Here is a 72,089-nt window from a genome sequence, read left to right as displayed (position 1 = left end):
CATAAAGGTTGCATTATCTGGGGAGCTATAGTTGTAATTGCTGAAAGGTACAGAGCGCCATTGCTATATGGTCTTTATGATCTTAGAGAATACTTAGAGATGAGCTTGACACTGAGTCTAGCGGGGAGGTACCTTTGGTGGCCAGGATTAGATAAGGACATAGAAGACACAGTGAAACAGTGCAGGGTATGTCAAGCTGTGGCAAATAAGCTGCCATCAGTACCTTTGCAACCATGGAAATGGCTAGCTAGAGTGTGGCAGAGGCTGCACATAGATTTTGCAGAATTTGAAGGGCAATTCATTGTGATAGGTAGCCATTCGAAGTGGCTTGAGGGGTTTCCGAAAAATCAAACAACAACTAGCAAAACTCTATATATTTTGTGTAGTTTGTTTGCTGCTTACGGTTTCCCAGAGGAAATTGTGTTCAACAAAACACCTCAGTTTTTTTCAGACGGGTTTACAAATTTCATGAGAATGAACTGGGTAAAACACATTCAAGCTCCACTGTATAATCCTGCTTCAAATGGAGCAGCAGGAGCGCATGGTACAAATTATTAAGCATGCTCTTGTTAAACAAATGCTCAATAAAAATTGGAAGAAGCATCAGATGTCATTGAATCACAAACTGGCGAATCTTTGTTTATCGTAACATACCTCACACTATTACTGGCAGAACGCCAGCCAAACTGTTTCTCAGAAGACAGCCTAGAACAAGGTTTTCATTGCTTAAGCCACATTTAGCACAATCCACGAAGAAAGGGAGTCGTGATAGGGGTTGAGTGAGGAAAAGAAGTCTGAAGTTGAACCAGAAGGTTAAGGTGAAAAAACAGTATCACGAGCGGCTGACGTGGTTACCAGGAAGTGCCTTGAAAATATGTGGTCCTCACACATATTAGGTCAAGATGTTTGGTAGTGAAAGGTTAGGCTTGCACATATAGATCATGTTTTACCTTCAGAGGCTCATGAAGAAGAGGAGAGTTGGGAAGAATGAAATGAGTCTGATGAATTGGATAGTTGGGATATGACTCCAGTACCAACAGTTACCCCGACACAAAGTTGTGCCTGAAACGAATTCAGGCCTGAGTCAGAGTCAGACAGACATGTCTGATGAAGTAAAAAATTCAACTGAGATCAAGGTCGAAATAGGCTTTGTTGGAGAAAACTTCTCCTCAGACTCAGGTCCAGGTCCTTCCCCATGATCTGGGGCAGGATTTTTCGCTTGGTGTGCGGGCACATGCCCGACACACCCAAGCATTAAATTAAGCATGTTGACGTCGGCCGAGCACTCTCATGATAGTTAAGGCCATTAAGTTTAACAATTGTGCTGAATTTTTCACTGCCCGTTCAACGTAACAGTTGACGGGCAGGTGAAAAGGTCAAGCGGCCTTTGCATTTTTCTGGGAACCTCACCCACGGGCGTGTTGAGGTTTCCTAAAGCAAATAAACATCAAATAAAAATGTTATACTTGAATTAAAAACATGTGACATAATCACATGATGGGACAGGTTTTAAGACATCTTTATTTTGTTCATTAGTTTTTTAAAACAGCGCTTCATCTCCCTGAGGCAGCTCCGTGCCTCAGGATGATTGAAGCGCTCTTTCGCATGCATTCACGAAGTTTGCGCTAGGCCCGATCGCCCTCCTTCCTCTGTCCGCACAGGTAGCGCTCAGCACTGCCACTTGTGTTCCTCGATTGGCCCGCCCGTGTAAAATCGTGGTGCGGTGCCGATCGTGGGCAGCGGTCCCCGCTGAGTATCCCCGCCAAGGGCAAAATTCTGCCACTGGAACTTTGAGTCAATAGAGGAGGAATAGGAAAGGAGAAATATTCTTAGGAATTGGAAACCAGTGGCTAAATTGGATTTGTAAATAAATAAAAAAACAAGAAATGTATGTAGGTTGTATGGAATTTGAATTTTTGTGTAACTTTTTCATTAAGGAGAGAGGAGTTAATCGCACCTTCTTGTGACCATTTGTGCATATATATGTAAGTATATATATGAATCCAAAGAGGAATAAACCAGTTGAACTCCATGTGCTGCACACTGTCTCTTTTCTGTCCTGCAAAATATCACATCCTCAAAATCAAACCCTTCTCTCACAGCAATTTCAGTGGATTGAAATTTTCAGTATATTCTACAAATAAACACACCTTAACATTTATATTTCAGTGTCCTATCATGTTCTCTAGAAGAACGTCCGGACTATTCTACACCCAGAGCTTCAAAACATGTTTTGAAATATACCCTGTAACAAAGAATTAGCTTCTTGCTTGGCTTCATTCATCACATTCACCTCCCGATATATACATGTCTGCTCTTCCAAAACTGCTTGTGATTGGCTCCTGTATTAAACATCCTTCCTATTTGGTAAAACAAGGTGATTGAGTGTAGATACACAAATTCGTCATCTCTCAATTTATAACACTCAGAGAAATATGAGTGAAAATAAAAATAGCCCTTGTAATGAAAGAAGGAAGATTGTAGGAGAGAAATACACCCCAAAAAAAGGCAGAATTTAATGAATTTTACATTGTTAATATTACTTGGTTTGTTTCTTTGAACATGACTAAAATGAAGTTTCTTTGTGTGTAGTTTCAGCTTGGTGGCTGTCCTTCTCAATCCAGTCAATACATGAGGGAGTTGATTCTGATTTCTGGGTGACCGATCATAGCGGAGTGCTTTGGCTAGCTGCCCCTTCTGGCCCTAATTTTGAGGCCCCATCCTCAGCGTCACTTAGATTTGGCAGGCGAGCTGCAGAGTGTCAAATTGACATCCTGATGCAGCTCACTGGGGCTGAGGTCTCAAAGTCAGGCTGGAGCAACCACCAGCCTGATAAGTTGCTAGGGGAGGAGAGTGCAGTTGCCATCGTGGAGGGTGGGTGTTCCTTGAGTGGCAGCGACCCAAGCAATTTTTGCGGGGCCCGAAGAGTCATTCCTGCAGAGTTCAAAAAATAATTTGACATATATCTTAGGCAGGCATCTTCCATCACTCATGGAACTGATTGGAGACTAGTTCTGTTTAACTCATAGGACCTTGATTTTATATTAAAAAAGGCTCCATGTGAAAAAGCCTTTGGAAATCCAGTAATAGGCCTGTCAAAGGCCTATTGAGGCCATTAAGAAACCAATTCAGCTCATTAATGGACCTGCCCGTCCAACCTTAAGGTTGGTGGGCAGGCCGGGAGACCAGGCGGGCTTGTGAAAAAACATGAAACCTCATCCACTGGTGGGATGAGGCTTCATGAGGGTTTTTAAAGTTTAATGAAAAGTTGCAATAAAAGTTATGGACGTGTCCCAACTCATGTGACAATGTCCCATGAGGGGACATGGCAGGGAAATTTTTTAATTCCCTTATTAAAAGTTTCAAAACGGAGCCAATCTCCCTGAGGCAGCAATTTGACTCAGGGAGATCCATGCGCTCTCCCGCGTGCATACGCGAAAGAGCGCACTTCCGGCTGAGGGAATTCCCCCCTGCCCACACAGGGAGTGCATAGCGCTTCCTGGCGGATGTCACGTTAAGGCCCGCCCGCGTAAAATGGCGGCGCGCCCCAATTGGGGGCGCTGATCGGGAGCCTGCCTGCTCACACCTACTCCTGCTCTCGCTCTTCCCCCCCAAAGGGGGGAAAATGTTTCCCACAGTTTCTGTGTCTATGGAACAAAAATTGCTCTCCTCCCACTGGCAAACTGATTTTTTATTCAATTGGGATGTTTTTTTATTAAATGCAAACTTCTTCTCAGTCCTCCAAGCAGATGGAGTGTGGAACCCAATTCTTTTGTTCTTTTTGCATCAACATCCGCCGAGAATTGGAACAAGCCTGAGTCTTAGGTCCAAAGTAAAACCAGCATAACTCCACGTTCCTTTATCATTTCCTCTTCAATCTTACTGTTTTCATTCAGTGGTTTGCAACTACTGCTGATTTCACTCCACAAAAATTCTGCGACCAAAAAATTTCAATCCAATACCAGATCCTGTTTGGCTGTTTTGTAGCAAATGTCACTGCAAAGTGAACAAACTTTGCAGTTTAAAAGAAACCTTCTAACTGTTTGTGCCCTTTATATTGATCAGCTGGCAATGTAATAGTGCTTAAATTTATATCCAAATCAATTTGAAATGTTTACACTTCCGATAAAAGGATTGAACTCATTCAGGCTCACTGCAAAGCAAAGTGGTCAATAACAGAATAATGGAGTCATAGAGTTATAGCAGCACAGATGGAGGCCCTTCGGCCCTTCCAGTCTTTGCCAGCTCTCTGTGGAGCAATCCAGTCAGTACCATCCAATCAGCCCTCCAACACCTCACCTCCCTGCATCTGCCCGCTCTATCCCCTTCGCCCTGCAAGTTTATTTCTCTCGTGCCTATCCAATTTCCTTCTGAAATCACTTATTGTCTCCGCTTCCGTCACCCTTGTGGACGGTGTGGTGAAGGTCATGAGCACTCGCTGTGTAATAAAAGGTGTTGCTCACATCCCCCCTGTACCTCTTGCCCAAAACCTTAAATGTGCGTCCATTTGTCCATGTACCATCACTGAATCCTTTCTCCCGTCTCCAACTCTTCTTCAGCATGATTTTGAAAGCTTCTGCAATATCCCACATCAAGATAATTTTTTTAAAGCCTTCAAATTATGGAAAACTGAAATAAGAGCAGAAAATTACAGAAATGTGCTGCAGATCAGTCAGCATATCATAAAACCTCTCTTTTCATTTTCAGATGCTAACTCATTTCCATTTTCTCTTTTTGTTACAGTACGCAACATGGTTTCACTAAACCTTTAAAAGTGACTGCTCATTCCTACTGTCAAAGAAACCAGTTGGAGCTGTTGTCTCTGTGCCAACAATTACGTTTCTAAATGCAGAGCCTTCGTTTTATAGATTTTATTATAGGAAAATGATACTCAGACAACACATAATGATGCAAAGACTGCAGGAGACCCTCACATTACAGTTGCTGAGTTCAGTCGCTGGGTGATTATTCCTCCGAGTCTTCACTAACCTCCTTACAATGGTTTCAGTTTTTAAGCTCAGTTAAAAGGCCATTACATCATATCCTCCGTGACAACACTCTTAGTTTTACAGCTACTCAGCATTCAGAGACAAAAGCCGTCCTTACAAGCAGAGCAAGGGTAAACATATAGTCACCAAACAGGGAGGTATATATATATATATAAATAATATTAAAAAATATATAAATATATATATTTATTTATATATATATATAATATATACATTATATAGATATATATATATTATATATATATATATGTTGATATATATGTAAATGTATATATATGTGTAGATGTATACATATATGTAGATGTATATATATATATATATATGTAGATTAAAAACTACCTTGTATGATAAGAATCTACATAAGCCTTGGATATTTAAACCGACTTACTGATATTATTCAGATATTGCCTGTTTGAACAGATTCTACAAACTGTCTTTTAACTGTAAATGGAGCCCTAAACATAAAATACATTCTTTAATAAAATCTCTCCTGCTAGGATGCCACTTCTTTGGGCTCATCATCTGTTGATCTCCTTAATTCACCCTAACTGAATCCTTCACAACTATACCCAATGTGATGATGCTTTACCTATTAATTCAGCATCTTTAGCACGTACATATTTTTTCTGAATGCATTTGTTCTTTCCTAAGTCCTTTCCATGGCTTGTCATGTTCAACACATGCAACTCAATGGTTCCAAGCTACATCCATGATATGAATAGCGCTGCATTACTTAAACTCATTATATAATCCCTGTAGAATTACTTGGTAATCAAATGTAAAGTGATATTTCAATGAAGCTGCAGTAATGATGCTGCAATTGTGAACTACATCTTGAGGTTGACACTACTAACAGCACTGCACTGACACTCAATCTACACAATCAACACAGAAATGGACTCAAAACTGATACAGCCATTTCATAAAATTACAATCATATAACCAAAAAGACAGACACAATGGGCTGTTATCAAGGCAGTAATCTGTGGTTGTAATTTATTATGTCATTTGAAACCTGTGATTAGATTACTGCTTTATGATCACCCCTATAGGTATCCGTTGTTCTGTTATTTCAGCATTTCATTAGCTGAGCATTCAACACAGGTATTGGCTCGGAATTGATATCTGAAACAGCTAGAATTCATTCAGCATGAACTGAACACACAGTTGCTTAAAATAGTGATTGAATATTCAATTGTCAAAATAAATTAAGCAGCAGACACAGTCCTAGTTCTTTCATGTTTAGTCTATGAAGATGCTGGACACAAAAAACAGGATTGCCTCTCACTTCAAAAATGTTGTGTGAGACAGAAGGGGCAAATGAATGCAGAAAATGGAAAACAAAGTGATTTTTGCTACCTGAAGATATATATTACAATATTTATCTATAAAGATAGAAATTATATTTCCAATGAGTAATCTGTCATCAAATTTGATTGCCTGCTAATAATGCTGTCCATATTATAACTAAGCCACTTGCACTAATCTTATTGGCTACAGTCCAAAAGGTGCCAATGATCTTCATACAGTGAAGGCAAAGAAGTTTTAAAATGTTCTTAATGAAACAGAGAGAGGAGAACCTTGATGCCATATCCTATGCACATAGTACTTTTCAGCATTATTACTATTTTGCAAGTAACATGCATCATGTATCTTCACAAGGTTGAAAACACAAACAAAATCATGTAGGCAAAATAGCCACATTATCAATGAAACTCTGGGAGGCCAACTAATGCTTTGGTGGACTGAGAGAGCTGAGAGTTTCAATGCCTGCCTACCATTTCAAACCTGACAATTGACAAATCAGAACATGAATTTATCTCCTCCAAATGAACATCAGCTACTGCTTCCACATAGCTTCACAATTGCAAAAGCTCATGCATGTCACACAAAAATCTGCTATAATTGGATTTGCCACAATGTATATTTAATAGACATAATTCTGCATTACGCAGTTTGCAATGATGCATTTGTGTCCATTATGCCACCTAGCAACAACCTATATTTTAGTAACAAAACCAATACCATTGAAACACATTAAAACAAATCCAGTCAGAAAGCTGTAACTATAAGAACAGTCATTCATATGAATAGCACTACAAACTACGGCTCGTTTGGAATCAAACTTAATTTGTTATGACACAACCAAAACGGGGTTTCCAGCAAACTCTTAACAAGGAGTCAAGTGCTCATTCTCCCTTTATAAAGTTTCTGCCAGATGTGTTAGCCTCAACATTTCAAACAACATCTGTCTCTTTTATCCTTCTTCAAATTTCACAACCTGCTGGGTGCAACTTCATTTCAAAAACATCCGCATAAAAATAGCAACTTCTGACCAACACAAATCTCGTCAGTCAGTGCAATTGTGAGAAATGTCTCTATTTAGTCAGTCACTTTAGTTCTAAGATACAACAATTTTTTCTGTGACGTTTCAGTTTATGCAAAGTAATTGCTATACATTTTCTGTGTAACAATTCACATAAGTGGCACGTCTAAATATTACAGCACATCTTACTCTGCTAAGGGCTGGATGCCAAAATACAATTGTTTCTTGGTTGATACGAGAGACAACTTTACTTGTTTGGGTTGAACATCCTACTATCATCCTTTTTACATGTTATTTTTCTACATGAAAACTCTGCAAGTATTTAGATCTTATGAGAAGAGAAACACAATGTTGTTCTCATGCACATTAAATCCTATAACACAACAGACCTCCCGGTTGCATTTTATTCTTTGCAAGATGATGTCTCAAGGTGTTTTAGATAAGCCAAAACCAAATATAGTCTTCAAGTAAAGCAGGGTTAAAGAGTGGGAGGCAATGGGAATGTGGCACATTGATGTAATTCAATCGCCATTTTAAAACCATTCATTCATAATTTTACATATTTTCCAATACAAATTTCTATGTTCATATGTATCATTGTGTATGCCTATGTAAATTTGTCCCACTGTAATCACACCTCTTGTCAGAGTACCACAACTGGTAAGAAATTGTGAACACAACCTGGCAAGGTTACATAGACAGCTTGCGGAATAAATATGGACATAAAAGTTTATAATGAGAAAAGTTGACATCCATGCAGACATGTTATTTTTAACTTGCAGTATTTGTATATTGAAACACATCTAACACACAAACCAATCTATTTTTGACATTACGTAATGATGATTTAAGTTCATGCAGGCTTCTATGTGCTCCAAAGCAGGACAGTCATATCATCACAACACTAACATGATATTAGTTAGTAAATATAACTGCAAGAGACAAGCAAATTAGACCGAAATGGGTCATGATGGGCATCAATAGTGCTACAGCTAGGGTAACCATGAACAACTCCACAGGAGATGTACTAGAACTGGAAAAAAACTTCGTCAATTCTAATAGAAATTGAAAGTGCTAGTGTCACTTTTTCCATCAGTGATTAATGGGCTTGACTTTCCCTCTCTAAAACACAGATAAGAAACGAGTAGGAAAAGCCAGTTTTCTTGTGCAGCACCAAAAAGGGAACTGTAGTAGCGCTGTGCATGAATTCTACAATAACAACCATTCCACCATCAGACAATAGCTAAGCTTTCTACTCCCATTCCCTAACCTCATCAACAATGTGGCCAAAGTAACTGCATTGATCCAAATGCAATACCTGAGCTATACGCAACATAATGCTTTTTTTTTAAAGTTAACAGGATGAAGTGCTAAATTAAAATGCAGCAGTAGCGTAGGCTTGTGTGCACTTTTCCTCAGTTTTGTTCAGGCCCAGATAAAAGTGAAAGTCAAACCAAGGTGCTGTCAACCACTCCCTGTCAGCCTTCAGTTTGAAAATCAACAAGAGATAAATTGCTAAGGCCATACTACTTGCGCCTCTTAATATCTTAGAAATTTTACATTTGAGGGAATCTACAAAAAATACGCATGGACCAAAAGAAGGCATTGGGGGTAATTTTACCAAACCCACTGCATAGAATGTGCATGGGGTCGGCTGGAATTCTGACTTTATACTCCATCTAATATACTCCACTAGAGTCAAATCAGGCCTATAGTAAAACCATGTTGCAGCTGAGCCCATTTCCCAATGGGTGGATTAGATTAATATGGCCACCATAATATTGCGTTCCTACTTCAGTATCATTCAGGATGAAACAGGCCACAATTTGTTTGCCAAAAATCAACAGGGTGTGATGCCTAAGATAGTGTGTGTACTTCAAACATTTCACGAGTTACAATTATAACAGCTGTTAGTGATCAGTACTTTGAAGAGGGAGCACAGCTGTTTTGGACAAAATTGCTTTCCAAACTTCTAAGCAGGTTAGTCAGTTCAGGATACTGACTTCATGCAGTCTCACTAAAAGAAATGCATGTTGATATCACGCTCTGGAGGAGATTTCTTTTTCTATTCACTTACGTATAACCTGTGAATAAATGCTATTCAGTCGAGTGAGGGGAGGGGAATGGTTAGACATGAACATTAGTGCAACCTCAATTAATGATGCAGCAAGCAATCACTGTTCTACCAGCTTTACTTCCCTCTCCCATAAGGCCCAGCCAATGTTAGCAAACTGACTTCCTGTGGCCGATATTTGCATCTGGTATTTCAAAGTTTCTGTAGTTCACTAATGGTTTACAGTTAAAAATAATTTGATTTAGAAAATGCAATAATGTTAATCTAACTGGAGGTTCTATGATCTATATGAATAATTACATTCCTTCAGTTAAAAAATAATGGCAGATATTAAATTGTAAAAGTTTAAGTAGGGCTATACTTAGAAGGCTATAACTTGAACTGCTAGAAGCAAACACAACCCAGGATCAAACCAAAAACAAATTACTGTGGATGCTGGAAATCTGCAATAAAAACACAAAATGATGGAAACATTCAGCAGGTCAGGTAGCACCTGTGGAGAGAGAAACAGAGGGCTGAATTTTCCCCCCGTCCGGGGCGAAGTTGAATGGCGGGGCACTTCTGATTGGCGCCCCGGTTGAGGGCATGGCACCATTTTACGTGGGTGGGCCAGTTAAGGCCCACCCAGCGTGATGTCCGCATCGAAATGCTATGCGCTCCATGTGCGGGCGGGGGGATGGGGGAATCCCAAAATCGAGAGTGCGCTCTTTCGCGCATGCGCACGAAAGAGCGCACTCACCTCCCTGAGGCTAAGTGCAGCCTCAGGGAGATCAGCTGTAAATGTAAAAAACATAAAAATAGAAAACTTAAATTTCCCTAATATGTCCCCAACGTCACATGAGTTGGGACATGTCCATAATTTTCACAAAAACTTTATTAAAATTTTTTTAAACTACATGAAACCTCATCCCACCCGTGGATGAGGTGTCACGTTTTTTTCTAATTCCCGCCGGGGCTCCTGGCCTACCCGCCAACCTTAAGGTTGGTCGGGCAGGTCCTTTAATTACTTAATTGCTTCTGTCAATGACCTCAATTGGCCATTGACAGGTCGGCGGGCGCGCAGCTGATTTCGCTGCGCCCCTGCCTTCCTGAAAATTTAAATGGGGCGGGATGACGTCGGGAGTTCCCCCCGACGTCACCGCGTGTCATTTTACGTGTCAGTGAGCGGGCCCCGCCCCCACTCGCCAACACGTAAAATCCTGCCCAGAGTAAACATTTCAGGTCAATGACCTTTCATCAGAACTGGAAAAAGTTAAAACTGTAAGAGGTTTTAAGCACGTGAAAAAAGAGGGAGTTGAAAAAGAACATAAAGGAAGGTCTGTGACAGGGGAGATTAAACGACCAAAAAAAAAAAAGCATTGGCGGTGCAGGGCCAAACAGAGAGGCTATGGAACAAGAAACAAGACCTATGTATAGAGGAGGTGTGAATGGCAGAATAATGAATAGCTACCATCTGAAAGCAAAACTGAAAGTAAAACAAGAGTAAAACTGAAATCTGCAAAGAAAATGAAAACAAAATGGAGGAAGAGGTTATAGTCCAAAATTATTGAACTCAGGAAGTTGTAAAGTGCCCAGTTGAAAGATGAGGTGCTGTTCCTCAAGCTGGAACACTGCAGGAGGCCAAAGACAAGGGGTCAGTACGAGAGAAAGGTGGAGAATTAAAACATCAGGTGACTGGAAGCTCTGGGTCATGCTTGTGGACTGAACGGAGACATTCCGTAAAGCATCCTCCAATTGGCATCCGGCTTCCCCATTGTAGAGCAGACTGCACTGTGAGCAGCAAATAGGGAATACTAAGTTGAAAGAAGTAGGCCTTTATCGCAGTTTCGCAGGAAGAAATATTTGCAGCCTAGGATGGTGAGGAGAGAGAAGGTAAAAGGTCAAATGTTGCATCTTCTTGCATGGAAAGCAGCCATCAAAGAGGAGTGGGTTTCGGGGGTGATTAAGGAGTGAACCAGGGTTAATGGAGGGAACAGTGCCTTCCAAATGCTGAAAGGGGAAGGGAAAGGAAGATGTCATCACGGTGGAGGTGGTGGAATGGTAGAGGATGATCCATTGAATAAAGAGGCTGGTGGTTTGGAAGATGAGAACAAGAGGAACCCAAGCATGGTTCTGAGAAAGGTAGGAAGGATGAGAGTGGAAGTGTGTGAAATACAATGGACACGGTTGAGGGTCCTCTCAATCATGATGGGGGAGATTCCTCGGTTGAGTAAAGAGGAAGACATACTGGAAATTCTGCATCATCATAACTGAAGTGACAGAGATGGAGAAACTGGGAGAATGGAAGGAATTCCTCACAGGAAGCAATGTGTGAAGGAGTATAATTGAGGTGCGATGGGAGTCAGTGGGATTATAGTGAATATTAGTTGATAACCTATCCCCAGAAATGGCAGTAGAGAAGTTGAGGAAGGGATGAATCATAGGACACATGAAGGGGAGATAAGGGTGGAAATTGGAAGAAAAGTGGATGAAAGTTTCCAGTTCAAGCAAGAACAGGAAAGGTCACCAATATAGTCACCAATGCACTGGTGAAGGAGGGGCCGAGTAGGACTGGACAAGGAATGTTCGTCACATCCCATGAAAAGGCATGCATGGTTAGGACCCTTGCAGGTGGCCATAGCAATACCTTTTATTTGGAGGAAGTGAATAGAGTTCAAGGAAACGCTGTTCAATGTCAGCCAGGCAATGGAGGGTGGTGATCAATAGGGGCTGACTGGGCCTCCATTCAAAGCAGAAGCAGAGAGCTCTAGGATTGTCCTGGTGGGAGATGGAAGTGTAAATGAATGGAGCATCCATGGTGAAGAGGAGGCAACCATCAGCGTCAGGTAACTGGAAACTTTTGAAGCAATATGAGACATCGGAAGAGTCATGGAGGTAGGTAGGAAAAAACTGGACAAGAGGAGAAAGAATTAGAGTTGAAATAGGAAGAAATCACTTCAATGGGGCAGGTATAGGCTGAAACCTAATGGGTCCACCAAAAATCTTGTTTTTTGGGGAGGGGTTAGAAGTGGACTCTTTGGGTTTGGGTGAACTTTGAGTTTGGAGGCTGTGGAGGGAGGATCTCCAGAGGAGATGAGGTTAGTGACATTTTTGGAGGCAATGCTTTGATGGTCAATGGCGGAGCCATGATCCTGTGGGAGGTAGGAGGAAATGGAATCAATCCAAGTGTGACTATTGTTTGTTTAGAGAGGCTTACAGGTGGAAAATTCTTGTAAATTTCTGGCCACAAGTTAACAAAAAATAGTATGAATCACTAACTTACCTACTGAAGAAAAATAAAGATGAAGTAGTTGCACTTATATATCTCACCTTAGTCAATGAAACACATCTAAGTGCTTCAAAGAACTGATTCAAAGAAGGACAAATCATGACAGGAAATCAAAAGTTTGGTCAAAGAGGAAAGTTTTAAAGAGATTTTTAAAGTAGGACAGGGAATTGGATAGATTGAGGGATCTGAGGAGCAAGTTACAGAGCATGAAGTCTAGATGGCTGACAGGATTGTCACCACTGGTGGGGCAAAGGGAGATGGGAATGTACAAGGGGCTGGAGTCAAAGCAATGGAAACTTTAATGGCAGTTTGCAGGATGAGAGGACATTGCACAGAAAGGTAGGGGAGGGGCAAGGTCATGAAAGGATTAAACACAGAGATGTTGGAAAGGATCGGGGCTGCATCAGCTCTAGGTCAAATAGGATCTTGAGGTTGTGAACAGTCGGGTTCATCCTGAGCCAGTGTCTGGGAGAGTGAATGGATGCGATGCCAAGGCTTGGAGTCTGTCATACAAAGATGAAGGCTTTTGTCTTCCCAACATTTATCAGAGAGGGAGACTACTGTGCTCCAAATGTCTAGTCGTATTGTCTAGAAAATATCACCTTGGTTTAATGTTTCACCTGAAGGCTGACACCTCTGACAGTGTAGCAATCTATAAATTATTAAAAAAAGGCTTTCACTTGTCTAGTGCACTTTACAACCACAGGATTTCTCAAAAGCACTTTCCAGCCAATGTGATAGTGACCAGATAATCTGTTTTTGTGATGTTGACTGAGAGATAAGAATTGGCCAGTATACCAGGAATAACTTCCCTGCTCGTCTTTGCAATAGTGCTAAAAGATCTTTTACCTCCATCTGAGGGAGCAGGACCCCAGTTTGACGCCTCGTCTGAAAGGTGGCACCTCTGACAGTACAGCACTCCCTCAGTGCTGCACTAAAATGCCAGCCTAGATTTGTGCGCTCAAAGCTGGGAGCAGGCTTCAACCTTCTGGCTCAGAGGCGAGAGTGTTACCAATTGAGCCATAGCTGGCACTATCAATTATGTACGTCAAAATGTGCCCCTTTCTTTTTTCCCTCTCCCCTTGGCCTGCAGTTCCTATTACATTAGATAACTGTCTTTGAATGAAAGTAGTAAGATCACACTGCATCAGTTGTACATAACTATATAGATTATTTCATCTACTCTATAGCAAGCTAATTTGAACATTTATCTGGTGACATTACCTGCAATGTGAAAACTTACTTTTTTTTTCTTAACTTCCTACCATGCAAAATAAGCAATTTGAAATGTTGAAGAAATCAACACAAAAAAGTGGCTAAAATCCTGAACAATCATATTCAAACAATCTAAATCCAGTTGTCAGGTGCTGATCAATTATGCGGTTACAGAACTCAATCTTCCATATAAAAGTTCCAGCAGGTTAACTTCTGTGATTTGAATATGGCATATGTCAACCACAGTCTTTCAGTTGCCTTACAGGCATTTCAACTCATTAGCATGCATAGCTACACTTCTGGGTATTAAAAGCACTAAAACCTCTTCTTTCAACAAGACTGCAACAACTAATAATATACAGTCAAGAAGCTGCATGGGCCTTCCTCAAGACATCCTTCCTTCCTCCTTTACAATCAATTACTGAGGAAAAACTTCCGAGAATTTTCCTTCCTCCTGCTCCACACGGATGGTTCTATAATTACCCCAGAGATTAAGGCCCACAACTTCAGAAAGTATTTATTGCTCTGGTTAGGGCACTGAAGCCAACTTTGCTTTCTCCTTTTCTTCCTCTCTTCCCCTTGCTGAGCAGTCGCACCCTGTCTCAATATTCTCTGGACAGGTATTAGGTTTTATAGAGAGATTAAGAGCAACACTTTGTATGAATTGAACAGCCTTCATGGAACGTGGGAATTTTTCCTTTCATGTCAATCTCCAGTATCCCTTTTTCAACAGTCTGATCAAATTAAAATAGATCAAGTATAGTGACTGATGTTAGCGCTACAATTTTAAAAGACAAACTACTAGAAAAAACATATCCACAGGTTCTAAAAAACAAAAGTCAAGAAGTTTAGTTGAAGAAACGGACTGGAATAGAAATCAGTCCTTGACCCACAGAAAAGTTAAAATATTTGTTTCCTAATTCATTTTGCTGCTGAGAAGTTGGTGACTTTCTTTCAGTGACTATTCTTGAAGCAGGACAAAGGATAATCCAGATGTAACAATGGCCATAAATATGCCAATTGAATCACCAGTCTGGAAAGTTACAGATCATGTGCATAGTCAATTTTAAAGCAATTGGAATAATATACGAGATATAAAAAGGAAATATGTGAAAATATACAACAGGTCATTCATTCAACTATAAAGAAGAAAGGCAGATTAAGATCTATCCTCAGTTAGGCCTTACACAAAAAATATATTTGGTTGTACAGTGAATTGACAAGTTTACAACATTCTAAATGCTCGTCTTTACTGGCTCTCTTTTTGCAATATCTAAGATAGGCACTAGTCTCCTAGAAAGGGAAAACATCAAATAAGCTGAATTTAATGGAGTGGGAGCATATGTAAAATACAAGTTTTGTTCCTTAGGCAGTACCTTCCAAACCCACGACCACTACCATCTAGAAGGGCAAGGGAAGGAGATAGATGGGAACACCACCACCTGCAAGTTCCATTCCAAGCCACTCACCATCCTGACTTGGAAATATATCATTGTTCCTTCACTGACACTGGGTCAAAATGCTGGAACTCCCTTCCCAACAGCACTGTGGGTGTACCTACACCACATGGACTGCAGCGGTTCAAGAAGGCAGCTCACCACCACCTTCTCAAGGGCAATTAGGGATGGGAAATAAATGCTGGCCTAGCCAGCGACACCCATATCCCATAAATGAATTTTTTAAATGTACATTGCTAATATAAACACCAGCTACTTTTTGTTTTAGTTCAAGTTTGATTTTTGTCATGAGGTAGAATTTGAATTTGAACAATTACATCACATGAACGCCTTTACAATTTCTCTCACTTTTTCACCAAGTACAGTTTATAACCAACAACAGCAATTCTACCATAACGTCCACAGAATGTTTCTCTACCTTACAAAAGTAAAATAATTTAAACACGGAACTTTATGGTTATAACGCAATTCCTTTCAAATTTACAATGCAGAATTGTGCTAATATATCAGTTTGCCTGTAAATTACTGCTAACTGACAGAAGTATTGATGGGTGCAATAACTTTAAAGCTTTGTGCCTTAAGTATAATTAATTTAAGACTTCATAATTCATTAATAAATACATTTACATCACTGTACTTCACCTTCAAATATTACAAACAACAGTTTTTGGGCTTCATTCCCTTGACTTACTAGATGACAACGATTTCTTAAGAAAGGTACAGAATGTCTTTGAAGTCAATACTAATGTTATTTTTCATATTTTATAAAAAATCTCATAGTGGAGTCTCAAGTTTGAAACTACTTTCCAGCTTTAGTCACTTGTCTTCATCAAGACTGCACAGACACGTTTGTGGCAAAACTATTGGATAATTAGCCAAAAAGAAAGTGCTTATTTTCTTTTCTGCCCCCATAAACTCACAAAATATTCAACAGATGCAAAGCAGGAAAAGTTTAGCCTGCAAGCAGGGTTGAAACTCATAGTTGCAGAAGCCTATTACTGTGCTCAAGAGTTTCCAAGCCAAGTTGTATGAAGTTCACAAAAAGTTGTGCTTGCCCAATATGAATGCTCACCCGTTCTCCATAAGAACACAACTGGTTTGGCTAGATACAAAAGGGGTTTAGACACAGCCAAGATCATGAGTTCTTCACTTGTATAGGGGTACTGCTAAAGTTGACTTAGTGTCACCCATCTGCATCCCCAATTTTACTCAGCTAAAACTGCATTGTGCACCGATATGTTTTCTGCTGTTTGTCCAACAAACGTGACCTTGCCCACCTGTTAAAATATTGCCTTGCACAATTATTGGGAGCCAAATAGGAAGAATCCCAGTTCCCAATGACAGGAACCTGCCGGTTCCATGAATGTGTCAAGTTGGCTCATCGAATATCAATCATATCTTGGAGAGTTTTGGAGCTGCATGACATCAGTATTGGATTACAAAGCGTGCCACAGGGGGTTGACTTGGGTCCAAGCTTCTGGTAGCAGTTATTTGATTTTGAAGACACATCAGCTTCAGATGGACTTCTCTTACCTCCCTTCCCTGTCCCATGGAAACTTCCGATACTTCCATGATGAATGGCAGAGCTGTAACTTCATAAACAATGTTGGCATACAATTTATACATAATTATGGCATTGAATTAAATATCTGTTTCTCACGTATTTTTTTTGCCTCTGTGGCACTTTCCTAAACTCTTTCCTAAATGCCTTCCTTGCTCCATCCAACAAAGGGGTCATGTTCCTTCCAATTATGCTCTTTACACAATCTTCTTGAGGTGATTGCCAGAAGTGTTTTGAATTAACTAATGATCTAAGTTTTACTTTCTTCGTCTTTGAACTTATGTTTACCATTAGTGCAGTAAATGGAAAACCATTGTTTTCTTCAATTCAGGTAAAAAAAGGCACTTGAAGCATAACAGTGTAGCAACCATAGTTAATAACTTATCTTTGCTAAATATGCCTCAGTTCCCATCAAATAACACGTGCAGGTGATTATTTCTGAATACAGTTTACTACGCTTACAATGACAATTTCCAACAGTACTTGGTATAAAATGGTGTGTTTCTCCCTCACAAGAGAGAGAGGTGAAGATAAGCTTTTCCCAACTGATGTGAACTAATTATAAAAATCTATCATTCACAGTTGCTGAACTACCAAAAACCTGTCATATGGACCCCCACCCCTGCACTGTTTTTTTTTACTTCAGCTGTATCATCTAGTTTCACTTGCATTCAGAAATCTCCCTTGTTAGGCTGAGGAAATGCGAAATCTCATACATTAGCTGTCAAATGTTACAGCAAAGGTAGAGAAAGGACACTACAATGTTCCTTAAAATCTAATAAACTTGATTAAATTACATTTTCTTTCCTCTCCTTGAAATCGCACACACTTTTCAAATACTTGGATCTCAGGAAATAAGCAAGGACAATTTCCTTCATGAAATGCTAGAAGGCAGAAAGGGGTCCAGGCTGCAGGCTGGGATGCCTGCCCTAATTAAGAAGTTACCCTACTGAGTTGAAATTGATCTCAGTACAGGATAAAGGAACTACCTAAGTAACTTTACTTTTCCATTGCATTAAAGAGTTTTCACAAAAACTTTTCTGTGCAGTTAACAAAACTTTTTTTTTCACTGCATTACAATTGCTTAATGCATTAACATGTCTTAAATGATTCATTTAGGTCAGAGAAAATATTAGCCAAAAATTAGCCGGTGTGAAATAATACTGTACTGAAAGATAAAATGTCTTAATATTACCTCTGTACACTTCTTAAATATGCAAATACTGGGTTCTGATTATTTTCATACATTTACAAAGTACACATTAAAAAGTTTGACCTTATACCTTGAACTTCTGCTCATCAGACATTTGTTAAAATGTACATTCTTTTAACTATTCGACAGCTGCACTGTAGAACAGCATTACCAACATTGAGAAGGAAACAAGTGATTACATCAGACAAGCTTTTGCCCCATTAAGTAATATTCAACATCACCCCTACAACTCAACAGTGACCAAACTTCGCTGAATCGCAGAATCTTCAGAGTGCAGTAGGAGGCCATTCAGCCCATCGAGTCTGCACTGGCTCTTTGAAACAGCACCCTGCCTATTCCCACTCCCTTGCCTTATCCCTGTAACCTTGTATATTCTTTCTTTTCAGATAGCCATCCACTTCCTTTTCGAACACCTCAATCTAATCTGCCTCCACCTCCCTCTCAGGGAGCTCCTTCCCTGCTCCAAAAACCATTTGAGTGAAAATTATTTTCCTCAAAAGGATTTCATTGGCTGCGAAATTCTTTGGGACATCCTATAGTCATGTTTAAATGCATGTTCTTTCTCTCTTACCAAATTAGAAAGTGCTGACCAGGGTATCTTCAGGGTAGTTCATTGGCATATTTCTGTTACATGTTGTCAGACTGATTATCAAAGCCAGGCTTGATACAATATGGCTGACATTTGAACACAGGCTGCTGCAGACACTAAGTTAACAGTCTCTATTATGTTGCCAACTACAGTTCAAAATGGATGTGTGGTGTCCAGCTGACAAGAGAGGATAATAAACAATGGTTCCGCAGAGAATCATAGTCATGCAAGAGCAACTCAGCAAATCCCGCTGACCCGGCTTTTCCCATAGCCTTGAAAGTTTTCTCTCATCAGCTAGCTATCCAATTCCTTTTCAAAAGTCACAATTGAATCTGCCTTCACCACTCTCAAGCAGTGCATTCTAGATCCTAAACATGCGCTACGTAAAAGAGATTTTTCAAGTCGCTGATGTTTCTTTTACCATTCACCGTAAACCGGTGTCCTCTGCTTCTCAATCCTTCAGCCAGTGGGAACAGTTTCTGTCTGGGCCTCTCATGGTTTTGAACACCTCTATCAAATCTCCTCACAACCTCCTCCTCTCTAAGGAAAACAAGCCCAGCTTCTGAAATCTATCCACATATGGGGAAAAATTTTCCCCCCATTAGGGGAGGAAGAGCAGGAGCGGGCGCAAGCGGGCAAGCTCCCGATCGGCGGCCCAGGTCGGGGGCGTGCCACCATTTTACGTGGGTGGGCCAATGCGTTCCCTGTGCGGGTGGGAGGGAGTTCCCTCAGCCGGGACTGCGCTCTTTCACGCATGCACACGAAAGAACGCACAGATCTCCCTAAGCCTAAGTACTGCCTCAGGGAGATTGGCTCCGTTTTGAAACTTTTAATAAAGGAGTTTAAAAATTTTCCCTGCCATGTCCCCTCATGTGACATTGTCACATGAGTTGGGACATGTCCATAACTTTTATTGCAACCTTTCATTAAAATTTAAAAACCCTCATAAAGCCTCATCCCGCCAGTGGATGAGGTTTCATGTTTTTTCACAAGCCCGCCTGGGCTCCCGGCCTGCCCACCGACCTTAAGGTTGGACAGGCTGGTCCATTATTGTGTTGAATTGGTTTCTTAATGGTCTTAATAGGCCATTGACAGGTCAGTGGGCGTGTGCAGCTGACTCGATTGTGCGCCTGCTGACCTGAAAACGTAAATGACGCGGGGTGACATCAGGAGTTCCGCCCGACGTCACCCTGCGTCATTTTACACGCTGGCGTGCAGGTCCCGCCCCCCCGCACGCCGACGGAAAAATTCTGCCCATGAAGTCCCTCGTACCTGGAACCGTTCTTGTAAATCTTTCCTGTACCCTCTCCAAAGCTTTCACATCCTTCCTGAAGAACAGTGCCCAGAAATGGACACAATACTCCTGTTGAGGCCGAATCAGTCTTTTAGAAACTTCATCATAACTTCCTTGGAAAAACTCAGCAGGTCTGGCAGCATCGGCGGAAAAGAAAAGAGTTGACGTTTCGAGTCCTCATGACCTTTCAACAGAATGAGTTCTGTTGAAGGGTCATGAGGACTCGAAACGTCAACTCTTTTCTTCTCCGCCGATGCTGCCAGACCTGCTGAGTAATTCTGTTTTTGTTTTGGATTTCCAGCATCCGCAGTAGTTTTTTGTTTTTATCACAACTTCCTTGCTTTGAACTCCTTGCCTCTATTTAAGAAAGCCCAGATCCATAAATCTTTTTAACCACTTGCTCAACCTGCCCTGCCACCTTCAACTATTTGCAGACATATAACCCAGGTCTCTCTGTTTCTGTATCCTCTCTAGAATTGTATCTTTTATTTTATTATTGCCTTGAGTCACACTTCATCATCTCACTGGCTAGCCATAGAGAAGGGCTAACAAAGTTTATGACAATATCTGAGATGCCAATCTTCTCTGCTGGAGTTCAGGATACATAGCCTTGGACATTATGAAGGAGAGGAAATGGCAATATAACTATATCAAAATAAACTTTCAAGAAAAAAATTACACCAAGATTCTTCTAAAAATCAATTTTAAAAACTTTTATTGCCATTGGCACTGTATATTACAAAATGTTGGGAAACCAATTTAGCCATCACATCAACTTTAGCTTTAAGTTCACAATTACCACAAAAGTTACACTTAGTTCTTTTTAAACAAGAGTTGAATTTCTCTGACAATGCAGAACACTAACCTGTTTTTAATTTCCTAACATCTGCAAAAATAATATTGTAAAGCTCTAACAGAAATAAACACAATAGAAGAGACTGCTTTTGAACAACCATTTAAATCGACTGAAACCTCCATACTTTGTTTTGCATCATTGAATTGGAGTTTAAAGACTATGATTTTTCACATTTTCTCCCCCGACCCTTCTCTTAGTTTTTAGGTTTCTTCATGTCGTGACCAAGGGACTGGATGATTGCTTTCTTGACAGGCCTCTAACAATGTCACCACCCTCAAAGAGGAAGACGAAAGTCACTCAAGCTAACCTGCTTCCTCTTTCCCCACCCAGCCAGCCCTGAGGAACAGCTAATCTGCTTCCCAGCAATACAATCAAGCTATCACCACATGCAAAATCATAGACATTAACAGAGACCCGAAACTACTGCTGCGTCTGGCTGGCTGAATTGAAAATGAATTCATGAAGTGTCATGATTGCCAAATGCAATGCAGGAAAGTATATTGACGCATATCTAGTCCAGTGACATCTGTTCACTGTTCCCACTCAGGATGCCGCTGGAGCAGAATCACACTATGGGAGTTCTATGCAACAATGCTTCCTCCCACGCTATCTCTAACTTGCAATTCTAATCCACAAAAATAAGAAGCTACATCATACTGTCCAAATGATTTTTGTAACATTTAGAATTATTTAATTTCTCAGTGAAATACACATCTCAATAATCTAATACTTCAGATCATTGATATTTAGGTGACTTTTTTTAAAACTCAAACTGTATGGAAAAAGCTAAATACACAGAGGGCAGAATTTCTCCCTTGTCGGGCGGACTCGGCAAGGGCATGTGCGGCAGTCTGGCCTGTGACCGAGGCCAGAAAGCGATTTCACGCTGGTGGGCCAATTAAGGCCTGTCCAGCATGAAGCGCAAGTGGCAGCGCTTGGCACTGCCTGTGTGGAGGGTGAGCGGGGCGAGCGCAACCTTCGCGCAAGCGCACGAGTGTGCGCTTTATAATCTCCGAGGCACAGAGCTTCCTTAGGAGATGAAGCATTTTCAAAAAAAAATAAAGAAATAAATAATGTAATAAAACATGTCCCCTCATGTGACTCTGTCACATGAGCAGGGACAGGTTATTAATTAAATTTAAAAAATTTTTATTTCATTTTTATCTGCTTTAGGAAACCTCATCCCGCCCGTGGATGAGGTTTCCTAAAAAGTGCAAAGGCCGCTTTGGCCTTTTCGCCTGCCCGGCAACCGTGAGGTTGGACGGGCAGCAAAAAGTTCTATTCAATTGGTCCTTTAAAGGCCTTAACAGGCCTTCAAATTGTCGGCGGGTGCACTGCCAACTCCGGCGCACGGCCACCGAATGAAATATCGTGCAACTGCACGTTGACGTTGGGGTGCTCGCCCGATGCCAACGCACGTCATTTTACGCTCAAGCGGGTCGGGCACGCACCTGCCCGCCGAGCTAAAAATTTTGCCCAGAATATATACAACAGATATGTTGGTGAAACATTGCTGTCATTGCTAAATTTTATATTTGTTAACCTTTTCAGCTTGCTTAGATCACTAAACTGTTGAACCTGAGGCAGCAGGCACTGCCGTTCGAATTAATTCAATGATTAGAGAGATGCATAGCAAGACATCCTGGTGACTGTCTTATGAAGCAGTAAGAAGATGATTAACATGGTGCATTTCTAATGGCGAGTTCCCAAATACAGCAAGACTGCTCAATGTAGGTGTAATTCTGTTGTCATGGGTTTGTCTCAGGATCCATTCATTTCTTACACCAGAAGAGATCTTGCCAGAGGCATTGGTCCTTGCTTAAGAAACATTATGGACATGCTAACTATTTACAAATGTTAAATAAGAGTTACGTATATAGCTAGAGCTATCCTCTGAGACGCTACTCAGACATCCTGTCACAGTGATGTCACTCACTAAGAGATAGCTTCTTTTGCACATGCTCAGTATGCTCTTATCAGAGTTAACCCTTTACTCTCTACAGAATGAGAAAAGGAGGCATTTTTCTCAGAAAGGGGGAAGAATTGGAAGGCTATTGGCTATTGCTAATGTATTTCCGTATGCATTTTAGTGCTATACTGTATTGGAAGGTAAACATTTAAATTTAAATTTGGAATCTGGGTTGGTATTTGGCTGGATTGTTCCATGGTCAAAATCGTGAAGAAAAATTCATTGGTGTGATTTTGGTTAGATCAAATCATTCACTTGGAGTGAACAATGATGGTTATGGCCCATCATCAAGATGGTCAAAAGTCGACTATTATGGAATAGCAGGAATGATTTTCATTAAAACTTCCAGTGTTAAGTCCAATTGTTCAAAGAACCGCCTTTACCCAACTTTGCAGAAATGGCCTTAAAAGCATCCATTTTGATACAACAGCCATAACTTCACCAGAAAGATACCAAGAGGAGAAAACAGTGCCTACACAACAGAACTTACCTGCAAATAATCTATTACCTACTTCTTACTGAAATATGGTGCCAACAGATGATTTAGGCTCAACAAACAAATTGATTTTTCCGCACAAGTCATCATAGAGTGATTTACAACCCCAACCTGCCATTCCTCCTATATTATCAGCAGTTTTGAAGGACACAGCTTCACCGAGCTAAAGGGGAAATCAAGCATCTGTGCTTAAGTATACGAGAAACGTTTTCTCCCCACAACAATGTAACATTGTAAATTGTGATGACAGACACTAAATATGGCAAAGTATTAGGTTTTGAGGGAAGGAGGAGTTCATGTTTTATTAGATTTAATTTGAATAGTCAAAATGGCTTTGTTGGGTTACAATGAATGGCACATAACAACCGCCACAATACTTCTGCAGCTCCTCTCTTAAAAAGGGTATATAATCAATTTGCGTCATATTAGACTTCATGGTATATCAATGTTGTAGCAAAGAGCTTTTGTATGGTCTTTGAATCATTGATTAAAAAGTGTGCCTTAAGCAATATAGCTTATACCACAAGTCAGCTAACATCATAGTGTTCCAAGTAAGAGGCTATGTCATGTTTCTGCATTCAAAAATTTTAACTTAGCCAAACATCAAGTAAAAAGCATCACTGCCCTAAGTCAACCAAACTATTATGTGCAGTCATTGGTGCTGCACTAATGCTAAAGTCACTTTAGATGTCAGCTTTGGCTCAGTGGTCGCCTTCCCATCCCTGAATCAGACGATTCCGCTTCAAAGATTTGAGCACTTAATCTAGGCCCGAAACTTCAGTGCAGTGCGGAGGGTGCGCTGCAGTGTCTGAAGTACCGTCTTTCAGGCAAGACATTAAACAGAGGCCCATCTGCCCTCCCAGCTGGATGCAAACAACCGCATCACAGCATTCTAAGAAAAGTCGGGGGTTCTCACCTGCTCTGGTCAATATTTATACCTCAACCGACACCGCTAAAGCAGAATATCTGGTCTTTATTCCGATGCTGTTAGTGGGACCTTGCTTAAAGCAAATTGGCTGCTGTGTTTCCTACATTTAAATAGTTCCTACATTTAAATGCTTCAAAAGTACTTCGTTGTGTGCTCTCGGACATCCTGAGGTCTCCGAAGCCACCACATAGATGCAGGTTAGTTTGTTTTTAAATGTCTGAATTGAAGTTGCAGAATAATATATGTGTTAAAAAGGCAAAACATTTGCAAGAGCAGTTGCTGGTCGTAGGTGAGGTTTTCAGTCATTAGCCAGGTCAACATAAAATTGAGTTCAGGTTTTTCATAGTTAACTCCCTTTAATGAAGGAGACTTTGCCACGAAGCATAGAGTCACTCAGGCTTTTAAAAAATGCACATGGCAGCAGGCTATACGTTTAGAGAAAAAGACTAAATTCTGCAGACTTTATTATGCATTAATGTGACAAATATCGTCAAAAATATGGTCATCTTCGTTTACGTGCAACTAAGGACAGAATCAGTTTATCAATATTCTATGTAGAAAAAATGGCAACATATATATATATTTAATGGCCAATATCCGATCTGCTATACATCCTCTGAAGTCAATGGAAATAAAAATCAAGGGCAGGAAAGATGTATAACTGAAGACCAATTAAACATTGGCCATATTACAAGATCATCCAAAGGCAAAAGTGTCCCCAGAGTTTACTTTAGGGTAGTGACGCAATACTGGACTGGCTTCCTTGGATGAAACAGGTACAGAGGCAATCACACTGTACGTTTCTGACCATTGACAATTACATCCGTTGTAATGCAACAACAACTTGTATTTGCATAACGCCTTTAATATAATAAAATTCACAGGGCGCTTCACAGGAATGTTATCAACCAAAATTTGACACCATGCCACATAAGGGGGCATGAGGGCAAATGGCCAAAAGCCTGGTCAAAGAGGTAGATTTTGAGGAGGAAAGAAAGGTAGAGATAGAGATAGATAATTGACTTATTGAAAAATCATTTTCCAACATATTGTAATTAATTGTATAACGAAATCTTCATAATTGTGCAATCCTTTTATTATTTGATACTTTATTTTTATTTTAATGATTGGCTATAACTATGTTATGAATTACAATTACTTGTTTTATTTGTAACGTCATCACAATTCGGCACCTTCCGCCATGATGATTTTTCGGCAAACCAATTAGGGTAGGAACTCTGGATCTTATGGTCCTGGCAGCTGAAAAACAAGCCCACCATTGGTGAAGCAATAAAAATCAGGGATGCTAAGGGGCCAGAATTAGATGAGTGCAGGTATCTCAAAGAGCTGTGGACCTGGAGGAGAACTCTGAGATAGGGAGGGCCGAGGTCATGCAGAGATTTAAAAACAAGGCTGAGGATTTTAAAATCGAGGCGCTGCTTAGCTGGAAGCCAACGTAGATCAGTGCGTTAAGACATGGGCTCCACTGGGGTTTGGAGGACTTCGGGTTTACTGAGGGTGCAAAGTGTGAAGTCGGCCATGAGTGCATTGGAATAGTGACGTTGAGAGATAACAAAGACGTGGATAAGGGTTTTAGCAACAGGTGAGCTGAGGTAGGGACAGGGTCAAGCAACGTTATGGAGGTTGGAATAGGTGGCCTTAGTGATGGCACAGATATGTAGTCGGAAGACATCTCAGGGTCTAAGTTCAAATATGACACTAAGGTGGCAAAACAGTCTGTTTCAGCCTCATAGTTGCCAGGGAGAGAGATGGAGTTGGGGGCTAGGGAACGGATTTTTGTGGCCAGGGCTGAAGATAATAGTTTTGGTCTTCCCAAAATCTTATTGGGGGAAATTTCTGCAGCGTTGGTTCAGAAATGCAGACCAGATCATTTTACAGTAACTGTCCACAGCAGAGATCGGCTGATGGAGTTGGAAGCCAGTTGATGGAGGTTCATCTGCTAATGTTGCATGTGCTTTAAATTTTATGGAGTTGGTATTTTATGTAAAAGTGAAACGAACATATGGGCCAGGATTTCCCGGTTGGCGAGTGGGGACTGAGGCCTGCTCGCTGACGCGTAAAATGACGCGGGATTACGTTGAGCGTAACTCCCGACATCACCCCGCCCCATTTAAATTTTCAGGTAGGCGGGGGCTCAGCAGAATCAGCTGTGCACCTGCTGACCTGTCAATGGCCAGTTGAGGCCATTGACACAGACATTTAAGTAATTAATGGACCTGCCCGTCCAACCTTAAGGTTGGTGGGCAGGCCAGGAGCCCTGGTGGGCATTAGAAAAAGCATGAAACCTCATCAATGGGTGGGATGAGGTTTCATGTAGGGTTTTAAAAAATGTGATGTTTTAAAAGTGATGGACATGTCCCAACTCACGTGACAGTGTCACATGAGGGGACATGTCAGGGAAATTTTTTTTTTCTATTTTTCAGATGTTTTTATAGTAGAGCCGATCCCCCTGAGGCTGCACTTAGCCTCAGGGAGATGAGTGCGCTCTGTCGTGCGCATGCGTGAAAGAGCGCACTCTCGGCTCAGGGAATCCCTCCCCGCCCACACAGAGAGCGCATAGCGCTTACTTGTGGACGTCACGCTGGGCGGGCCTTAATTGGCCTGCCCACATAAAATGGCAGCGCACCCCCCAATCGGGGGCGCTGATCAGAGGCGCGCATCCGTGCGCCCGCTTCTAAACTTCCCCCCCCAATGGGGGGAAAATTCTGCCCATGAAATACATGAGCAGGGAAAGGACAGCCAGTTGATCAAGCCTGCCCCACACCATGATGGCTGGGGCATCATGACTGAACAGTTCCTCCCCTCCCCACTGCAGCCATGGAATCCCCGGTAAGAGGCAAAAAAACCAGAGAAAAAACCCAGGGTCAAGAAGGGAAAAATTTCTTTATGACCCAGAGGCAATCAAAGCAGTCCAGGAGATTAGACAGACCATGTGTTATCTATAAAGACACTTCATAAAGTAAATAAATGCACAAATTGAGCAATAGCTTCAAATTACTGAGTCAAATATTGATGGTTCTACTTATTAAAGTGATTTGAAAAATTGACTAAATTCAGAAGTTTGAACCTTTGCTATAATGTAATGGACACCGTTAATAAGAAAAAAAGGTTGAAATCTCTCCTTGGAAACTTGAATATTTCATTTAAAATTATAGTGATGACCAAGCTCATAAAAAAAGTTGATACAAACATACCCTCTCAGATTAAAAATGTATTGACAATGAAGTTAAAAGAAGTTCCAAAATTAACCAGAATATACTGGCCACAATTTTCGGCTCGGTGAGCGGGGGCGGGGCCCGCTCGCCGAGGTGTAAAATGACGCCGGGTGACACCGAGCATGCGTCCCGACGTCACCGCGCGTCATTTAGATTTCCTGTTTGGCGGGCGCGCAGCCAAGTCAACTGTGCACCCACCAAACTGTCAAAGGCCTATTAAGGCCATTTAAAAACTAATTAAACCAATAAGCTGAGCTGCCCGCCCAACCTTAAGGTTGGCGGGGCAGGCGAAGAGCCCAGGCGGCCTTCGCATTTTTCATGGAACCTCATCCACGGGCGGGATGAGGTTCCATGAAGTGTTTATAAATTGAATAAAATTTTTTTTAAAAATTCATTGACATACCCAGCTCATGTGACACTGTCACAAGAGGGGACCTGTCTTAAATTTTTTTCTTCTCTTTATTCAGCTTTTTAAAACTTAAACTAAGCTCCCTGAGGCACCTCTGTGCCTCTGAGATTTCTGCGTTCCTTCATGCACACACATGAAAGAGCGCAGGCCCCCGACTCAGGGAATGCCGCCCCCCGCTGCCCGCACAGGGAGCGCTCAGCACTTCCAGGCGCACGTCACGCTGGGCGGGCCTTAATTGGTCCACCCATGTAAAATGACGACGCGGACCCGATTGGGGGCGCCGATCGGGTTCGTGCCCACCCCCGCCCATCCCCACACAAACCCCACCCCGACGGGGGGAAAATTCTCCGCATTAACTTTCATATAAAATTCAAATATTTCCTGGAGCACCAGACCCGTCAACTCCCATGTCAGTTTGTGCTACATCACAACTTAGGAGAAATGTGTACAATTTTTTTATATTTGCTGCCAGCACTCCCGGTTAAAGCACAATAAAACGTTGCATTTAAAATTAAACATGAATTATATTTTAGCCAATTTGATTCTTTTCCTCCCTAAGTTTTACTGTGCATCTTGTAGGCCTTTTACTGTTTTGCATCCTTACTCTAGGCAAGACGACAACACTGTCTGGGCAGCCGGCTTAACCACAATTGCTCCCAATACCTTTTCATTATTATGCCATAAATGATGTGATTCCCTTCAGAGATGAGCAAACAGCGAGTTTCTCGTCCTCTCTTGAGGCACAATGCCCCGTTTGCTCATGGCACTCATCTAACAGCCCAGCTGTGACCTGACCAAGCTACCCAACTTCAGGCACACAAGCTCAAGTGACAGGCAACCCTGGAACCTGAACTTATGACCTCCTCGTTGGGAGTCAATTGTCAATCATTAATTTAATATTTAATACGCTGCATCTTTTCTGACAGCTGCAACATTTTTGGCATATGCTCATGCTAAATTACACACCACTTAACGCACACATGCACCGTAACAACATCTGCAAGTTATCTGACATTGTGACATTTTCACTGTTAGACCGGAGGCTGGAAGTGAGACTAAGATGGATAGCTGAAGCTGTTTGGCTGTGACTACCAATTAGGGCTTGGTTTAACACAGAGAGGTACATCAGGCATTAACCTCTTAAGTCTGAGAGCGGAGCCGGGTGTCTGATCAATTCTGCTGCACTACTATAAAAAGGGTTTCCTCCAGCCCCTGACCCTTCAATATAAAGAGGTGGTCCGACAGAATAATGAAAAGCAAATTGGGACTGCAAGCCAAAAGTGCTCCACAACTTTAAAAACCATGCCTACACAGCTTTAAGCCACTCATGTTATCCAAAATTAGTCACAGTTTTATGGTGTCCTGTAGATTAACATTAAATACTCTGAATACATTTTTTAGAATTTGGTCTGAAATTACACCAGAATGCATGTTCTCTTACCCAACAAATATCATAAAAGGGGGAAAATAGTGGAGAAATGTTTAACGAATTTTTGGTGGGGGGGGGTGCAGGGAAAGAGTCGAGTGCTTTACGGATAATTTATTCGAACAGTCAGACTTCCATCTTCCCTGATTTCATTTGTTGCTTGCGTTTAAACTTATGGGAAGAATATCCCAATGAAGCATATTCTATTTACATGTAATTGGTAAACCATATTAATTTTACATTCTTTTCAGTTCCAACATGCAGAATTGGCATTAATGGCAATTCTGCCACATTACAATATTTAATACGTTCCTCTTGAGGTAGTGGAAGGAAGTAATTTGTTGCTTCCTTGCAAGAATCCTTCTGACACTGAGCAACAAATATTTGTATTTCTTTTGGGTAGCAACAATCTGCCTGACTTGACTCTAATTTGCTCTTTTATTCTTCTCCTCCATAGAATTTGAATGCAAGTTCTGCTCTTCGAGATAATGAGGTTGCTTTCAATGGGGGGGTTGTGCGGGGGCGGACAGGGGTGTGCGCAAACTCGATCGGCGCCCCCAATCGGGGCCACGCCACCATTTTACGTGGGTGGGCCAATTAAGGCCCGCCCAGCGTGACGCGTGCCCGGAAGCGCTGAGCGCTCCCCGTGCGGACAGGGGGTGGGAGGGGGATTTCCTGAATCGGGGCCCACATGCGCACGATTGAGCCCAAAAATCTCCCTGAGGCACAGGGCTGCCTCAGGGAGATTGCTTTCATTTATGAAACATTGAAGAAAGGTAAGAGAAAATTAAAAACATGTCCCCCCACGTGAAACTGTCACATGAGCTGGTATATGCCCATTAATTTTTTTCAAAAAAATTCATTTACTTAATGAACCCTTCATGAAACGTCATCCCGCCCATAAATTAGGTTTCATGAAAAATGTGAAGGCCACTCACCGACCCTGCCTTAAGGTTGGACGGACAGCGTTCTTAACAACTTTAATTACTTTCTTAATGGCCTTAATAGGCCTTTGACAGTTCGGCGAGTTGGCTGTGCGCCCGCCAAACTGACAATCTAAATGACGAGCGGTGACGTCGGGATGCCCGCCTGACGTCACCACAGGTCATTTTATGCATCGGCTCGCCGATCCGAAAATTCTTCCCCATGGCTCACTGCATCACTCTTCAGAAATGGCCTCAACCTTCCCTATATCTCTGTAACCTCCTCCAGGCCTACAGCCCTCACACCCAAAGGGAAAGGCACGGGTCAGTCAGAAAGTCAGGGGAACGCAATTGGGTCATGGGGAGCAAAGAGGTTGGGGCCTTGTGGGGGGATCATTAAGGGATGAGAGGGTTGGTGAAGGCATGAATCCACCTTGGGGAAGCTGCTTGGTTAGCAATTAAGTTTCAGCCTCATTATCATATTTAAAGTTGCAACTCACCTCCTTGGATTGGGTTGGTCACCCGCTGCCCTCCTTCTGGCTTCATTTAAAGCTGGAAGTGGGTGGGTTGGAGGCAGGTTTCAGCATTTCTAGACTTGAACACACCACCAGACCCAAATCTGCCTGCTTTTTAAGTAAGAATTCAACCCAAAGGTTGGAATTTTCCAGCCCCTCACACCGGTGTGATCTTCCAGTCCCGCCGATGGGAACGGAGATTTCAATCACTCACCGACCCTGCCGCAAGGGAATCTGCTGTGGGAGTGCTGGAACGTTCCGGCCAAAGTGTCCAATCTTTGCATTCTAGCTCCTTGAGCTCCTTCATTTTGCCCAACCATTGGAGCCCATGGCTTTAGCCATCTCGGTCCCATGCTCTCGAGCTCCCTGCCTAAACCCATCCCCCTCTGCTTCTTTGAGATTTGCCTTAAAAAAAAAGGCCACCCCACTAATATTTCTTTCCTTGCCTTAGTGCCCATTTTTATTTTGAATATGTCTCTTCAAAAATCTTGGGATATTTCCCTTCACCAAAAGAGAAATTATCATTGTCATGGACAACGGGGTATGTCACTTTTATACCTCTGAAAAGCAAAGCCAAAGTACTGAGACTAGTTGTGTCCCAAGTGTTTGAGAAAAGAGACAGCATTTTTTTTTCAAAAAACCATTTAAAAATTAAATCTAGGCACTGGCAGCAGACAATTAAACTCCATCTATACCAGTAAATTTGACACTGGTAGGGTTACCAAAAGTGCAGTCTAACTGTTCTGCCCAGTGAAGGCACGTCCTATTCATAACTTCAAACATGGGCAGTGTCCCAGTGGAAGCCTCTGGAGCTGTCTTTTATTTTTTAAAATGGACACTCACAAGTTGGCTAAGATGGCTGCCAAAGGGTCAGGTGACCTTTGCAACTTCAACACAGACGATCTCAAGCTTCTGGAAAGTTCCTAATTGAGTCATCCTGAGTGGGAGACTTCCTCTTGAACAGACATGACTGGACAGCACCCACTTTGCGGAATTCAAACCTGCCATTGTTGAGGTTCATGCCAATCACAGAATCAATGGACTTCCAGACAACCTCCAAATCTGCCATTTAACAAAAGGGAGCTGACGAGTCCAGTTTATCCACAAGGGTGAAAGACCGCCATCTTTCTAGTTGAATAATTGGTCATGTGACTGAAACCAGTTGGAGATAATGAGTTTTGACCAAAAACCCCAGAAAAGCGTTGAGCAGTCTGCAGGAGGATTCTGTAAGCCACAGCTGCTGCAGAAAATGCAATGCTGTCTTTTAAGAACCGGGAGGCTGTAAAGTCTTTAAAAAGCCTCCTAGCCTGATTCCAAAACTCCAAGTTCATCTGTAAAGAAATTTGATTTCCTGGTACGAAAACCACAAGCGCCTAGCTTTGCAACCTGCTGAACATTCATCTCTTCGAGGGAATCCTGCAACAATCTGGATATCTAACTTTTTGAACCCAGCTGAACTACAATTAAAGAGTGGAAAAAGACTCCTCTCTTTATTAGGCCTACAAAGACTGATCTACACATGAACTGTTAACTGTTCCTTTGGTTTAACCCTTGTACAAGTGCACTATCTCCTTCAATTGTATCGACCCTGAGTGCGTGGTGCGCGGCTAATGTAGCGTTTAGATTTTGGGGGTGTGTGGGAATGAATAATCCTCAAAAATCTGTTGCTGTTTCTTCAAATTGACCACACCCCAAAGGAGGCTTAGAAACACGCATCTAGCTTTCCAAAATCAAAAAATACACACTGGCTGCAAAGAGTAAGTGAAGAGAATTGGGGGTTTTAGTTTATCTCTCCAACCTTCTCCGTAATACTAACCTATGTGTGTTATACTCAGAACTGCAGAGCAATCCAGACCTCAAACATTCCCCAGTATTAGCAAATGATCAGAGTAATGTGAAACGCACTGTTGAAGAAAATAGCTGTTTGGTGGTTTTCAGTGCCTGTGCCTGGAATGGCACTTAATGCTAATGTAGGAAACAGAGGTTAATTACTGCATTGCTCACCCCCAAACTTTAACAAAAGGAGACAAGTATTAGCAAAACTACTTGTATTGTCAGAAAACACTCTTCCACTTTACCTTAGTTTGTTATAATGATGCAGGGGCATTGAATTCTGTTTTCAATCTCCTGTGGGAATAGTGAATACAAGCTAATTGTTTTGTTCCAGGGGGAAAAAAATATCAAATTCCTGCTCCCATCTATGACAATAATTAAACATTACAAAAAGGTTTCTGAAGCAGCTTTCATGCAGAACAGGAATAAACATCAGCTGAGCACTGACTGAAGTTCCAACGGTTTCAATTCTGCATGTCATCAATTTGCATATCCTACTCATGGCATCAACTTAGCTGCAGATCAAGGCCGGTCTGGTTTAATGAAAGGTGTGCAGAAGCACTGGCAACAATGCAGAAATGTTTTGGCAAACGGGAAAATCCGAGCAATCAAGAGCGCAAGGAAACCTATTTCTGTAAAAGGCCTCAAAATACCAAAAATCTAGCATCAGCTCATCAGAAATACAAGTGGGGCTTCAACTCCAAATTAGGCTTGAAGGACAAATGGAAAATTATGAATCAGTATTCAAGATCAAGTCTAACCGAACTACTGTTCCTTGTCACAACAGCCACACGTCACACCTCCATTGATAGTCGATAGTTTTCTTCAATTAGCACAACTCAATTAGTAAACTCAGGGGGCAGAATATTACGCTTGACATGCGGGCACGCACCCGACACACCCAAGCGTAAAATGATGCACAATGATATCGGTCAGCGCGCAGTCTCTCGATATTTCAATCGATGGGCGCGCGCTGGAGTCGGCCGTGCGCCCGCCGATAATTAAAAGGCCTGTTAAGGTCATTAACAATCTAACTAAATTCAAATTTATGCTGCCCGTCCAACCTTACGGTTGGTGGGCAGGCAAAAAGGCCAAGCAGCCTGTATGTTTTTTAGGAAACCTCATCCACGAGCGGGATGAAGTTTCCTAAAGCAAATAAACATTAAGAAAACCTTTATCTTTGAATTAAAAACATGTCCCAGCTCATGTGAGTCACATGAGGGGACATGTTTTGTTAAATTTTTGTTCTCTTTTTTTTTTACACAGCGCTTCAATCTCCCTGAGGCAACGCCATGCCTCAGGGAGATTGAAGCACTCTTTCTCGTGCATGCATGAACTGCGCGCTAGGCCGGGCTCTCCCTCCTCCCCTCGCTGCCTACACAGGCAGCACTCAGCGTTGCCACTCATGATCCACGCTGGGCGGGCCTTAATTGGCCCACCCGCGTGAAATCGCAGTGTGATGCCAATCGCGAGCCGACTGCACCCACCCACCCCCATCGAGGACCCCCAACAAGAGCAAAATTCTGCGCAAGGTTTTGAGCTCTAAATAGAGAATTATAACTGATCATTTCTAATTTGAAGGGAGCAGGTACTGGCCTTGTAAGAACCCTCACTTAAAATTACCAAAATTGTATGAGACATCATCATATAAGAATGAAAGCAGAATGTCACCAGTCAGTTCGCAAATCAAAGCAAGCCTCCTAGCTCGAATTTAATTAAAAGGTAATAGTATCTCGATAAGCAGTATGTTTCCATCCGGCTTTCAAAAATTCCAAGCCAGAAGAAGGTCACAATGCAAATGGTATTGGAATGCAAACGTTTACATGCAGTTCTATGCCATTTCTTAAAAGACTAAATATAAAGTGATAATAATATGACACGATTGCTCAGTGTTTATGTCACTGTTGTGATCTCCTGTTACTCTTGCCAGGCAATTAACTTGTCCGCAATGCCTCTGCAAATATCAGCATCAAGATATCAAAAAATCAAAAATAGTTTTAATTCAGGATATTCTAAGCAGCGTGGTAGTTAGAGATATAAACAAAGAAGATCTCTTGACAATGAAGGGGAAGAATTGGCAGTATTTAATCATTTGCAATGTGTTCTTTCTGTTTCATCTCAATCTCGGAAAAGCATCCAGTTATAAAACTATTGTTTCTATTATTCACATTTCAATCTAGACTGCCTAAAAAGTTGAACTAGTTGAACTAATTATCCGTATTTTCATATCTGCTCAGTTTTGACCACACTTCCATGACCAGAACTTCACTCTGCTAGTTCCAGCTCCTTATACTACTACTGTTGCACACCACTTGTATCAGTGACTCCTGGAAATTAATATTGCTGTTAAAACTAACAGGAGTATTAATGGAGCATTGCTGAACCGTAATTATTGGTGAGCTGTTAGCATGCACTTCGAACCGTTTTTCCACATTGTGGTAAATTAGTGTGGAGCAGAAGTCTCTTTGATGCACTACGCCACTCTGGACACCTGCGGCTGGGTTTTTATCCTCCAGGCGGGTTTGAGGGGGGGTCAGGAAAATTTCTGGCTTGGCCCATGGGAGAAAGTGCCCTCAAAGGCAGGATTTTCATTGTTGGGGTGGGGGAGGGGAGGTGGCAGGTGCAGGATGCAGTAGGGCTAGCCAGCCCAGGTCAAAGTTCAGAGGCAGCCACACAGGGGCTGCCGGGTGCAGGAGCAGGCTATTTAAAAGGCCCACCTCAGTACTGTGGAACTTTGTCCCAGTTAAAATAAAAGCAGAAAGGCCTTCCAGCCCTCCCCCCCGACCCTCCAAAACCCCCTCACCCCCATGCACTCTCCATGCCACCTTATGCGTTCCCCCCACCCTCTGTGGCTAATGGATTTTTGGGCTGTCAGCCAAGAATTCATAATGAGGCTTGGCCGAGAGCCCAGAAATGCATTAGACTGTTGAAACACCTGAGCCCAAGAGTAAACAGTGCTTGATTGACTGCTCTAGCTCTCTGATCTCTGCTGTCAATTTCACAATGTTTATTTGCAATTATTTGCAAGATAAAAAAGTTTCGAGTGCTTGCAGTTCCTGCTACTGATACTTTTAAAGGTCTGAACAATTGACACTTTTTTGGGCTGTAGTAAAAAGGATTTTGTTCTTCAGAAAGTGGAAAGTTATCAACAAATGACTGTTTTTCAAAGAATTTTTTACACATCCTACTGTCTTTATAGGGTTCATTGTTTCTACAAAGCGTATAGGGTGAATGGGAATGAAAGTGCCATAGCTTGGCACGGGGGGCATGAGGCACCATAAGGATTGTTTGGGGGGGGGCATAGCTTGACATGGGTGCATGAGGGGTCATGGGGGTTGTTTGGGGGGCATAGCTTGGTATGAGGGCACATCTTGGCATGTCTTGGTAGGACCTCATAAACTTACCTTTCAAAAGGTTTCCTCATGCAGACTAGGGTTCATGACAACAGTGAGTTGCTGTGAACCAGGACTCTTTGAAAAGCTGGCCCATCTCCATAAAAATTGTGGAGGACGAGGACATGCCTATCCCAGCAGAGAAGCCAATCAAGCAGGGAGTGCAGGGTGCAGGCTTGCAACCTGAACCAGCCTGCACTCTTAAAAGGCACTCCTGAAAATTGGAAAGTCCAGGAATGGGGTCGGGATTTCTGGAAGCGAGCTCCAGCTACCATTTTTAAAGGTCTCCTGAGTCCTCCAGACCTAGTGAAAACACACAAGCCATGCATTAAATGGGAGTTGAATTATTTGCTTTTCTTGTAGCATATTTAGGCACACTCTACTTAATTGTACAATTCAATACAGTTCAGTGTAGTAGGGTGTGCTAAAACTACTGCATGAGTGCCTCACCCAAAACGCATGCAAGAATGTAGCTCAGCTAGTTAAACAGCCGCCTCACCAATATAAATAACACAATCTGGGCAAAACTAGTAATGGATTGAATAACATCTCGCAGGATGGAGGAAGACAGCGGTTAATCAATGATAGCCTGCTTGTGATAAACATGATAAACAGCGAGAAATACTTTTGTGTTGCAGTGGGACCAATCCATCAATAGTTTAGAGTTCACAGTTGGGAAGAGATGCTCTCAGGAAAAATGTCAAAGAGAGTAAGCATGAGTAAATGTACGCTGATAGATAGAAAGGTTTTCGCAATACCGTAACCTACTTAAACTGAAGTGCAAACAAGAACTAGTAGCACAGGTCGCAACATTGTAAAACTAAAAAAAATCCAGGGAAGAAAGGTTAAACATTTACTGTCCTTTGTCGCATAATACAATTACAGTGCACACAAACAATTTCAACATCCTATCACCAAGGCACTTTACATTCAAGAAAGCCAGGAATGAGGCTATAGAAATACTTTGCTGCATAAAATACATATATTCAATCATTTATAGACAGGCAAAATACTGCAGATGCTGGAAATCTGAAACAAAAACAAAAAATGCTGGGAAAACTCAGCAGGTCTGATAGCATCTGTGGAGAGAAAGACAGAGTTAATGTTTTGAGTCCATATGACTCTTCTTCAGAGCTCTGGGTTTTGAAGTTGTCTGCACAGCTAAACCCAGAAGTTGCCGTCAATGATTCTACACTTTACTACTGGCTGGGCTTTTGAAGTGGCTCCATACTTGAGCAAGGTGTAACTGGTTTAACAGTGTACTGAGTTCATAATTGCTGCTGAGAAACTCATTTTATATTTGTGGAATGTCAAATTTCTCCATTATGATAAAGAAATTCCACATGACTTTTTTTGAAGTTTACGATATTTCAGCCTCCATCTTAATCCCATCTGTGTGCCCCAATTATTGACTTTGATCTTTGTAAAATATCATTGAAAAGGTATCCAGTTGTTTAAACTTCCTAGTTAGCTGTCTCCGAGAATACTGCAATGTGATTGGCTGCTCACCCTGCTCGATGACGTCACTGTTGCCGGATGCCTGGAGACCCCTTTAGCCTGGTGCCAGATTTAAACCAATGTCAGGAAAGGGGCAATTCATGCCACAGGGATCGCAAGATCTTTGCAGGAAGCTTTCTTCGAGATCAGCGGCAAGTGCCCGGGCTGTGTGTTTTTAACTCATGCTCTTCCTCCTCTAGATACAAATATGCCAAACCCTGTAATCAGCAACTGGCCACTCTCAACATAAAGCCTCATGACAGCATTCAACACAAGTTCAATCAGACACCAGGACACAGGACGCTGAGCCCAGGAGTTCTACCGTTTAAAAGATGAAGCACACAATGTGCTGGATTTAGTCCTCCCATCTCTACCTTTGCCGGTGGGCCTGTAAGTAGCCGGAAAACTAAATGGAAGGATGCGGCCGCCTGAACCTAATCATGTGGCGGTAAGCTTATGAGTATGAGGGACGCGGGCTTGCCACCAGATTACATAGTGGTGGTGGCCATGATGCCAGGAAGCCCGCAACATATGATCCCCGTGCAGGAGATGGCACCATATTTAAAGGGCAAACAGGCCTGTGTTACAGCTGCAGGTCAGCATACACTGGTTGCTGCGCAGCACGGTGATCCCCTCCAGCGCTCAAGGATGAAGAAGTACAGAGTAAATGATTCCCATTGTGCCACAGCTTCTCCCTTTCTTTAAAGGCAGCCTCTGAAGTGCCCTCCCCTTAGGGACTCAGATATCGATGTCTTTTTAGTGAGTGGCCCCTCTATCCCTCAGCTTTGCCCCTTTAATTTTCGTTAACCATACTTTTGGCTTATGCACCTCCTGCCTCAGAATGTAAGATTGCCATGTTTCAACGCAGAGGTAAGTTCTCCAAAAACAATCCTCTCACTCTCCTGTAAGTCAAAGGGACTCTGACAGTGAGTCAGGTGAGCCAGCTTTCAATGGGCGTGTGTTGAAGGCACAAGAGACTCGTGTCAGTTTCATTTAATCAGGGAGGCTGCATTACATCCCAATGAACAAGGCTTAAATTACATGCAAGTGGCCCATTGTGTATATAGGGGTTCCCACCTATAACAGGTCAGCTTCCAGAATCCTTACCTATCCACTGCCAACATAAACGAGAGCAGTTTTCCCACTGCCAGGGTTCTGGTGGGCAGCCTCCTGTGATTCGCCAAATCCACCCACCATCTTGCCCAATCTAGGAGGCTCCACAAAATCCAGCCCAATAAGTGACTTACTCACTGGGGAACAAAGGGTCATTATGCTAATTGAAACATGGCATTGCCATGGCTCCCTGGTGAGGCCCTTCTTAAAATGCCAACTTAAGATTTGTCTTTTCTCCTTTATTATTAGCTCTGTTCCTCAAATCATCTCCTTCTTTATCACTCTCAGTGATTAAACTGAATGCACTTTGTGAGCAGGGATGAGCAAACAGCTCACTTGCCTTCTTGCAGACCCATGAGTAGTATGGAGCGCAAGTGGCATCTGTCGAGAGGTCTTCAAGTTGATGGCAAGTATACTTACAGCGTCTCACCTGAATGCAGGCATTGGTGTTGTTGAGGGCTCAGGGTCTGCATCACCAAAATGGTTTTAATGCAGTTGGTAAGAGCATTTTTTCAATGGGAAGTTGATGAACATTTGAAGCAAAGAAAGGTAGAAGACAACAGGAAAGAGTGACACAGTGGGACTGGCTTAACAAACTGGCACAGATACAGTAGCCTATTTTGTGCTATGAAACTCAATGGTTCAATTTACTACTGTGCATTAAGGAGGAATTCAGAGGCCTCTTGCAATGCAAAGGTCACTGAAAGTAGATATAGGTGGTCACCAAGAAGATTCAGCTTTCAACAGCATTACTCACGCAGAGGCTAAAACAGCTGGCTCCTAATTTGATACCAACTCCTTGCCAGAATCTAATGCATAGAGGCCCATCAAGCCAGACTGGGTCAAGCACACAGACAGAGCTATCTGGGTCAGCAACACATGAAGGTAAAACAAAGGTAAGCATCCACAGAATCACCTACAAATGCTCTGGGGAAAGAGTACAGCACCTTAGTAGATTGACCCATAGAATTTCACGGCACAGAAGGAGCCACTGTATTTGTGCCAACTCGCTAAACTAATCCGACTGTGCTGCTCTTTCATGCTGTACATTTCTCTGCTTCAGATGATTATCTGCTCTCCATTAAAAAATGAAATTGCCTTGGCCTCAACCATTCCCCATTGTAAATGGCTAAAACCTCTCTACATAAAAGAAATCTCCAATTTCTCTCCTCAATAACAATTTTAAATTGAAGACCCTTAGTCATTGACTCCCCGTTCAGAGGAGATAGTTGCTTCCTACTTATTCAAACCCTTTGTAATTTTAAAAACCTCAAATCTCCTCTTCGTATTCTCTGTTCCAAAGGAAATAGTCCCAATATCCAAGTTTCTATTCAAAACAAAAGTTTCTCATCGATTATATCAATTTGCTGTTACAAAGGCACCAAAACTTGACACAAGTTTCAAAGCCTGAAAATACCTGTGTAAAGAAATGGTAAAAAGAAATATTTTTAAAATGTCAAATTAACTATAAAGACAGAACGCAAAGGAAGAACTTCCCAAACACAGCTACTCTGTTTCAGTGGCTGCTCTGCTTTTCATAACTCCTCACCAATCTCTTCCGTTTCACAGCATGTCCACTAATAATGTTCTGATCCTAGCTCTGAAAATACTGGGCAAGCCTGGTACTTCTTAGGATCTGGCATGATAAGCTATAATCATTTAAAGAGTGTAATGCATGGAAGAACCAATGGTAAAGAGATAACCAGCAGGACTTAATTACCAAAAGAGTCTTTACTATACAAATTTGAACAAAATGAACACAAGCAATAATGACTAAATAAGTACACTAAGCAAATAAGATAATGATTCTAAACACTATGGCCAGGATTTTCCAGTCAGCGTGCAGGGGGCGGGGCCCACTCGCCGACACGTAAAATGACGCGGGATGATGTCGGGCGGAACTCCCGACGTCACCCCGCCCCATTTAAATTTTCAGGTAGGCGGGGGCGCAGCAGAATCAGCTGTGCACCCGCCATCCTGTCAATGGCCAATTGAGGCCATTATCAGAGTCATTAAACTAGTTAATGGACCTGCCCGTCCAACCTTAATCTCCAGGTCAGCTTCTCTTACATTTTTTTCCTGAAAAAAAAGCATAAAACCCACCAGTTTTTCTTTTAGACCAGAGCATAGCTCTACCTTCAGCAACTTTCTCCATAGAAACCTCATGGCTTTCTTGCTTCTAAAAGCCTCTCTGCTAGGTCAAAAGTTCGAGCATGGTTTGTAAACACGTAACCAACCCCCAACCCATCTTAAACTAAAACCAAAACTCTACATCCTTAACCCTTAATATAACCCACAGGCATTCTACATTTTAAAAAGAACAGTCATTTTGTAAGGTATACAGTGCATTCGTATGATTTTGATATCTCTCTCAGAGGCACATTGCAATGTAGCCTGAATGCAGTTCAAATATTGGAACTTCTGTTCCAGTTCCTGCTTGGTAAGATTCCTGCCCCATATATTTGCCTCATTTTGTGTTCTTTACCAAAAAGTCCAGAAGTCATATAGCCAGGCCATGGGCCATACTTGAACTGGATAAGCAGCATTTCCAAGTAACCAACCATTCAGTTTGTCACTTAGCAATGAGAAGTATGTGTGTAGCGGGGGAGGGTGGGTCAGTGGTGAGAAGGGGTGTCTACGTTTCAGCTAAACCTGTGCGCATTATGGAAATTACATCCAGAATTCTTTGGCAATGATGCACCCCATTTGGACATGCAGATAGTGCTATCCTGTTGATGAACAATATAACCACATTAATTGGTGTCATACTGGACTTTCAGATTGTCATGTCTTTCAAAAAAAAAGTTGATACTGTTGTGCAGGCCATCATATTTGGATTGCTGTTTAAAACCAGCTGACCCTCCCCACTACGTTAATACCCCCATTATAGAGAGTAGCAAATTGTGGACATAAAGGCAAAAAGGAGAAAACTTGCTTAATTGGTACTTGACAAAATTTTACACCCATGCAAACTAATAATGTTTATAGACTACACATTAAACTAACTTCCTTTGTGGAGAGATCTTAGGAGCACTGGCAAAGTTAATGCTTCATGACTAATAACACACAAAGTTACTATACATTTAGCACGTGCATGAATTCTAAAGAACAGAAGTATTAGTTCTGTTGGAAAATATGGAAACAATTTGATTAGAAATGAACTTTCTCAACAGGTGCAGTTCACCTCAATATATGTCAAAATAGGTAAATCTCCCCATAAAATGGAGGAGGTTGGTTGGGGAAGAGGTAGAAGCTGGAAAGAAAAAGGCTCACCAGCAATAAAATTTGACTGAAAACACCACATGCCAATGACTTTCCTTGACAAACATGAACAAAACTGAAGGAAACACTCAGCAGATCAGGCAACATCTGAAGGGAGGGAGAAACAAAAATAACAGCCAGGATTTTTAAAAGGGTTTGGGCTCCAGATCAGAGGTGGGCAGCCAATTGAGGCCAATTAATTTTAATTACAGGGCCTTTTGAGAACCTGCTCTGATGCTGACTGGAATTTCCAGTCAATGCAGGCAGCCCACGATGATCTAGACCATGTCCAAGCCAACATAGTGAGCTCAGGGTGGGGTCACCTCAAGTCTCAGCCCACAGCTCCTTAAACCGTATCACATTGCTACGGGGTGAAGTGCAAGGAAAACTTGCAACCCCATCAATAGCCACTGTGAGGAACTAGATATAGTTTAAGTAAGTTATATTTGTATTTGTGGGTATTGGAATTAGTTTTAGCTTAAAGTTTAGGTTTAGTTTGTATTTCTGAATTGGTGCGTTAAGAAAGGGGAACCTGATTTTTAGTTTCACTTTAAAAGATGCCTGTATTATAATGAGGTTTAACGACTCTTGAAGGGGAGTTGAAACAAACAAAAAGGTTGAAAAAACTGTGCTGTTGCCTAGCAACAGAGGTTCAGGGAGACGGACCCATAGAGACAGAGAAAAACAGAAAAAGTAGCTTCAGTTCAGTTGTAGGAGTTGCCAGCAGAAGCAGCATAGGAGGAGGACAGATTGCAATTCCCAAACTAAAGTTGAAGCCAGAAGAGGCTGGACACAGCAGAGGGAACTGCAGAGAGAGCATATTTCCCAAAAGAACTGGAAGGTCCCAAAGGCTAGGAGGGAGTTGAAAGGAGAACAGCCTCAAGAAGACCTTCTAGTCAAAGGGAAAGAGCAGGACGCTGGAAAAGGTCCTGTTGAGTGAAGTGAAGTGAGAAGCAGAGAAAGGCTCCAAGCTTAAAGGGAGAAAGCTGCAGGATGTAGACTTAAAGCAAAATAGGCTTGCAATAAGCCAGAAGATCCGAGGAGACAGCTGAAGGTCTAACTCCTTACCATGGAGATGTGAAGCAGTGGTGCTCTGTTGGCATGGCTGAGCATTTGAGAGAAAATGCACGTGGCCAACCAGGGAAGAGAAACATCAGAAGGAGAGTTCGAAACCCTGGAGGTGGACCGTTGTGGAAGGTACCTGAGAGAAAGCGTTGTTTGAGAGAAGATTCCAAAGCGGGTTCTTCGAGAGTGGAAATTGGAAACCCTCGTGTGAAAGACGGAGCTCAGTGAGATCAGTTGGCTCATGGTGTGACAAGTGTCTGGGGAAGTTGATGGGAGATCTATAGCATCTGTTTGGGGTGGCATCTGTCACTTGGGGGAGAATTTTCTCCCTGTCGGGTGGTTTGGGTGGGAGCGGGTGCAGGCAGGCACGCAGCCAATCACTGCTCACCATCGGCTGCGCGCCACTATTTTACGTGGGCAGGCCAATTAATCCCGCCAATGTGACACGCACTCAGAAGCGCTTAGCACTGCCTGTGTGGGTGGGGGGATGAGGGAGAGTCGGGGACTGCGCTCTTTCATGCATGCGCGTGAAAGAGCACAGAAATCTCCCTGAGGCACAGAGCTGCTTCAAGGAGACTAAGAAAAATCATGAAGATGCGAAAAATAAAAGAATAAAATTATTCAGACATATCCTCTCATGTGACATTGTCACATGAGCTGGGACATGTTTGTGAATTTACATGAAACATTTTATTAAATTAATCTGTCTATCTCCTCCTTAAATTTATTCAGTGTCCCGGCATCCACTGCACTCTGAGGTTAAAAGTTCATCAGCTGATTCCTGTGACTCTGTTCAATAGCCGCTCTCCACGTTTCTAAACAAAAAATAAAAGCTAGGACCTATCAAGCCAGGTTCCATCCTGGGATCAGGCTTGTCCAGTCGAATCATAACACCACAGTGAAGGGAATATGACCCCAGCAACGTTTTCTGGACAATACACAAAGGCCAGGATTTTACGGCCCACCGTAGCGTATTCCCCCCACCCCCGGCAGATGCAGCGAGCCATTTAAACCTCCATTCAGTTCAGTGGGAAGATAATATCCCGCTGGGTGGGAGGGGGCCATAAAATCCTGCCCAAAGAGCCTACCCATGGGACAGCTCTGCTATCCAAAACGCAAATAAGTTTGTTCTTCCATAGCAAACTTTATTGTCGGTGAGGTAAATACCGTCAAGAGATGAGGTAAAGTGTAGAAGGAGCATGGAGCAAATAATGCAATATAAATAACATATGCACTATGGATTAAGCAAATAATGGAACAAAGTGTTGCGTGATACAAATTAATTTGTTGTATTTGGAACTACTCAATTTTCTGATCAGAATATGTCACAAAACTCACTGTTGTTCCCCTCCAAAATTTGGGGCCTTGCGGCACATCTAAAAATAGCTCAATTTTCACGGATCGAAAAATGACTTGGGAATTCTCTCTTACATGGAAAATAACTTATGAACAAGTTACAAACCATGTACATACATTACACCAGAAATATGGACATTTTGCCAGGAAACTAAATTTACTATTTTGGTCACTGAGCACAGAAGGAAAATTGCTTGCACAATTAATGCCTTTTCTTAAAAAAAAAAATCGCCCGTACATTTCCCAAGCTGCAACCTAATTGTGATAACACCAATTATTCATATTACACAGTGGGTATTATTTTATAAATTAAGAAGCACAGGCAATTTCAAAGCTTGGAAATGCAGAACAGGGTCAATACCCAATACAAACCCCATTCCTTAAAAGAGTTACAGGGAATCTGAATAGAATGTCCGCAATAAAAAAAGGTTGTTGCTGAGTTACAGGATGCGTGTATGTTTGTTCTAAATAGTGGTCCGTATTTGTTAAGAGTATGAAAGCTGCAGGGAATAGGGCTTCTTCTTTCCCCCCCACAATGTTACTTTAAAGTATTTGGTCACCAAGCCTGCAGTAGCTTACCGCAAATCAGCTACAAAAGATTTGAGTTTGTGTAAATCTTTTTTGAGTGGTTGTTTAATGTTACCAGAAACTAGTTTATTTTTAAAGCAAATTTATGTAAATTTAGAGGAAATTAAACCCCCAGGATTCAAATAATTTTGCTTTAAATAGTAACCACAATATAGTTTAGACTAGCAACAGTAATGCTAGTAAACCAATAGAGGAGAAAAACAGAAGGGAAAAAAATGTTGCTTCAGGGGATGCGATGATGCTATGTTTAAGGTCCATTTCACTGGGGTATTGTATTCCATTCATGTAGGTGACCATAAGAAACTTAGGCTATCCAGTCACATTTCATTTGTGGAATATGAATCTTTATTTAAGTTTTGCAACACCACATCTCCCTGTATTATAAACTGTTGAGAAACACTACATTAAGCAGTGTGCAAAATTCGTACACTCTGTCCTTTATTCTGTTTGCCACAATTAATTATCATATAATCCCCAGTGCATTCAAGACACCACATTTCAATTAGAATTAACTGGAAAAGTAGACGTGCACAGCTGATTCCAGTCAGCCCTAATCCTTGGGGAACAGACTTTTTCTCCCCGCAAAGTTTAAAAAGTTCTCCATCTTAAGCGTTAATTTGAAGCATTCACTGACTCATTGACAAACTGCACAAAAGCCTTTATTCTGTATTATGCCCCGTCACCATTCACCTATAATTGTCTATAAAACTGTCACATCTCAAGTTGCACCTTTATTTTCAATCATATTCTATAAATCATAATGGCATAAAATTACATAAACATCCACCAATGCTTTCCTTTTTAAAGGGAGACAAATACACAATCATGGCCCAGTACTTTTTTTTTAAATTCCGGCTTGCAGAAAGTACTGTAAACCAACCAGTTATCTTTCTTCCCCCCTTTTAGGCTCCTCCACAGTTCACAATTATCCAGCTGACAGGAGACCTGCTCCCAGACCTCTGCTCACAATGCTATAAGCTGAAGGCTCGGAGTTGTGCAAGAATGGTCCATTTTGATTCTCTGATTTCGCTTTGCCTCTGGGATGGAGCCTGACCCCCACTTGATTACTCTCCAACAACTTGGCTATGGCCCAGAGCTCACTGTGTGGGGAAATCAGCAGCTCCAACATGCATCCTGCTACTCCATTCTGCAGCACACCAGTATGTCAATGAACTACCCTATTCTAACACCCCATTTGCTCTGCTCTTATTCAGAACTTCCACATTATATCAAGGAAATGTCAGTGAATGTCCTCTAAGTCAACAAGCACAACATTAAATTTAAAAAAAATCTTATTTCTATGAAATGTGTAAGTACAGTGGATGAAAGATTTCAAAGTCTGAGAAAGGCACTCCATGAACAGCAGGAACAATAAAGTAATGAGCAGGTAGAGGATAATTCATGTATAGTTTAACAGAGAGGGTAATTGTTTCAGAAGTTCAGTATGATTTGAATATAGATTCATGCTGCCAAACTGCAATTTTATTTCCAGACAATTAATTATTCACAATGCACAACTGAAAATTATGCACAATATAATAGGCTGATAATTTTTTCCTTTAATAATTGTTTGGCTGGCTCTGACAAAATCATGTCACAACTCCAAACACATTTAAAATGAAGGCCAATGAGCCATGGGCTGTGCAGTACACTAATGCTCTATGAAATATGAAAAACACGCTATTGTTATGGTTTTGTATAAATTCTGAAAGTATAGCTAAAGCAGCATAAAGATTATGCAACAGTCAACATTTCTCATGCCACCTCTTGCTGCTTTAAATGCATATGCTTCAAACTTATAATGTCCTTCACGTTTCTTTTATTCCAGCTTCTTACTTTTCAGTATAAACAGTTGCAGGAAAAGTGAGCTCAGCCTCCATGGGCTTGTGATTCATCTCCCTGGTGCAAGAGGCAGCCTTTCACTAGTCATATCTCTTTGCCAAAACTATCTTACACCAGGAGTTGGATTTTGGGGATGAGTAAACCTTGTTGTATGTGGTACTGAACTTGTGCCATCTCGAAGACCAAAGTGGCTGGCGTACGGTAATCTGGCCCATATACATTCTCCTGTCATGCTGAAACCTGACATCTATTTTGTACTGAGAATCAGAAGTTTGTGGCAACAGCTATTGGAAGGGGAATCTAGGAATGCACCCCAGCAAGGAAAATGTGCACGCTTCATATCCAGCAATGGAAACTCCTCTTACGATGACTTCTCAACAGGTTGGTTTGGAGGTTCTTAAGCATGACAATGGGGGTCCACAAATGTAAAAAAAAAAAGTACAAAAGTGATTCTGTGAAGCTTGTTTTATTGAATCTCATCATGTTTACTGTAGGAGTTAAGAGTTTAGTGTAGTTATAATACAGAATCAAAGCATCTAAATGTACTTTTTGTATTAGGTTTAACTTCTGTTAGTGCGTGATTAGTTTTGGAACTTTACAATCCATTTTATCACTTGTGACTGTACCAACTGAATGGGTAAGAATATTTTACCAAGCCCAGTTTGTAAATACTGATGATTGCTATCCACTTGTTTACACACACTTGGTATAGATTTTTAAGTATTGCCCGCTGTGTAATCCTCTGTATTAGTTTGATATTGCTTTGTTTAAAGTTATAAATAACTTAGCAATCTGTTTTTAAAAGTAAAATAGCTATTCCAAACACAACAGCCACAGTAAAACATATCACCCAGCAGGAGGCCTCCAAAAAAAAGTTAATTAAAAGCGACTAATCTAATCAACAACCACACCGACACAGTAAGATAAGTTTTAATTAGGAATTCACACTAAATAAGCAAAAACCGAGACAATGAGCTAATCATGCTTCCTGTTCTGGAAGGATGGACATCGGGAGGTGACCATGCGCTGTACATGCCTCACCTAGCCAATCAAAATTTAATCATGCACTGCCTGGACCAATCAGAGTTCAAGGATACCATTGGTCAGGCTGTGGTTGTGATTTGGAAAGGGTTAATGAGGCCTGCTTTTTAGTGGTACAGTGTGCAGAAAGCAGAAAGAAGGGGAATTTCGGAAGTGACAGCACCCCAGCCAACCGAGGACCAGTATTCCATGGTGAACCAGCTGAGTCCACTGCCTGGTTAAGTGCCACTTCTGCTGCACTTGTTTTGATAGCTTAATAAATTTGTGAACCTTGTCTAAGCACACTCGTACCCGGAGTGGTTTCGTTTTTGGTCAGACCCTGCGTCTTACAATTAATGTTAAATTGGATTTTAGAATCCTATATTACTACCAGTTAAAATGTAGCTTTACAACTATAACTATTTATGCTCACCAACTTCTTGACCAAAAATGAATAAAGCTGAAAGTGAAAATCTGCAGAAGGATGACATTGTGCTTTATTCTGCCCTCTTAACATGTTGAACATGATGGTCTCAAGTATTCCACTGCAGATAATAAAAATTCTCTCCAGTCTGGATAGATCAGGATAGATGGATTAATAGCAAAAGACACAGTTCTTCTCCGCCGATGCTGCCGGACTTGCTGAGTTTTTCCAGGTAATTCTGTTTTTGTTTTGTTTTTGATTTCCAGCATCCGCAGTAGCTTTTAGCTTTTTGTTTTTATCTAGTAGATATATATTTGACCAAATAAACTGGCATGTAGAATGCATGGATATAATGATCAATTGATGACAGTATAAAAATCAAACTTATTAATTTTTGACAGCACATTTTATGCATTGTGTTCATCACGTGTAAGAGTGCAAATTTTATATGACGCCATCCACATGTACCTTTCTATTAGTAGACTTAAGTCATCGAGTTAGAGGTTACACTGCCAGCAAAAGGCAAAGTAGCAGTTGCAATTTTACATTCAATCACCCGAAGTAATTTTAAGCGTGTGTATAATTACTGTGGCTTTGAAGTCAATGCAAAGTCACAACAGTGGGGATTAACAGTTTTGTAGGTTTCATTGTGACTCAGCAATAACTCTTTTTCCTGCCACAGAATGAAATCGCAAAGGGACTGAACATTTTATCCTTCTGCGTCGCTCCTTACCAAAAGTTTCTTTTCAAAATCCTACTGGAATTTTTCCAGAAAGACAGCAGAATCATAAGCCATACAATGCAAATCCTGTAGGATTTTTACTTTTTTCTAGATTTGAATAAAATATTTAAAAAGATACATTTCAAATCCTCAGTGATTTCAGTAAACGTTTCACTAACATGATTCCACTTAAGTGTTTTTTTAAAAAATATATAGACCTCTGTTAAGCCAAAAAGTACCGGATTTTGTTTTTAAGTTCAGGAAAGTGGGGGGTTATTAAAAAATAGGAATAAAATCTGAAGGCATCAACTTCTACTTGCCCAAATGACAAGCAAATTTTCATATTTGGGCCTAGAAAGGGAGCACTGACAATGCTATTTGACTATAGGAGGAGTCACAACCAAATCCAATCCTGCCCTCGCAACATATTTTTCCAGTAGGGGTCAATTGTGATTGGGAATGGGAACCTGGGTGATTGTCTGGAGCCTATAGCCCCAATATTGAGAAGAAAATTCACTTGCAAAGATAACTGTAAATCCAAATAATTTCGTGAATCTGTTGGAAATAAAGTGAATTAACACATTATTTTGAAAAGTAAATCCATAGATCATCTGGTAATTATTATGCAAAAAAATTGTACCTTTTCAGTTAACATATTTCATACATTAAAAATACATCCCCCGTGATCCCATCCTCAACAAGTAATGTTGGCTTATATAAGGCCAATAATCATTTGGGAATTATACCATTTATCTTCATAATAGTTTTGAACAGTCCAAAAGAGGGTCCATCCTGAATATGTCAACACAGACTGCTCAGCCAGATTTCAAAAAGTTAAGTTCAACAATTTAAAGGGGAAGAAAATGTCATCTTTTATCACTATAAAAACAAATGTACTTTATTTTATATTTCTTTCCGTATTTCCGTAGTGTTTCTTGTTCTTCATTCCTGCTCCACAATTTATTCTCCGAAAATTTAACAACCTTTCAAAAGATATATACGACAGAAATAAATTACAGGGATATCAAATTATCAGCAGCTTTGCACAACCATGACCTCCTCAAGTATTACAGCCCATTCCGAAAGGATACACAGCTGTTTATCAGTCTTCATAAGCAGCAACTCAGCTCTAAAGATTGCATGATTTATCTATTCTCGGTTCAAAAACTTTAGAAGTTTCATATGGAACCCTGAAAACACAAGCTTTCAGAACATGAGCTTTCACAGAGAAATAAAATGTGATGATTTGTATTTACTACTGTATAGTTCGTACGTGGCCCAATGTCAACTTCTGTGGACATATGTGATCAACTGCATTTCAACTATCACAGAAAAACTGATATTTAAGAACAGAGCAAACCATGTTGATTGCCATTGACATAGCAAGCTTTTGAATAGTTGACATCTCGCAGTCAGATGGTATGACAAGTCCTACATAAATGGCATCCTATGTTGTATCTTATATGTTTATAAATGCTAGTTTTCTCATGCTGTTTGGCATTTTGTGTGAGGCATCACATTTTAAAAATAGTAATCCAATTACAAAACAAATTCTGAAATTTCCAGTGGGAAATAAATTTTGCCCATTGCAACTGCAACATTTATTTCTCCTAAACATGACCCAGTCATCTCACAAATTCAAGTATTTAAGAGATCATCATAAAGAGATGGCAAGAACAATTTTAACTCTCTGAATTTGCCTAATGCAAACTTGAAGGAGCCAACTAGGAGAAAGCACAACGAGTGCTTATTCCACATTCATGTACTATGTACATGCTTTATTCACATCAATGGCTGCTGTCAATCCCACAATTCAAAGAAACCACTTATTTTCAGATGATCTCTTTACGATCAATGCTAAACAATTAAGAATAAAAACTTTATTGCCCGTATACTGCATATTGTTTCAATCACATTTTCAGAAATCCTTAAAATGAAATGTAAACCTATACCTTTGGAAATGAGCTTTAGATCAAGCAAGTTACTGCAATACTGTTCAAATTTGCAACTTCTCCCATTAAATCTTGAACAATTTGCTGAAAATAAGTTAATAAAAAATATATAAGTAAACATTATGACAGGTTTATGGCTGAAGTAACCGGTAATCATAAATTCCAAAGCTACGTACAGTTGGCTCGATGTGGCCCGACTGATTTATAAGCAAGGCTGTCAAAAGGGAAAACAGGGTTAAAAAAAGAATGTGGGATAACATAAATTTTAAAAGGAGGTAATTTTTGGTTGTAAATAATTTCAGTCAGAGAGCATTTTTTCATCTCAAAAAAAATCACACCTCTGGAATTAGAAAACAAAGAGGAAGGTTTTTTTTTCCAAACTTCTGACTTGTAAATAAGTTTTCTTTGGGACTGCAAAACACACCAAGAAAGGGTCACAATCAGTTAGTGACCTCATAAGTTGTAGAATATTAGAGCAGGGCAGCAGGGCCTCCTGGTCCCCCATTCTCGCAACTTTCTGATCCTGCACTGCTTTAAACAAACCAGCTTCCAATTACGCAATCCAGTATACCATAGAAATGCAAATGAATCAAGACTGTAACCTCAGATGCCAAGGTAATAGAGCTAAGTAACTGATCACATTAAAATTTACACATATCATTCACAAAATATATCACACTGCTACAAATGTCTTTCTCATCTCTTCTGGTTGATGGGTACCATGACAAAAATTACTTTTAAATGCTGACATTTAAATGGGAATGCCTGTTGAGTAATTATTGTTGAAAAAAGGGGATAAACCGGATATTTGCTTAACATAAAGTTAACTCTGTTCAGCATTACGAGTACTGTGGAGTACAAAACGTTTTCCTTTCCCAAAATGTGTGGTTCCACTGGAGTGCAAATGTTTTTTTTTAAAAAGCAACATCATTTCCTCTTACCATTGCTGCACTATGTGGATCACTCAGCAGAACACCACCCAAAGCGAAGGTATAATATTCCTAATGGAGATTCCTACGGACACAGCAGAGACTGAATAAACGTTCCAAGGCAAAATAGCTGATAAAAAGTAAATTGTTCTTGTACATGCACCGAAGTATCTGTGCATGAAGCAATGAAGCTGAATTTCCATCCTGGTGAACAAGCTCATCAATTTGCCCTGTGTTAAACACAGCAGAAGCCATTTCAGTGCAACAGGTGTCTACACTGGCTGAGAAGCCTGTCCGTACAAGCAGGTGAATGCTGGAAAACCACAAAATGTGTCTGCACTGCTTTGAAAATTGCCTACATCTCCCTATATGAAGCTAATCCTGAAGCCAGATGAAGATGTACACTATTAACAGAAGTCCAAGGACACCTTCTCTTAGGCTCCATTCATAACGGCAAAGCAGGCAAACAACATAGCAATTGTTCTCTCGAATGTCACCTTTCTTGGAGGCCTTTTTCCCCTCAAAACCCTGGCTTTTTCATATAAAGCATCACACTACCTCAAATCTCTCTACTGAAACAATTTACATAAAATATTCTTGTCTGGCCGAAACAATTTGACTCTGTTCTAATGCATTCCAAAAACCTGTTCTTATCCGCCTTCAGTAGATTCAGTAGCAGACTGATCACACAAAGCCCATATTCAGCAGGATGCATGGAAGGCCCATTTTTGATTGCCTTGTTATCAACGGCATCTGAAGAAAACAAAGAAGTCAAAGAAAAGTTCCCGCTGTCGCAGTCCCGCCTGATATACATCATTAGAGCACCCCAAAAAATATATTTTAATATTTTGATTCAGTCACACTACTTCATAAAGATTCAATTTTTCATCTTGGTACATTTTTGTAAGGTTCTGACCATATCTAAACATTTCCCCCCATCAACCTTTTTTTGGTGACCTGAAAACATTCGACAACCATCTTCATGTTCTTCGGAAATTGGTAGCAAAAATTCAGTACACTCAGACCGAGAAATCATTAGTTTCTTTTATATAAGTTGAGAAATCTAGAGGAACAACAAGGCCCATGAGAGTAATGCTGAGAAGGTTGGGGATGTGTTCAGCCCCACAATAATGATGCAAGAATGTTTGTTACTTCCATTGGTTGTTAAGTTGAGGAAATTACAGATTGTATTGCTAATTGGGATTCAGTGGATGTTACATGTTAGATTCCAATAAAGCATTTGGTAAGATGTCAAGTAAGGGACATTATAAAAATGAAGAGATGTGGTACTAAAGGAGATGTAGACACATGTAGTACGAGGTGGCTAGGCAACAAAATGCAGAGCATACAGATAAATGCAACTGTTTTCTAAGTAGTGCTGTGCCCCAAGAGACCTCTCATTTGCCTTGATTTGGACACATAAGAGATTGTTTCAGAGATTGCAGAGAACACCAAATTAGAGGATGTGACAAACTTTAAGAAAGAATACAGTCTTCTGACTGCAAAACTGTGTTGATTTTCAGGGGATAAATAGTACAAGATAGTTTCAATTGTTTCCACTAGTTGGTGAATCAGTAGCAATGAGCCATAAATTCGAGATTATCACCAAGAGATTGAAGGGGGCAAGTTAAAAGAATTGTTTCGCAAAAGGCTATGAGAACATGGAACGCATAAAAGGGAACTGTGCCCGGCTGCTTTGTGGAAGAGTGGATAAAGTTTGTACTCAACTTGTTTCAGATGAAAGAACCTCCATAAATAAAATATAATCATATTATTACTGAATCTTGGACTTATGCCAGTTTAAACTTAATCTCAACAAAGCACAAGCCTACACTTTACCCTCCTGTGGTTAGTGAATTGATGATCTGAATTTGGTCTCTGTGATTCAGTAACACATTAACAGGAGCCTTTAGCCACTGGCCTATGGAGCTTCATCTGACAAATTTCAATGTAAATGTTAAGCTTCCCAACAGATCAATGGTTGACAGTGTGCTGTACCACAGAATGGAATGATGCAGCTTCACATTATTCCTCGTGCATTTCAGATCTTAGTAAGGCAATGATAGAGGGGTCAATTGGAGACAGAGCATTTTGACTCTGATGGGGATGAGTTGAAAAAAAACTCCACAGATGCTAAGTGAATCTATGCAATGCTCTCGAAACTTTCCTGGAACCGCTCACTCAGCAGTTCTGTAAGATACATGGTGGGAAATTATCGGCCTGTACTATGCATCATTCCATGAAACATTACATTAGCTGTTGCAGACAAAGTGAAACACTAATGGAGTAGATAGCTCTTTTAACTCTTTCTTGAATGCATACATTAGAAAGATTTGGAACATTAGAGGACAGTAACAATGGATGGAAATTGAAGAAAAGCGGTCCCACTGTATTTCTCTGGTTCTGAAGTGTTCACTACAACAGAAAACAGTGAACACAAAGCGAAGGTAAAACAAGTACAAAGGGCATACTACGTGTGGAAAGCTAGAGAGCTTTAGGATCATAGAAAAGTTACAACACAGGAAGAGGCCATTCAGCCCATCGTGTCTGCGCCAGCCATAAAAAGAGAAAACAGAAGCTAGTCGCTCATTTTTAATCCCACTTTCCAGTACATGGTCCGTAGCCCTGCAGGTTACAGCACTTCAGGTGCAGATCCAGGTACCTTCTAAATGAGTGGAGGGTTTCAGCCTCAATCACCAACTCAGGCAGTGAATTCCAGATGCCCACCACCCACTGGGTGAAAAAGTTTTTCCTCATATCCCCTCTAATTCTTCTACCCAATACCTTAAATCTATGCCCCCTGGTAATTGACCCCTCAGCTAGGGGAAACAGGTATTTCCTGTCTAGCCCATCTAGGCCCCTCATAATTTTGTACACCTTAATTAGGTCACCCCTCAGCCTCCTCTGTTCTAAGGAAAATAACCCTAGCCTATCCAATCTCTTCTCATAGTTGCAATTTTCAAGCCCTGGCAACATTCGTGTAAATGTCCTCTGTACTCTCTCGAGAGCAATTATGTCCTTCCTGTAATGTGGTGACAGAACTGTACCTAAAATTCCAGCTGTGGCCTAACCAGCGTTTTATACAGTTCTAACGTTACATTCCAGCTTTTTTATTCAATGGGCAGAATCCTTACCTCGATGGGCGTGCGGGCCCCACCAGCTCGGCGGCGGGCGGACAGCCAACCCCTGCCACCGAAACGGGGCCCGCCACCATTTTGAGTGGGCGGGCCAATTAAGGCCCGCCCAGTGGCCTGCCCGACAGGAAGCGCTATGCCCTTCCTGTGCAGGGCGGGGGGGGCAGAATCCCCAGCTGTCAAATTGCGCTCTTTCGTGCATATGCGCAAAAGTGCGCACATCTCCCTGAGACTAAATGCTGTCTCAGGGAGATCACTGACAGTCCACAAAACTTTAAAAATAGAAAAATTAAAAAATTATTAACATGTCCCCCTCATGTGACAATGTCACACGAGATGGGACATGTTAATAAATATAACATTACATTTATTAAAGTTTTTAAAAATGGACATGAAACCTCACCCCACCAGTGAGTAAGTGAGGCTTAATGTCAGTTTGAATTTTGTGAGCAACAGAAGTTGGAAGATTGCCTGGTTTGGAGCTAGTGGGAGAATCTACAGTGGGCCTCACAGCACCTAGTTTCGAAAGAAAGTAACAAGCCGATTGAGAGTAACCAGAACAAGGGACTGAGACATCCACAATCAAGAGAGGGTAAATGGAAGTTTTACCTCTGAGAATAGCTGGAGCTGAGGAAAATTCTCCAGAGGACTGTGACATACATATGAGTGGTCCCTATGGAAGTAAATAACTTTAAGATTGATATGGCTTATTAGAGAATTCTTGGGGGAGTAAGAAGTAAACCTGAGTGCATAACATATGTAGTTATAAACCATATTGTTAAGTTAATAGTGCTTGTTTTATTTAAGTCTTTTATATAAATGAAGTTTGTTTTGTTAAAAAGAAATTAAATCTTGTGGCATCCTTCTATTGGGCAAAATGAGGTATTCAGATTTATTTTTAACTGCTAATGGTCCCCAATTGGATCGTAACAAAGACTAAGGATCATGCTCAAGTTATAATCTCCCCAACCCCTTTTTTACATCATGCAGCATTCTTGGATTCTCTAACTAGTTGCAAAAAGCTGCTTCAAAATGACTTGCTTGCTGAGCAACTGACCTTACCTTCCATTTCATTCCACTAGTTAATTAAAAATATCTTCTATACCACCTCCTGACAGTGAGGCCAAGATCTGGATCTTCTCAAGCAAGGGCAATATTCTACAGGCAGAAAACTACAGTTAATACGGACAGAGAATAATTGATACCCATGAGTAATTACAAGACAGTGGTCTCATTGATGGGTACAGATAACATCACAAACCATGACTCCAGAGCTAAAGCAGTTTATAATTGTCATTTGAGCCTTGAAATAAGGTTAGATTTTAATATCATTTTATATATACCTAGTTTAAATTAATACCAAGGCATTAATGGAGATGACGTTGTTCATTTTTGGTTCTTTCCAGTACTGATTAACAATGTTGCGTCAGACAGCGATGGTTCACAAATTGATACAGTTATTTTATGATAGCCCACTAGAAATCTAATCAATATAGTTTGACCATTCTTAAACAACGTCTTCAATAAGTGGTTAAGACTATTCCAAAATCAGATTTTCTTTCTTCCTCCTTTTTATACCAATCTTCCCCCTGCCAAGATTCCATAGGCACAAGACGGCTATAATTGTGGAAATAAATCCTATGTTGTTAAAGGCAAATTTCTTGTTGCCATCAGTCAGTTTATAGAAGAACATGTAGACATAAATGGGTTATAAGGCAGTAACACATCGAGAAATATAGATGATATAAAATGCAAGGAATAAGCGGCTTAAGGTTTGGAAGATGAGTTGAACTCCAAGGGCAGGATTTTATGTCCTGCCGTCCGGCCCACGCCCAACCCGATTGGGAGTAAAATAGTGCGTGATGACGTAGAGGCGAGCACTTGCGCGATATTTCGGTCGGCGGGCGCGTGCGAGAGTCAGCAGCGTACCCGCTGACAATTAAGAGGCCTATTAAGACCATTGATTTGTATTTTTTGCTGCCCGTCCAACCGTTCGGTTGGCGGACGGGCGAATCGGCCTTTGCATTTTTTAGGAAACCTTATCCACGGGCAGGATGAGGTTTCCAAAAGTAATTTCAAAAAAATTTCCACATCATTTTTAACATATCCCTGTTCATGCGACTGACTCACATGTGGGGGCATGTTTCCCTTATATTTAAAATCTTTAATTTTCATTGTAAAATCCTTCAGCTCCCTGAGGCAGCTCTGTGCCTTCAGGGAGCTTTCACTGAGCGCACCCCCGTGCATGCGCAGACTTCAGCGCTCGCCCTCTTCCCGCCCCCCTACCCTGGCAGTGCCAAGTTCTCAGTGCACGTTTGCACTCGCAATCGCGGGCAGCGGACAGTTTCGCGGCCGCTCCCAGGCCCTCCAGCCACACTCGTCCGACGAAGGGAAAATCCTGCACCAAGTTTGGAATACAGTTACTTATCTATAAGCATCAAGAAAAAGGTTTGTTCCACATCACTTAACACTGCTGGTATACATCTGTAACTATGACCAGGCATATACTACACTGTAAGGGAATACTGTACACTGAGCGTCACATATCTTACATAAAAGTTATATTCAGAACACTGGCAGTTACTTATGTGAAGTTATTTGAATCTATAACACATTCTACACTATAAATGTGGCATTTAATCTCGAATTGTGGAACTCCTTCAGAACACGAATAAATAGCCCTGAACACTTGCATCCCATTTTATTGACAAGGCAAATTAAAGAAAAATAAGACACTGTCACAAGAAATAAAATACTAAAATGACCCCTGTTTCTGCTACTCCTGATATGGTTTAGCATCCACATTCCTGGAAGAATATTCAGAATATCGTTAAAGTTTTCCCTGTTATTGTGTCAGTGTGAAGAATGCCAGCAGCAGCAGGTTAGTTCAACAGCTGAATATGTGATAAGAAAGATTAATGCTATCTATAGCCTCCTCTAATAAGTACTAGTTGGTCCTTTTTCACTGTCAACAAATTACTGAACCAGCTTTATTGAACAACATAGGAAACAAAGTACAAATGTTTCAATGTCATCTCAGCTGGTAGTTTTAAGAATCTGCTGCATAGCCATGTCAGAGCTAATGAAGATGTTAGAGTTGTGATAAGCATTATGTAAACTTCACTCGTATCCAAACACCGTATGTCAACACCAGCCCGTGCCCAAACTCTCTGATCAAGGTAGGCAAACAATGAGTGCAATAAATTACCCTGCTTCACACTGACCGAAATCATACCTGACACAAATGAAGATAATTGTGGTTGTCAGAGGCCAATTATTACAGTCTCAGCACATTACTGCAGGAGCTCCTTTGGGAAACATCCTCAGTCCCGCTATCTTTGGCTGTTTCATCAGTGGCCTTTCTTCTTTGAGAAGGTCAGGAGTGGGGCTGTTCACTGACAGTTCCTGTCTTTAATCCCATTCATGGCTCCTTTGATGCAGTCCATGCCAACCCACAGAAGCACCTGGACAACATCTAGGTTTGGGTTAGCAAGTAGCAGGTGACATTCACATCACATAAATGCTAGCCTATGATGATCTTGAATGAAAGTCAATCCAGCCTTGTCTCCCTGATCTTCAACAGAACCACAATACCATCATCAACAACATCTTCGAGGTTGTAATTCACCAGAAGCTTAAATAAAACAGATATAGCACTTCATTGACTGTAAAGCATTTTGAAAGTCAGGTGGTCTTGAAGAGTGCTACATGATTACAAGTCTTTATTTATATAAATGCTATTGGTGCAAAATGGGATGTGGATTATTTGAGATTGGTTCGACTACGACAACAGCAAGAAATCCAGACAATCCAAGACTGAGACTTCTGTATGAATGGTAACCTGCCCTTGTACTCAGTGTCCACACCTCTGTCCCACTGTGCCTGCAGTGTGCATGGTCTACAGGATTCATTTCATCAATTCACCAATGTTATTTAAACAAAATCTCTCTCCCACAATGTCAAGAAGGACAGAACAACAATTAGTATACCATGAGCCCTAAGTTCTCCTCTAACTCACACTATCTGGAAGTGGATATGCATCACCTTCATTGTCTTACTTACTTACTTATGTAGTCTTAGTTCCTCCGGTCCCATGCAGGATGATGGGCAGCAAGACTCTGCCACCGGCCCTGATCCATTGCAATTTCTTTCACTCCAGGTCAGGTGGTATCCTGGAGGTCTCCCTTAAATGTACTTGGCCAGGTATTTTATGGCTGGCCTCATCTTCTTCTTCCACCTGGTGGTACGTTCTACTGCCACTCTGGGAGGTGTCCAGGTGGAGAAGGACGTGTCTTGCCAGCATCAGTCGTTTCTTCATCACAGTGTTCCATAGACACTTCTGACCAGTGGTCTGTAGCAGGTCTGTCCATGTGATGCCCAAGATCTTACGTAGGCAGCACTGGAGAAAGACATCCAGTTTACATGACACCTGCGCTGTTCTCTTCCATGTCTCACTGGCATATATTGTTGTTAGCACTACTAAGGAGATGTAGACTCACAGCTTCACGGCCATATTGATGATGTTAGATAGCCATACCTTGTGGAGCCACTGGAATGCTACATTGCTGATTCTTGTGGATCTCGATCTCTACATCACCCTCCCTGGAGATGTGCTTACTAGGTAGGGGAAGTTGTTGATGTCCTCAATGTTCTGTTGCTGGATAGTGACAGGGGGGCTTTGTTGCTGTCTAGTCATCACTGTCTCGTCTTCTCTGATTCATAAACCAACCTTGGTGCCCCTATTCTCAAGACTGGTGGTCATGTCTTGCAGCATGAGCAATTCTTTGGCCAGTATACAAACATACAAATTAGGAGCAGGCTATTCGGCCCCTCAAATCTGTTGTGCCTTCCTCATCACTTGCTATAGCTGCATACTAAATTTTTGTGATTCATGCACCAGTACATCCAGGTCCCTCTGTACCTCAGAGTTCTGCAATCTCTCTCCATTTACATAATATGCTGCTTTTTCTATTCCTCTGGGCGATGTTCTCTGTGAAATCCAGATCTGTCGGCTGGTGGTGTTGCCGCGGGATGCCAAATTCTGCACCTACCATCTCCTTCCTCATGAAGAAATCAATAACCAGGAGGAAAAGGAGGGTGGAGAGTACGCAGTGTTGCTGTACTTCTGTGATTATATAGAAGGAGTCCATGGTGCCATGCTGGTCTTGATGCTATAGCTGGAGTCGTCATATAAGGTTTTGAAGATGTTAATATACCACTCCGGGGTGCCGTACTGTCTTGCAATGTACCATAGTGACTGCCGATGGATGCTATCAAAAGCCTTCTTGAAATCAATGAAGTTGATAACAAGTGGCTTCTGATACTCCAGGCTCTGCTCTAGGATGTCCCCAAGAGTAAAAATATGCTCACAGCATGGGATGCCACCCCGGAACCTGCCTGTTCTTCACAAAGGGTACCATCTACTTCTGCTTTCAATCTATTGTGCTGAAGACCTTGCCAGGTACTGACAGCAATGCTATGCCCCTCCAGTTGTTGCAGTCATTGAGGTTCCCTTTCTTTGGTAGCTTGACAATTCCTCTTCAATTACTCCTTCATTGGCACTCAGTCAATGTTTTGTAATACCCTACCTAGTGCTATTGTGGGATCATCATCAGTTAAAAAGTTAAGGTGTTCTACTACTTTCTCAAGGAAACCAGGTATAGGCAATAAATGTGGCCTTGCCAGCACTAATAACATCCTGAGAACATTTCTTTTTTAGTGTCCTGAAGTAGAAACATAATCCTCTTTGACTCCACAGGTCAAAAAAGAACAGCAGGAGCAACATAAGAGTCAGGTTGGCTCAGTGGTAGGAGCACTGTCACCTCCAAGTCAGATAACATAGGTTAAAGACCCGGTTCCAAGACTTCAGTGCACCACTGAAGAGGTACTGCACAGCTGGAGGTGCCGCCCATCAGAGGAGACATTAAACTGTCGTCTCAGGTGGATGTCAAAAGATCCCAAGGCACCTTTTGAAGATGAGAGGAGGAGTTCTCCGCGGTCTGGACAAGACATCCCTTAAACATACAAAACAGATTATCTGGTCATTTAGCTCATTACTGTTTGCAGGATTTTGATGTGTGAAAATTGGTTGTTGTATTTGCCTACATTAGAATAAGTACATTTGAAATGACTATATTTCAAAAGTATGCCATCAGCTTTGAAATGCTTCAGAATGTCTTGAAGACGTTAAATGAAGGTATTTTTTTCTTCTTTGAATTTATTTTATCCTACTAATTATGAAGCATAATCGAGAGAATATCCTAAACTTAAGACATTTAACTAGCAACAAAAATATCATTTCAATGTTATCTAGTTTTTGTTTTTTATATATTCTTAAGACAATGGCTGATACTTTGCCTATTTTTTAACTACCAAAACTTTAAATTGATGTCAACTTGCTGCACAACAGAAATTAATTGAGGTGTTACAATTCAAGTTTTGTAAATTATTGCAACATACGTTAGAGTAAATCCTGGTAAACGTTCAGAACTATCTGAACACCTCAATCAGATTAGTTTTATCTATTCTCAAAGATGGGAGAAATGTTTTTTTTTATTCATTTATGGGATGTGGGCTTCGCTGGCTGGGCTGAGCATTTATTGTCCATCCCTAATTGCCCTTGAGAAGGTGGTGGTGAGCTGCCTTCTTGAACTGCTGCAGTCCGTGTGGTGTAGGTACACCCATAGTGCTGTTAGGAACGGAGTTCCAGGATTTTGGCCCAGCAACACTGAAGGAACAGCGATATGTTTCCAAGTCAGGATGGTGAGGGGCTTGGAAGGGAACTTCCAGGTGGTGGTGTTCCCAATTATCTGCTGCCCTTGTCCTTCTAGATGGTAGCAGTCATGGGTTTGGAATGTGTTCGCTACATCCATCTTTATTGTGCAAAGACATCAGACCTATAGCTTTTAAAATTGTAAATTTCAGTTCTTGATACTGATTAATGCATTAATTTAAAAATACTTAGCGATTTGGATATTACACAACATAGATGAATCCATTTAATAATGCTCAGCTCTAACTTTAAGTTTAAAGAAATAGTTTGCTTAAAAATTGAATTAATACATTAACAGGTACTTGTTCAGATTCATATTGGCTGGTATTTTTGTTGAATGATTTTGAAATTGGTTTGGATAGTACATTCTTAATCCACTCTATCTCACATGCCTCTATCCATACTAAATATAGACATATACTGAGCCGAGTGCATCTGACCTTGTCATACACGATGCCCATACAGTAGTGTCAGGGGGACTTAATTGTAGTCCCTTTATCCCATCCACAGGAGTGCTAAGTTAATGGTGAAGACCTGAAATACTTACTATGAATTTGTCTATGTTGTTAATTTTCTGATTATTAGCAATAGAATGGTGTTTACAATTTTATCACCAATTGATTGTATGCTACAGTTCCTTTAAGCAAATATAATTTTCATTGTGGGTATGTATCATATAACCATCAGAAAGAAGTTGAACAATTTTTGTATTATTTATGAAGGAAAGGGTATGTTAAAGAATGTGCATAAGAATGATGATGTATTTATGGTAAGCCAGAGGGGCAATATGAATTCACCCACTAATTATTGATAAAATGAAACCTCAATCTAATAGCCCACTAAAGTCCTGACAGCTCGTGAGACTTACTAAATAAACAAATCTTAGCAACTTAAAACTTTTTCACATCAAATATGTCACATCTCTCTTCTCATATGAATTATTCCACTGTATGATGTCATTGGCTGAACATATGTTGGCTGTGATTCAATCGATGACCTAATCTGCAGAACAATTGAGTAACAAAGATAAAAACGAATTAAGAAAAGAAAATCCATGCAACAATTTGACACTCACCACAATTTAAACTGTAAAATCTTGACGTAAAAGTAATCTGGTGTTATAGACTAAAGTTATTTTCGGAAGATTGGTATGCCACAACATTTAGCTAAAAAGAGTATATACCCCTGCTTCTGTTTTAAATATACAGTGAAATTATTATAATAGGATACTTAATAAAGTTATTCAACTGTTTCTCATTTAGCCCATTATCAAAAGCAATGACAGGTACAAGTGTACATCTACCACTTACAACACTATAAAAGGTGCTACCTAGTAGATGGAATCAGACCGCAGTTAGACTGACAGATAAAAGCAAAAAACTGCGGATGCTGGAAATCCAAAACAAAAACAAAAATACCTGGAAAAACTCATCAGGTCTGACAGCATCTGCGGAGAGGAACACAGTTAACATTTCGAGTCCGAATGACCCCTCAACAGAACTAAGTAAAAATAGAAGAGAGGTGAAATATAAGCTGGTTTAAGGGGGGGGGTTGGGACAAGTAGAGCTGGATAGAGGGCCAGTGATAGGTGGAGATAACCAAAAGATGTCACAGACAAAAGGACAAAGAGGTGTTGAAGGTGGTGATATTATCTAAGGAATGTGCTAATTAAGGGTAGAAAGCAGGACAAGCAAGGTAGCCCTAGTGGGGGTGGGGTGGGGTGAAGGAATCAAAAAAGGCTAAAAGGTAGAGATAAAACAATGGATGGAAATACATTTAAAAATAATGGAAGTAGGTTGGAAAAGAAAAATCTATATAAATTATTAGAAATAAAAAGGGGGGGAATCGGAAAGGGGGTGGAGATGGAGGAGAGAGTTCATGATCTAAAATTGTTGAACTCAATATTCAGTCTGGAAGGCTGTAAAGTGCCTAGTCGGAAGACTGACAGCCCCATTTTGCCCCATCCATTCAAAGTGGCTGTCCTGGGGCACTCTACACTACGCTAGCATTGTGCTGGAGAAAACCATTTAGTCCGTAACTTTATTTATAAATTCAGAAATCAGCAAAAAGATAAACCACAACCAACCAGGCACAACCGACATTTTGAATGACAAATATCAGAGATTATTAAAGGGGGATAAAAACACAAGGGCCAAGGTTACACACATTTATCTTGCAGGATGTTTTTGCCTCTGGCCTCTTAACGTGTGAATGAAAAAGTTAGTGCTCCAGTTTTGCACTTAGGTGACTTTTCGATTCCTGACAATCAAATAGCTCTCATCTTGTGGTCTTATGGAAGATTATAATCAGTAATAGAGTTCAAACATACTCAAGAAATTCACCAGTTAATTTGTGCTTCCAGTAAACGTGGCATGTTGCAAGATGCACATGGGCTGCCTGATGACTTGTTTGGGTAAGCACAATATACAGTGTCGAAAGGTCTTAGTTTTGATCGGTAATTGCGGCCAATGCAGCTGCAATAGGAATTGAGGGGTTACAATTGCCCACAATTTGCCTAGGCTAATGAGTGAAAAAAGAGGGAAAGAAACATGCATTCCTGACTAACCAAATAAAAACAGAATTACCTGGAAAAACTCAGCAAGTCTGGCAGCATCGGCGGAGAAGAAATCAGTCAACGTTTCGAGCCCTCATGGCCCTTCAGCAGAACTGAAGCATAGTTTCAACAAGGGAGAAATATAAATTGGTTTAAGGTGGGTGGGGGGGAAGAGACACATTGAGGGTGTGGTGTGAGCAGATAATCAAAAGATGTCAGAGACAAAAGGGTCAAAGAGGTGTTGAAGGTGGTGGTCTTTGTCTGAGAAAAGTGCTAATTAAGAATGCAAGACAGGATATTCAAAGTACAGCTCTAGTGGGGGTGGGGTGGAAAGACTAAAGGTTTTAGTTTTAGATTTAAAAATAATGGAAATAGGTGGGGAAAGAAGAATCTATATAAATTATTGAAAAAAAAGGCGGGTGGGGGGGGAAAAGAAACGGGGTGGGGATGGGGGGAGGGGGGTTTAAGATCTAAAGTTGTTGAATTCAATATTCAGCCCAGAAGGCTGTAAAGTGCCTAGTCGGAAGATGAGGTGCTGTTCCTCCAGTTTGCGTTGGGCTTCACTGGAACAATGCAGCAAGCCAAGGACAGACATGTGGGCAAGAGAACAGGGTGGAGTGTTAAAATGGCAAGCGACAGGGAGGTTTGGGTCTTTCTTGCGGACAGAAACCGCAACCGAGGGCAGTGACTCAGGTGGGAGCGGAGCTCTGGTAAATTGGTCTTGATTTTCAGTATGAAGCAAACATAAATTTAGGCAAGCGTGGAAGTTCGTCACCTAGGTATTGATGAAACTGGGAAGCCGATCACATGGTTAGTGGTCCGGAGACCCACCCTGAATTACATCATTTGAAAGTGCCACCTTTATTAATTAATTTTACATTAACCCAACAGCATGCATTCCTGACTGCTGCTTAGCTGCCGCTACTGGAAAGTACATGTGTGTGGATGTCAGGGAAGGTCAGCATTCAGATTAGCATGGTGACATTCTTAGCTAATAGTTTATCAGCACTCACTGCCTAAGCTCACACAGAAATAAATAATGGTTGTTTGGGTGAGGTAACCAGAGGGTAACCAGCACTTGTGCCTCAGGGCAGATCAGTGTATTAAGGAAGGGAGTGAAGAAAACTGGATGGAAAGCACTTTGCAAGTCCAATGTGGAGAACAAGCAATTATTTAAAATTCCACGCATACAAATATTTTGATCAATTTGTAGAACATTAGTAATTAGAAGCAGGAATGTCAAGTATCTACTGCCTCGAAAGAAGGATAAATGATGTAAAGAAAACTTGCATACAGGTGTAAAACTTGGTCTCACTAATCAACTGCCTCTGCCATTTATCACTTGACTGTGGACTATTGAGGATTCCGTTCATTCTTCACAGGACATTTAGGGATGAAAATCAAACAGTTATCAAGGTTCCCATAGGAAAGAGACACTTCATCAAACACCACAGCTCCTCTCTTGCTGTCAAACCAGAAATTGTGTTATCAGTTTTCTGCGCAAAGTCATTTATGCTGAACTTTGTCAGAATTCTCAATATGGTTTGAAATACTTAGTCTGAGATACACCTACACTGAATCAAATAAGCATTTTAAATTTGCAGCAACTACATCAAATGCGTACCACACCCTTATATTTTGTAAATATGTTACAGATTGAAATGATCCAAAACTAACAAGGATTTGTCAACAAACTGAAAGTACGAACCTCAGTCAGTATTCTTTACATTTTACACAATGAAAACTCACCTTTATGATTCTAAACATTTGGATTTTGGGCTTTATTTTCATCATGCAATTCATTTGCAAAAGTTTTGTCGTCATAATCAGTTTAACAAGACAGTTCAGGTTAATTTCTAAATGTTTTAGAAATGTTATCAATTATGTCCTAAACATGTCAACTCTGACTAGATAGCTAAAATGGACACTCGATTATGTATTGCTCTCTGGTTCTCCACTGTTGCTTGAAAATAGGTGTTTTGAAAGGAAAACTGAGATAACTTGCACAAGTTATTACAAGTATTTGATTACTGGCCTGTGTCAGTCATACTTGAGGACCCAGGAAACAGCCTGATCACCACAAGATTCCAGCTTCAATGCATACATACCCTTTGAACCCAAAGTCATTATTCAAAAAGTGAATGATAAAAAGAGCATTACTTTTTTTTTAACCAAGTTACTTACTCACTGAAATCATTGTCTACCTTTTAGAGGGGACCACAATGAGGAACAGATTGTCCAGATAATCGTGCTGTACTGTACAGTCTGGGAGTCTATTTCTGAGAGGTATAAAAGAGGTACATTACAATGAGGAACAGCTCAAAGAAAGGCAACTTTCTGTACAATCCATATTAGAAAGGCAAACAAACAATTCAATAAATTTTCAAACATTTTTGTTATTTTTAGTGTTATTTCTTTTCTTGCACTTGAAAGGTAATATCATGGAATTGTTTATTTGCACGTGTTGCCCTTGTCAGATCCTGACTGAACGCATCTACCCCAATACCCAGCGTGGTTTCAAAACTGGAAGATCTACAATTAGTATGGCCTTCTCAGTCCGGCAGCTGAAAGAGGAATGTCATGAAAGTATGAGACCGATACATATTGCCTTAGTCAATCTCACCAAGACTCTTGACCATTTGATTAGAGGCAGGCTATTTAAGCTGCTGGAGAAAATTGGCTGCCTGCCGAAGCTGCTCAAGGTGATTTCCTCTTTCCATGACAACATGATGGGCTAACATTGGAAGCCTTTGAGATCTGCAGTGGGGTCACACAGGGTTGTGTTCTGCCACTGATGCTCTTTGGCATATTCTACTCCTTGATGCTGCCACATGCCTTCAAGTCATCTACAGAGCACGTCTACTTACATGCCAGAACTGAGAGAAAGCTGTCCAGCTTTACTCTCCTGAGATCCAAGACAAAGGTGCACCATGTCCTCATCAGAGCATTCCATATGGAGGAACACCTTCAGCAGCAAATGGACGGACTCTCCCACACTGTAAGGAGTTTGGTTTGACCATCACTATCAGGAAGACAAATGTCCTGGTCTAGGATGCTGCCAAACCGCCATCTATCAGCACTGACACCGTGACGCTGGAGGTTGTTGATAGCTTCATGAATCTAGGATCCAAAATCACCAGCAATCTGTCACTTGATGCTGAAATCAACTCACACATCACATGTTATGTCCAAGCTGAGTAAGAGGGTGTGAAACAACAGCCACTGACTGAGAACACCAAACTGTGAGTCTCCCAAGCCTGCGTCCTCAGCGCACTCCTCTACAATGGTGAGACCTGAACAATGTAGGTTAGGTAGGAGAAAAGGCTGAGCAGTTTCATCAGATGGATGACAGCCATATATCCAGTGAACTGGCCACTCACAACCTCCTGGGAGTCCACATCTCTGTTACAAGGAGACCTGCTAGCGAGATATGAAAATGGTGGACCTTGACACTGACAACTGGGAGGCAGCCGCTCAAGACTGTGGCCTCTGGAAGCTGACTGTTTGGAAGGGTGTTGGAAGAGGCAAGCAGAAATGAAGAGCACAGCTGGCCAAAAAGAGGACCTAGAGAAAACAGAGGCCAGCGAAATGTGCACCTTTTCAGCCAACTGTCTTCCTCTGCAGCAAGTGCAGGAGAGACTGCCATGCCAGAGTGGGGCTCCAGAGCCACACCAGGCAATGCTTAACACAGAGTTGACCATCCCAGCACCAACCAGGCTGCATGGAAGTGTAGCACTGCACAAAAGAATAAATAAAACAGACGGACACAAGTATTCCACATACGATATTAAGGATGAAGTTAAAAGAGAGCTAAGGGTGTATAAATTTGATTGGACCCAAAAAAAGGTACTCAGGGGTCAGGGCATGTACTGCACTTGCCTATTCACGTGGTCCCAGGGACAATTTGAACTCCATGCTGGAACCTCATTATAAAGAGTGCAGCCTACATTACTGGCACTGATTATTGGCTGCCTGAATGTTTCAAGTCCAGGGGGCGGAGAAGAAAAAAAATTGAGTGTTACTGTTGGCAGATCATGTAAGATAGGAGCTGCACTGTGGCTGTAGGGGAATCTCATTAGTAAATAAATGGCTCCAGGTGGTCCAGAGACAGCATTGGAGAAGAATGGGGAAGATCCTGTTCTCCCTGGGGTATAAATGCCCTCCGGGTAATATCCCTGACCCAAATAGGAAAAACGGCCAAGTTGACCAGGGATTTAGCTTCAAAGATAAAGCTTCAATCCTGAGAAAAGTTTAACTTAGCAAAGTTGTCAGTTTAGAAGCTGTCTATGCATAGCAATAACAATTTGTATTTATATAGCACCTTTAATGTAGTAAGACATCCCAAGACCTCGTCGCAGGAGCATTGGCAAACAAAATGTGATACTAAGCCACCACATCAGGAGATTAGAGGACAATTGACCAAAACCTTGCTCAACAAGGTAGGTTTTAAGAAGCGTCTTAAAGGAGAAAAGTGAGGTAGAGAGGCAGAGAGGTTTGGAAATGGCATTCAGAGCTTATGACCCAGGCAGCTCACCACCACAAAGGGCCAGAATTTGAGATATGCAAAGGGTTTGGAGAATTTTAAGGTAGGGAGGGGCTACAGGGAAAGGGGAGGGTGAGAAATGAATGGATTTGAAAACAATGATGAGAATTCTAAAATCGAGGCATTGCCAGTTCAGCTGCCAATGTAGATCAACAAACACTGGAGCGATGGGTGAACGGGGCTTGGTGAAAATTTAGGACACAGGCAGCAGAGTTTTAAAAGAGCTCAAGTTTACCTGGGGCAGAAGATAGACACCCAGTCAGGAGAGCTCTGGAATAATCAGGTCTCCGAGGCAATAAAGGCATGGATGCGGGTTCCAGCAGCAGATAAGCTGAGGCACGTGGCGGAGTCGGGCAATCTTACTGAGGTTGAACAACAGGTGGTGTTGGTGATGGAGCGTCTATGTGGCTGGAAGCTCATAGTGGGATCAAATACTTGCAAAGCTCTGGCTGAGACTCAGGCTGTTGCCAGGGAAACAGATGGGGCAGAGCGCTCCCCCTGTCGGGGTGGGGGGAGTTGTGCGGGGGTGCAGGAGGGAGCGGGTGCGATCCCCATCGGCACCCCCGATCGGGGCCACGCCGCCATTTTACAAGGGTGGGCCAATTAAGGCCTGCCCAGCGTGACACTCGCCCGGAAGCGCTGTGCTTCCGAGCAGGCCCCGCCCCCGCTTGTCAACCCAAAAATTCTTCCCATGGAGTAAGGCAGATTTTTAAAAAATTTATATTAAACAGAACTGGAGGGGATGTTAGGATTTCTTCTGATGGCTAAGTTAAGATGGGCTAAACGGCCTTCCTCATCTGTAATTATCTTTGAAAGTTGTAACTGAAATTAGCACCTCATCTAAGAAAGCCCAGGTTAGTTCATGTCAGAACCAACCTTTCTATGTTTAAAGGTTAACAAATTTAACCTATATAGACAATATAAAACAGAAAACATAAATTCCTCCAAAAAGACTAGACTCTTTAAACAATGTTAAAAATTGATTTCCAGCAAAACTAATTTCAGTTTGATGCTGTCTGCTCATTTTTGACATTAAAGTATCAACTTGTACTCATTTAGAACTGTTTAAATAGCCTTTCTCCGCAGGGTGCTAAGTAATCTTGCAGTAAACATTTTTTAAAGTTAGTTTTGTAAGTTTTTTTAAAAAAAAGACTGTCCTGCCTGCCTTCTGTGATAACAGCGCCAAAACAAACTGTGATATCTAATGTTTTAAGGAACACAAGTGATATATTTGCCCTTTCACGGCTTTCTTTGGTCAAAGCAAACATTAGCGAAAAGTAGGATTGCTACCTTAAGGATATAGCTCCTTCGTTTTCTTGGCAGACTCGAATCTGTAGTCTTTAAGGGTACGAGTATCAAGCATGTTGCAACCTGCATCCAATCTACATGCCTTCAACCACATAGTTTCATTTTCTAACTACATATATCAAGGTTTCAAAGATTCATTCTATCACCTTATTCATCACGTTAAACTGTAAGTGTACACGATTGCTTTCTACATACAGCTCCACGAATCAAGGTGTAGCACCAGTTAAAGCTACAGCCTTTTTCTGTTGCTTCACACAAGTTGTAAATCTCTGGCTAACATAACTCAACGTCTGCACAAATGTTTCAGTCTTTCTAAAATTAAATTTTTTCAAAGTCATTTTTTACTGTCTCCAAGGGAAAGATGGCAGTCAATAGGGCTCCACTGTTTTTTCCCCTACCAGAGAATTTTCTTCCAATGTCACAAAAATACTTCTCAAACCGTACAGGGTTTCACCAATCGTCTCAAAATAATAACTTCTCATAAAGTAACATTCAAAGCCATTACGCAGCTGATTATTATAAGACAGGCAGGATTTAACAATAAATAATTTAACAATAAATAATAATAATAATCAATGAAGAGTCATATAGACTTGAAACGTTAAATCTATTTCTCTCTCCGCAGATGCTGCTGAGTTTCTCCAGCATTTTCTGTTTTTATTTCAGATTTCCAGCATCCGCGGTATTTTGCTTGATAATGTTTCTTCAGTTTAAAAAAAATTGAAAGGGTGTAAAACTTGCATCTTGGTGGGAAGGGACAGAAGGGTAGAAATTCATCATGGTTTTGGCACAAAATGGGCATTACTGGATCGCTCATTCATGCAACGGAAGCATATATCAGGCGGTGGATCTGATACCAGCCGCTTTGCCCAGTCGAGATGAATTTCTACCTCAACCTTTAAAATGACAAATCACAGTTCATTGAACACAATTCAATTTTTAGTGTATATAATTAATGTTGCTACAAGAAGTACCGCAACACTTGTAACCCAAGGGTGAGAGACAAAACCCTCCAATTTTCCCCCAGCGTCACCAAAATCATAACACTTCCACTTACACACAAAACTGATCCCCACTCGTGACACAATGTGGTGAGAATAAGCAACTCAGATGCAAATCGGTTATCAGCATTCTTTTGCCAACTTGCCAAACATTTCAAAGCTTTACTCCTTTAGATACATTCGGTGTCCAAGGAGGAAAGATCAAAGCTCAAGATCGAGATGAGAAAACAAATCAATCAGCTGACTTGTTCTTTCAGGAAATAGCTGGATCCTCACCATGTATTTACATATTCTCCAGACTCTGGAATCTGTGGCAATTGTTTAGTTTTAATTTGGTGCCAATGGATTAATCTCAGAGCATGTTATTTTGTGGTTTGCTGATGAAACAGGCTGAAAATGCAAGTGATTTGACAAGTCTGTATTAAAAGGGAAAAAAAGGAAATCCCACAAAAACAACCTAAATAGTGTCTGATCATAAAGCACAGTACATGACTTGCACCTTTACACAGGTTTTAATAATCTGCAAATCCAGGATTGCATTGTTTTCTCTACTAGCCCCACCCTGATATACTATGGAAATGATATTAAGTTTAGGTAGCATTTGTTACCTTTCATTTCCTGTCTCCTGGAGTCCATTTTATAATCCTCATTCTCCTGTGAGGTGCCACTTTTTGAGTCATTAACCCGCAAAATCTTTAGTTATTACACAAGTGAATGTGGGACCAAAGAGCACGAACAGTACTTACATAATGCCCTTATATTTGCCCATACAGATGTAAAAAAATAGGTGATACTATTTATAAGTTAGCAACAAAAACTAAAGGAATGAAATTACAGGCAAACTGCAACAGAGGAGACTTGATAGAGGTAATCAGAGTCTTGAGGGTTTTGGGCAGGGTAAATAGTGAGAAACTGTTCCCACTCAAGAGAGCATCAAGAACGAGAGGGCACAGATTCAAAATGATTGGCAAAAGGAGTAAATGTGATGTGAGGAAAATTTTTTTCACCCAGAGGGTGGTT

This window comes from Cetorhinus maximus, chromosome 24 (assembly GCF_964194155.1).
Source record: "Cetorhinus maximus chromosome 24, sCetMax3.hap1.1, whole genome shotgun sequence".
Classification (NCBI taxonomy): domain Eukaryota; kingdom Metazoa; phylum Chordata; class Chondrichthyes; order Lamniformes; family Cetorhinidae; genus Cetorhinus; species Cetorhinus maximus.
This window is presented reverse-complemented; position numbering follows the sequence as displayed.